The following is a 61,190-nucleotide window of genomic DNA, read 5'->3' as shown; positions in this document are numbered from 1 at the left end:
AAATACGCAATAAACAATACGAATAATATTTTTGTGTGGCTGATTTATATTTGTATGCCAGTAGATAGTGTGCTGCTGTTGTTGTTGGTTATCGTAATCGTCGTCTCTGCTAATTTTTATTTTGGGGGCAAACTAGAAACAAGAATAACAACAACCAACATATTTTCCCCATTGACATTGCTAAAAGAGAACACACGAAAAACATCAGCAATTTTTAATTAAACATCAAAATTTTTAGTGTATATTAAACAAAACAAAAATAGCAACAACGACAACAAGAAAACAAAAAAAAAAACAAACAACGTTCAAACAAAAAGAAAACCACGACAAGTGTGTTGCATTTGCCGTTGTTGTTCTCGTAGCACAGCAAGCAGACTGTGTTGTTGTACGTGTGCATCCGGTGCATGTGTGTGCGTGTGTGTGTTTTGGTTTAAATGTATTTTCTTTTCTAAAGAATCAAAAAGCAAAACATATCTTGCTGACAACAAAACATAAATAAGCAATAACCCAACGGAGGAGCAAGAATTATCACAAAATAATAAAAAAAATAATAATAAAAAAGAAAACGTAATAATAACTACAACAAACATCGGAGCTAACGAAGTGACACAAATAAAACGTCAGCATAGCCGAAAAGCGAAAATTTTGTTTTTGTACGTTGTTGCATAAATTAAATGCATCATCATCAGCACAGACAGCAACAACACCACCTCCAACACCAAAAACACAAAAAACACCACAATGTCCAATATTCACGAAGTGACACAAAAGGATTTACACGATTTGTTAGAAATTTTCGAAAGAAAATCCTTCGAAGCTGGACCATGTGAGGAAGGTACATTGGTAAGTTGCAAAATTCAGATGCAGTTATTTTGGCTTATGTTTAAGCGAATAATGTCAGATGTTACAGAGGCTTCGTCAGCGTGAGGTTCCAAAGGGTCTTGTGGTTGACATAAGTAAAGTTAGGGGCCCGGACACTGATCTTTTTTATGCCCTCCAACATAGTATGGAGGGTATATTTTTATTTTGTCATTCGAAATATTAATTTTCGATCCTATAAAGTATATATGTATATTCTTGATCAGGGTAAAATTCTAAGACGACCTAGTCATGTCCGTCTGTTATAATCACGATATTCTAAAGGAATTGAGATAACTCGCCAAAATTTTGCATAGAGTCGTCTTTTGTCCGCAGGCAGGTCAAGTTCGAAAATAGGCTATTACGATCCACGTTTAGGCATAGCTCCCATATAAGGTTACCCCAATGTTTGGTATTTTGGGGTTCTTGAGTTCGTTTTTCAACCGAATTCACTATAATTTATTGCATTGGGTTCTTTTTGGGTACCAAATGCAAAAAATTTTAAAAATTATTAATTTCCGTCCACTTTTTTGGGTAGCCCCAATATAACGGTATCCCCAATTTTCGATATTTTGGCATTCTTTTTTTTTTGTGTACCAAATGTCTCCTTTACAAATTATAAATATCGGTCCACTTTTTCGGGTATTTTGGGGGTATTTTTAAGCGCGATTTTAAACCGAATTCGCTGAAATTTGGTACAATGGGTTCTTATTGTGTACCAATTTTCTTCACTAAAAATTATAAATATAGGACCATTTTTTCGGGTAGCCCCCATATATGACACCCTTAATTTTCGGTATTTTGGGGTTCTTTAGCGCATTTTCAACCGAATTCGTTCACTTTTTGGTATGTTGCCTATATTTTCATTTCTGTCAGTATACGTATGATGGAGGATATCCAAAGTTCTTACTTAACGATTTTCACTTGTTTGTCTTAAGTTTACAATAATATTGTTATAGGGGTCTGTTTACAACGATCTACAGGGTTATCCGTTTCGTGTTTTTTATACCCTTCACCACACTGTGGTACAGGGTATTATGTCTTTGTGCATATGTTTGTAACGGGCAAAAGGAAACGAGATAGACACATGTTCCTTTTGAGAATATGCATAGAATTACTTGCTGATTCGATTTAAGCATGTCCGTCTGTCTGTCCATGTTAAATTGTAAATAAAGCACAGGTCGCATTTGTGATCCGCATTGGATGAAATTTGGCATAGTTTATTTGTTTGGCCCAAGGATGAACCCTATTGAAATATATATTTTCGTCCGATTTAATGTAAATAGAGCCCCAAAGTCCCTATATTTTTTTCGATTTGCACGAAATTTGGCATAGCATACTGAACTAAGTGTAGAATGATGATTTCGATAACGCCCCATATATATTTTCGCCATATTCTATGTAAATGGTATACCAATGCCCCTATATTTATTTCGATTTGCACGAAATTTTGCATAGCCTTCTGAATTAAGTCTAATATGATGTGTGTGAAGTTCCGTAAAAATCGGTTCGAATTTAGATATAGCCCCCATATATAGTTTCGTCCGATTTTAAGTAAATGATGCACTAAAGTCCCGGTATATCTTTCGATTTGCACGAAATTTGGCATAGCTCATAGAATTGTGTCTAGAATGACGTGTGCTAAGTTCCGTAAAAATCGGTTCAGATTTAGATATAGCCCCCATATATATTTTCGTTCGATTTAATGTAAATGGTGCACCAAAGTCCCTGCATATCTTTCGATTTTCACGAAATTTGGCAAAGCACATATAATTGAGTCTTGAATGAAGCGTGCTAAGTTTCGTGAAAATCGGTTCACATTTAGATATACTCCCTATATATATATATATATATATATATATTTTCTTCTATATATATATTTTCTTCCGATTTTATTGCACTAAACACACAAAGTTTGACAGATTGGCACACAATTTTGTATACCATACAAGTTTATATAAATTAATCTCTGGCAAGTTCCATATATATTTTCCGATTTTAGGTAAATGGTATACCAAACTCCTAATGTTTGTCCGATTGATACGAAATTTTGCACAACGTATCAAATTGAGACTAGAATGACGTTATTGACGTTTTGTTGAAACTGATGCAGATGCGTGCCGGATTCTTTCTTCCTTTTTTACGACATGAGGAACTAGAGTCCTGACTTTTGCTTACGAAAGCCTCCAAATATTCTAAAAATAACTATGACAATATGGGTATAATTACGAATCATACATCCCATTGCGAGTTTTGTAATTTGATCTGTGGTTGTTTCGTCATATAAAATATTATTCTCATATCTGTCGAACAATCGATGGATGTGTCTTATTATTTTCTCCTGGTCATCTTACTACGAAGGATGTAAAGTAACCGTGATTTTCACCTCTACTAGATGTAGTACGGGACCTACAGAAAATGTTACATTAGAACCTATAATTTCGTCGATAATTTGTTAAAAATCTATCTACAGATTTATTTCTATAAATGGATAATTTTTTTTGAGAGTCTGGGCCACTGGGGTTATCACATTTTTTCATTTAATAGCATTTTACTTGTTAAGTAGCAGGTAATCTAATTTAAACTGGATCAGGAGATATTTTCTTATCAATTCGTAATTCAATTGTTAGCTATTACATCAGTGGAACTATTGAAATTATAGGTGAAGCTATAGGACAGTCTAAAATGGGGAATGCTTTCGGATTATCAAAGGCCATGGCAATTTCTTTATACCCTCCCACCATAAGGGTCTTTTGAAATCAGATGCCAATATTCTGTATTTTGTAGGTTTTTGACTCATTTTTCCACCGAATTGACTGCAATTTGTTATTTTAGGTTCTGATTTGGATAGCAAATATTCCAGTCAAACATTTTCAATATTCGTCGACATTTTAGCGTAACCCCTGAATAACGGTAACCCGCATATTCGGTATTTTGGGGATTTTGGACATGTTTTTCAATTCAAATGGCTATAATTTAGGGGTTTTGTGAGCTCATTGGGTAGCAAATAAATCCATTATGAAAATGTCGATAAAATGGGAGAAATGAGTTGACCGGAATGTTAGCAGTCGTAACATCGCCCAAGAGCTAAAATCGACCATAAAACTGTTTTAAACTATTTACACAAAGCTGGATTCAAAAATAAGCTCGATGTTTTGGTACCACACCAATTAACAGACAAAAATAGGATGGATCGAATTTCCATCTGCGGTGTCTATCTCATTCCAAACGGAATGAGATAGACCCATTTGGTAACTGGAGATGAGAAATGGATCACGTACGATAACACTGTTCGAAAACGATCGTGGTCAAAGAGCGGTGATGCACCTCAAACGGTGGCCAAACCAGGACTAATGGTCAGTACGGTTCTGCTATGCATTTGGTGGGACTGAACGGGGATTATTTATTATGAGTTGCTTCCATATGGACAAACGCTGAATTCTGATCTCTACTGTCAACAACTGGACCGTTTGAAGATAGCAATTGACCAGGCAACGCTAGGCAACACACATCTACAGTGACTCGCCAGAAACTTCGGGAGCTTGGTTGGAAGTTTTAATGCATCCGCCATACAGCCCGGACTTGGCACCATACGATTATCATCTTTTTCTTGCATTGCAAAATTTCTTTATTGATCAATATTTGCTATCTAGTGATGATTTTGAAAATCGACTACTAAAGTTTTTTTTTTTCAAATAGAGACCAGGACTTCTATGAGAGAGGCATTATGAAGTTACCTTTAAAATGGCAACAAATCATACAACAAACGGTGCATTCGGACATTCCGAAGCATGTTAAATAAAGTCCTATAGTTCATATATAAAAAATTGGGTTTCTTTTTCCCCAACCTTATATTATGGAGATTTGTCCCGTTTTTCAATCTAAGAACCTGTAATTTAACACTTTAGGTTATCATTTGACAGCAATACCAACCATCCTAGGAGTAATAGCAATGCCAGTGCAAAATAGTAGGACCTCCTATTGAAAATCTTGTATTCTTTTGTGATCACTTTTAAAAATTTCTTTCGTAGAGAAGGTAGTTCGGTTAAACGCTATCTAAATATGTCATCCATTCTATAGTTTTTGCTGTAAATTGAACTTTTTTTTTACTAATTTTATAACTAAACTCCCTACTAAATGTCTACAATTTTTTTGTTACATTGTAGAATCAACTTTGTTTTAAATTGATTTCAAAAGTGTAGAATTGTTTTTTCTTGTTTTTTTTATATTTTTATGTTATTGTACTTGTTGTTATTTACACTTTTTTCCTAACTGAACAAGATAAGCAAATAGAAATTTAATTGTTTAATATAACAACAACAACAGCAAAAGAACAACCACAACCCGACAGTAAAAATAAACCCACTGATGATAATAATGATTTCAAAGGGGGAGCGAGAGTCGAGGGTTGGCAAACTGACGACGCCGACTGGCTGACATGTAACAAATAAGCCTAGCTAACGCATTCTTAGTGATGAAAACTCGTCAATAGAAGGTGAAAGGGGTAATAGGTGTTGTTGTTGTGCTGAAAGATTGCTGTTGTCATAGACTCCTCGTCCAGCACGTTTCTAAGAATAGTTGTTGCTGTTGTTATTGTTTACTATACATATTATTTTTCTATTATTTAGTATTTTGTTGTGCTACACTAGACACCATTAAATTAAGTTTGGGAGGTTGCTGATGTATTGGCCTCGGACACATGTTTTTGAATTTAACAAAAATCGGTTTAATGTATGAAATACGACTCAGGAGCGGGAATAATACCAAAAATACATTCATTGCCTAGTATCATATACGATGCAAACTAAAAGGATCTGCCAACAAGCTTTAGGGTTAATGTTGTTCTCCAAGAAAATCCAGACACACATATAGTTGATGCGTTGATAGCCCTCCTCTGGACGGTTTGGCTTTGTATACAGACGGATTCAAGATGGAAGAAGGTACAGGGGCTGGCGTCTACACTGTGAAAGGCTAGACCTTGAGCATACCTACAAGCTGGATAGCAACTGTAGTGTTTTCCATGCTGAAATCTTTGCGATTTGGAAGGCAGCTAAATTGATAACAAGTCTGGGTGCAGAGATCGTTGAACCGGTGATTATTTTTGTGGATAGTCAAGCGGCTCTTAAAGCCATAAAATCATTTTACATCAAATCTGAGGCCGTCCCCAAGTGTAGAACAATCTTGGAAGAACTTACTTACAGCTATCGGCTGTGTTGGGTACCAGGACGCCGTGATATCATGGGTAATGAAAGAGCAGACAAATTACCTAGACGAGGATCTCAATCTACAGATCTAGCTATTGAAGGCTCTATCAAACCACACATATGTCATCTTTATGGGAACTTTGAGGAGTTCTTCGACGAAAGAGTCAATAAATATCTATTGGCAGACTCTGTCTACCAAAAGGACACACTCACTGTTAAACCTGAGCAAAGCTGAAATGAGACTAATGACAGGAGTCATTACTGGTCATTGCAATATCAGGTCCTTTACCAGTAAATGGAGGATGATGTTACTGATTACTGCAGACTCTGTGTTGACGAGGATGAGACGGAGACAATTGAGCATATCCTGTGTCGCTTTCCAGTCCTGTCCTACAGACGACACAGACTCATTTTCCACCGCCTCTAAGCTTCTTCTCAACAACGGAACCTGCTCTAATCTACAGCATAATTAGAAACCTAAAGTGATTAGGAAAGTGGAACTTTGATTCGTAATATATCTTCTGTCCGATCTCGATAGCCATCGATACTATCGAATATTTACCTTCTCACAATTCCTTGTAAGCCTCTCATCTCTCTCTTTTCTCCTCTCATAGATCTCTCCCTATATATTTTTTCTTTTCGTGGATAATCACAATGGACCTGACGGTCTCAGAGCACATCCCCAAACCTAACCTAGTTTTGAGTTATTCCGGAATTGATTGTATTTTTATCAAATGTGTAGGATGTCCCAGTGGCGCCTTAAACACCCCTTTGTTGTACAGTGTTTCTATTTGTTTTTTTTTTTACATTATATAGTCAATGTTTTATATGTATTTTATTTTTATTGCTCAATAATGCTAGCTGCTGTTCTTTCTAGTCGTTGCATTTCGTTTTGTTTTTAATATTTTCTTTATTTTTCAAGGTGCAAAGTGTGATGTGTTAATTATAGCTTTCATTCTTTTTTTGTTGTTATTTGTATTTATACACACATGTCAAGACTGCACACTTTCACACAAATGCCTATATAAATTATAATTCATGGCGCCAGAATAATTACTGGCAATTTTGTTTGAACCCCTTTTTGAGTGCATTCCCTAGATAGGGCTATAGTTAGGCGATGGAATCGTTAAATGTTTAAAAATCGTAAAAAAATAATGTACAGGTACTTATCTTCAATTGTCAGTCAATGATTTTATTTTGCGATAAATAGCAGGTAATCAAGTTTAAACTAGATCAGGAAATGCTGTTGTTATCAATTTGTAAGTGATTTGAGTGTAAGGGATTATATGTGGCCATAAGTGGACCTAATCGGCATTGAAAATTATTTTTAGGGTCTTTATAAAGGCGTGGATTTTTTAAATTTTTTTAGGGTCTATATACAGGCGTGGATTTTTTCATAAATTTGGTATGGGGTCCATAGGTTTGGTTAGGTTTTGGGATGTTCAGTCACTTATGTGGCTGCAGCACTCTGAGATCGTTAGGTCCGTTGTGACCATCCAGAGATGATAGATGAGAAGTTTACAGAAAGATATAAGAAGGTAAGTTTGGAATAATGTCGATGGCTATAGAGATCAGACAGAAGATATATTACTTGTCAAGGTTGCACTTTCCCAACCACTTTAGGTTTCTAATTAAGCTGTAGAATAGAGCAGGTTCGCTAGTTGAGAAGAAGCTAAGACTAGATGGAAAATGAGCACCCACTAGTCTGTGCCGTCTGTAAGCCAGGGCTAGACAGTGACTCAGAAGTTGCTTAATTGTCTTCGTCTCATCGTCAACGCAGAGTCTACTACATCAAGATCCCATTTACTAGTAAAGGTCCTGATATTGAAATGACCAGTAATGATTCCTGACATTACTCTTATTTCAGCTTTGCTCAGGTTCAACAGTGAGTGCGTTCTTTTGGTAGACAGGGTCGTTGTGCCAAAGTTCATATGCTCTTTCGTCGAAGAACGCCTCAAAGTTCCGGTAAAGATGGCATATGGTTGGTTTGATTGAGTCATCAATTGCTAGATCTGTGGATTGAGATCCTCGTCTAGCTAGTTCGTCTGCTCTTTCATTACCCAAGATGTCACGGTGTCCTGGTACCCAACGCAGCCGATATCTGTAAGTTATTCCAAAGCTGTTCTACACTTGGGGACGGCCTCTATTTACAGGGGGGGTTTTTTCTTATTATTTTCGTGATCTACATAAAGCGTGGATTTAAAATAATATATATTTTCGGTATCTACATAATGGGGTGAATTTTTAAAAAATTATTTTCGTGATCTACATACAGGATCTATGTTCTGTTTATCGAAACGTATACCATTTTTATTACCGCAAAATCGCAAAGTTGGTTCTGTTACAGTCCGTCCATCAATATTATTGTATACTCGCTCGAAGCATTGCCACATCAATGTTTTATTAACAAAGCATATTTTTAAAGGTCAATGCTAAATAAGTGTGCCGCAAAAAATTGTTTTTTTTTCTAAATTTCTAAATTGTGAGATAAACTAAAAAAGAACAAAAATACAATTAAAGGTTATCAACATTTAAATGAAACAACCTTCACAATACAAATTATTGAAAATTAAAACCTTTTTTCTACTTTTTTGTTTGTTTCCACTTTTGAAAATTGCAAAATAAACTCAAATAAGCACTTGGAACATTGCCGCAAAGTACTTGAATTGTTTGTTTTTTTAATACAATATAAATTGAAGGGGTGGTTGCTGTCACCATCTTCATCATAAATTCCTTTTTTCATGCATTCGGTTATCGATTTGAAAATAGCAAACATTTATCTTATCGTCGTCTTTGCGTTGCAGTCAATTTTTAGCCGTTGCTGCTGCTGCTAATCACAAATGCATGAACAAACAAACGGACTTTACAACAACAACAATTGCAAATAAATAAAAAATGTAGAAAAATTCAAGTTCAAGTTTTTATTACGCAAATGTTGATTTTGAAACTAAAGTATTTTAGCAAATATTGCTTGGACGTAGCTAAAGAATGATTAGAACGTTCGTAGATGGACTTCTTAGACATAATGAAGTTTTGAAGTCGATTTAATAAGAATAAGTAGTTAAAAAGAAATATTAGGAGAAAGGTGTGAATAGTTTCGATGGCTATAGAAATTGGACAGAAAAACATATTACTTGCTAAGGTTGCACTTTCCTAACCACAAGTTTTCTAATGATGCTGTAGATTAAAGCAGGTTCCATAATTGAAAAGAAACTTAGAGACGATGGAAGGTGAGCACCCTCTAGTTTGTAACGCCTGTAGGCCATAACTGGACAGCGATACAGAAGATGCTCAATTGTCTCCGTCTCCTCCTCACAGTCAGCACAGAGTTTGAAGTAATCAGACTCTGTGCTGGTAAAAGCTCTGATATTGCAACCAGTAATGACTCCTGTCACTACTCTGATTTCATATTTGCTCAGGTTCAACAGTGAGTTTGTTCTCTTGGTTGAAAGAGTCTGCCAGATGAAAGAGTCTGCCGTGATGTCACAGTGTCCTGATACTCAACACAGCCGATAGCTGTAAGTGAGTGTTTCCAAAACAGCTCTACACTCGAGAACGACCACGGGATTTGAGGCTTTAAGAGCCGCCTGACTATCCACAAAGATAGATCTCTGCATCCAGACTTTTTATCGTTTCCGCTGCCTTCCAGCTTGTAGGCAAGCTCAAGGCCTAACCTTTCACAGTACACGCCAGCCCCTGTACCTTCTTCCATCTTGGATCCGTCTGTATAAAAAACCAGACCGTCCAGTCGAGGGTTTCTACGTTTCCAGTCGTCTCAGTTTTACGCGTTGGTGCAATGTCATAGCTAGTTCGTTCAGGATACATCCATGCCCGTAGGTACAATTCCGCCATAGATTTTGTTCTTGCAGCCTTAGGGCACTACCCGATACCTGACACTTAATACTGAGACCCACAGGCCTTTAGTTTAGCATTGCGTTCAAAGCTGCTTGTGGGGTGCTTCTCGTGGCTCCAGTTATTAGAATCGAGGCGGCTCTTTGAACCTTGTCTAGTTTGCTGGATGTATGGACTTATGGCGCAGGCAGTGCTACCAGGCAAGAGAACCATAGGAAAGGATGGGCCTTACCACAGTGTTATACAACCAGTGTATAGTCGATGGTTTTAGCCCCCAACTTTTTCCAATGGAATTCTTGCATGCATAGAGTGAAATCTGCCCTCTCTTCGCCCGATCCTCAGCGTTCCTGTTCCATCGCAATTGACAGTCCAGGATTGAGCCAAGGTATTTTGCTTCGGGCGTTGATGCAGCTACTATAATTAATAAACGTATTTCTATGTGGTACAAAAAGTCACCAAATTTTAAAAAGTTGTGTCAATCTAGTGTTAAGTGAGTGGTTTACGGACACAAGTTTAACGTTATTGAAAGCTCCTTCTATATCTAGAAAGGCGACCAACGTAAAGTTCGAGTTTTCCATATTCCTCTGAATATAACTTACCACGTCATGGGAAATGACACTCTTCACGAACTAACCGATCTGAGGGGGTGTGAATGGAGAAGACTGAAGGAGTTCACAAAAAACACGGAATTCCTAGATTCATAGGGGAATCAAACCCAAATGTTTTTTTAAGCTAAAGTTTCACTAATTCTAACTTTCTCCGCATTTCCACAGCGCACAACAGGCCTAAATTGGCTTATTTGTATGTCCTTCACATGTTGGACATGTGGTATCATCCACCCCTCTTTTCAACCTAACCTAACCTTTTATTTGCTTTTTATATATGCGTGCTGCGAATTGCTAAGAGAGGTGGTATCTACATGACTCCTAATCTCCAGGTCGATCAATCATTCGAGAGTCTTGAGGAGAAAGGATGATAGGCTTAAGGGGGTGTAGTCCTTTGGTGCAGAGTGGCCGTATAGATCTTCTCAATGATCAGATATATACTTGGCGAGGCAAATTGAAGCATCGCCGGTGTGATACCATCTGGTCCTGGTCCTGTAGTCCTATATAATAATCGATGTGCCATTCACTTGGATGACTAGATTTCGGAGTGGAATAAAGGGGACCAAGTTTCAGGAGTGTAATAATGGGACCAGGTTTAATCTCTCCATTCTTTAGAAAAGTTGACACAATTTACGTATTGACTTGCGCGTAGCGCCACCTATCTGCAAACATCATAACACAGCTGGAATTTACAAAATGACCTTAAAACCAATATCAAAAACCACAAAAAATGTGGGTGTAACCTAGCTAACAACAACCACAATACAATCGCTAACAGTTGTTTTTTACAATGTAATGATTTCTTTGGGTGGGTGATTGTTGTCGATCGAAACGTGATGTTGTTGTTGCCTTTTTTAATAAAAAAACTCGTTCATTACTTGCCGTCTTGTCTTTTGTTTTGTTATTATTTTTGTATACCCTAACCTGCCCCTCCTTCGTTTCACATTCCAGTAATGTCCAAATGCTGCTGCTGAATATATGACTACCGTGAGCCAAGTGAGTGCAATGAGCTTCACCAACACTTCATTCATTACATTTCTCCAACATTCTCTGTGTTGTGACCACTATTTATATACCCTCCACTATAGTATGGAGGGTATATTAAAATTTTGTCATTCCGTTTGTAACTCATCGAAATATTGATCAGAGTAAAATTGTAGGACGATCTAGCCCTGTCCGTCCTTCCGTCTGTTGTAATCACGCTGTCTTCTGCAGAAATTGTGATTGATCGTCAAAATTTTGTATACAGTCGTCTTTTTGTCTGGAGGCGGGTCAAGTTCGAAGATGGGCTATAGTTTACCGCCCAATTTTCGATATTTTTGTCATTAAGTCGCTTATCAACCGAATTCGCTGAAATTTGGTAAATTGGATTCTTTTTGGGTACCAATTGGATGAAAATTACAATTTTCGGTCCATTTTTTCTGGTAGCCCCCATATAGGAGGACCGCCCAATTTTCGATATTTTGGGGTTATTGAGCTGGCTTTTCAACCGAATTCGCTTAATTTTGGTACATTGGGTTCTTTTGGATACCAAATTTCTCCACTAAAAATTATAAATATAGTCTATTTTTCGGGTAGCCCTCATTTAAGGTTACCGCTCAATTTTCTATATTTTAAGGTTCTTGAGCGCGCTTTTCAACCGATTTTGCTTAAATTTGGTACATTGGGTTTTTTTAGTTACCAAATGTCTCCACTAAAAATTGTAAATATAGGCTCACTTTTTCTGGTAGCCCGCATATAACGGTACCCGCGCGTTTTTAATCCGAATTCGCTGAAATTTGGTACAATGGGTTCTTTTCGGGTACCAAATGTCTCCACTAAGAATTATAAATATAGGTTAATTTTTTCGGGTAGCCCCCATATAAGGGTACCTCCCAATTTACGGTATTTTGTGGGGTTTTAAGCGCGTTTTCAACCGAATACGCTGAAATTTGGTAAATTGCGTTCTTTTTGGTTACCAAATTTCTCCACAAAAATTTATAAGTATCGGTCCACTTTTTCTGGTAGCCCCCATATAACATAAACCGGTGTGTAGACAATTATCCGGTGTGTAGTATAGGTTCACTTTTTGGTATGTTCCCTATATTTTCATTTCAAGTATCTGTCAGTATTCCTATCTATGGTGAAGGGTATCCAAATTTCGGCCCGTCAGAACTTAAGGCTTTTTCACTTGTTATTCACTTATTTGTTTTTTTCCTGTTGATGTGTCTTAAGACAATCACAACACACCCCAAAACTGGTTACTTATTTGTTTACTTAAATGGACGGTGGGGGGAGAGAAAGATCTCAGTCACAATCCGGCAAATATTTCTGTTAATCTACTTTTGTACCGTTTAGAAGAAGAAGCAGAAGAAAAAGTACAAACATTAAACTACATTCCATATGAACTGAAGTCTGCCAGCCCCAGTCAGTTGACCGACCGACAAACCAACCAACCAAGCATTTTGCAGTCAGTCGTCGAGTTTTGCCAAGCGATACATGCATCCGCAGCGCATGGAGATAAACAAGAAATCACAAGCACCAGCCAGACAGCCAGCCAACTAGCAAATTGCTGCCATTGATAGTAATGCGCTTCTGTGCAATGGAAAAATAACCAACCTCGGTTTTGTAAAGTGAACAGCAAGAAGAAAAAGACGACAATGTTGAAGAAGTAAAATATACTATTTCTTGTTATTGTTGTTGTGCATATAGCATCTGTGGCATTTGGTGGAAAGTAGTTCATACTCTAGCTATAATTTTCTGTTTGCCCATCAGTTGTGAAGGCTTAAAAATCCGGGTTTCCAAGACAAAAATTAAACTTCTTTTTCTGACACACACAACAACACTGCTGCAGGTTGGTGGTAATGGTTGATGGTTAAAGAGTATTTATTTTATTTACTTACTTGAAAAAGTTTACACTGCGGTGCAAAACATTTTCGCATTTTCGTAAATATTAATGCAGTAAGGTTATAATCCCAAAGCGGATAAACCAAGTCACTCTGCAACAAAGGACTATAGCTTATCATCCTTTCTCCTCGAGACTCTCGAAAGATTGATCGATATGGAGATTAGGAGTCGTGTAGACACCACCTCTCTTAGCAATTTGCAGCACGCATATACAAAAGGCAAGTCTGCGGAATCTGCACTACATGAGGTGGTGGTAAGTTGTATTGAGAGGAATATGGAAAACTCGAACTTTACGTTGGACGTCTTTCTAGATATAGAAGGAGCTTTCAATAACGCATTCCTGAAACCCTTACTTGTTGGATAGATAAAATGCTAAATAGCACAATTATAAATTCAAATGTGGGGATACGAAAATCAGGAAAACAGTAACAAGAGGTACCCCTCAGGTCGGGGTGCTCTCATCGTTGCTATGGCTATTGGTAATCAACAACATACTGATGGAACTCGACGGGAAAGGTATCAACGGCGTAGTCTATGCGGACGACGTGGTGATATTTATTTCCGGCGTATTTGCAGCTTCATCTGTCGCCCGAAGCAAATACCTTAGCAAAATCCTAGACTGTCAATTACGATGGAATAGGAACGTCGAGGAAGGGCGAAGAGAAGACAGATCGCACTCTATGCTTGTAAGAATTCCATTGGGAAAAATGTGGGGGCTAAAACCATTGACTATACACTGGATGTATAAAACCGTGGTAAGGGCCATCCTTTCTTATGGTTCTGTTGTCAGGTGGCACTGCCTGTGCCATAAGTTCAAAGAGGTTCAAAGATCCGCCTCGATTCTAATAACTGGAGCCACGAGAAGCACCCACCCCATAAGCAGCTCTGAACGCAATGCTGAACTTAAGGCCTCTGGGTCTCAGCATTAAGTGTCAGGCAGCGCGTAGTGCCCTAAGGCTGCAGGAAAAAAATCTATGGCGAAATTGTACCTACGGGCATGGATGTATCCTGAACGATTTTAGGTATGACATTGGACCAACGAGTAAAACTAAGCGACTTTATATCACCAGTCGTAAGATTTGACGATGTAGAAGTCGTAATCCGTAGTAGAGACGACTGGAAACGTAGCAAACCTCCTCTGGACGGTCTGGCTTTCTATACTGACGGATCCCAGATGGAAGAAGGTACGGCGGGGGCAGGCGTCTACTGTGAAAGGCTAGGCCTTGAGCTTACCTACAAGCTGGATAGCAACTGTGGTGTTTTCCAAGCTGAAATCTTCGCGGAATTTGATAAATAATCTTGAAGGATAAATTAACTATCTAGGAGTCGGAACTAGTTAATTTTTAAAAATGTAACGAGAAAGATCGATAAAAGACCCGATTTGAACCAAACATTGCAAAACCTAGATCATGTCCGAAGATGGGTCCTCTCCTTCTGGTACCACCGCCACAAATGGTCAACATTTTCAATAATTATAAATCCAATATTAGGCGAATGATATGGCCGATTTGAATCAAACTTTTGCACATCTTAATATTTCTTTCAAACTCAAATCAAGTTCGAGGATGGGGATAATCGGTACACTCCTTCTGCTACCTTCCCCACAAAATGGTCAAAATTGAGTTGAAAATGCATTTTATAATATCATGCGAACGGATTATTCGATCAGAACTAAAATTTGGCCTGAAAGGCTAGTCCTTAAGCTGGACAGCAACTGTAGTATTTTCCAAGCTGAAATCTTCCCTATTAGGAAGACTGAGGAATTGATAAAAAGTCTGGATGCCGGGATCGTTGAACCGGTGACTATCTTTGTGGATAGTCAGACGGCTCTTAAGGCCATCAAATCCTGTAATATCAAATCTGAGGTCGCCCTCGAGTGTAGAGCAGTTTTGGAAACACTCACTTACAGCTACCGGCTGTATTGGTTACCAGGACACCGTGACATCATGGGTAATGAAAAAGCAGACGAATTAGCTACTCGAGGATCTCAATCTACATATCTAGCAATCGATTGTTCAATCAAACCAGCCATCTGTAATTTTTTTCGGAATTTTGAGGCGTTCTTCGGCGAACGCATCCATGAACTCTGGCACAACGAACCTAGGTGAAATCTGTCAAGATCTATCTGGCAGACTCTGTCAACCAAGAGAACAAACTCAGTGTTGAACCTGAGCAAAGATGAAATCAGAGTAGTGACAGGAGTCATTACTGGTCATTACAATATCAGGGCCTTTACCAGTAAATGATGGGACCATGATTTTACTGATTACTTCCGACTCAGTGCTGACGAGGAGGAAACGGAGACCATTAGCATCTCCTGTGTCGCTGTCCAGTTCTAGTCTATAGACGGCACAGACTTGGGGGTGCTCACTTTCGACCGTCTCTATCCTTCTTTTCAACTACGGTACCTGTGGTTGGAAATGTGCAACCTTAGCACGTAATATGTCTTCTGTCAAATTTCTATAGGCATCGAAACTATTCCCAACCTCTTCCGAATACTTCTTAGTTAGCTTCTGAGGATATGGACTCATTTACAAGATCCACTGACTGAATGCGACTGCTAATTAAATAGGCGGCTGTCCAATGTAAAATTATTGGGTTTCCCTTGATAGTTTTGGAACTATTTTTATTTGATTTTAGATTTTTGTGTGTGTCTTTTTTCTAAGTCTTAATTTTTTCCTTGTTTTTTAATTGATTTCTCGATAACTTTTACCCGACAATGTAAACTACGACGACATTTTCTGTTGATTTCTTATATCCATTCAAAAATGTATTTACCTGAATTTAAACAAAGATAGATATATGCCATATTCCCACCCCTCCATGCTAGTTTTATGGCTACACCACTAAAAACCAAACAATCCAAAATGAGCAACAACTACCAACCAACAACAGAATGATTGAAGGCAGCCAGCCAGCCAAAAGAAATTGAACAAAACTATTTTCAAACTGCAAACTGACTAGCGATGATGATGATGACGACAACGAAAACTACAACGACGGCGACGATGATGATGATAGTTGCCAACAACCAACAATGCCCATGATAAGCATGTTGTTGTTTTTTCACTAAACTATTGCTCCGCCAAAGAAGCAGGCATTCAGAAATTTTAGCTGGTGGTCGGTGCAATGCTCTGATGACGACGACAACAATGAACCAGCCAACGAACGAACAAAACCAACGACACACACCACTCACTCTTCTCTGGGGGCTTGATGTAACAAAGTAATCGCCTCGACCTCCCGACAATCTCCTCCACTCCTCTTCTCTTCTCCAACAATGTTGTTTCTTTTTCGTTTGTGTTGGTGGAGGGGGGAAAATTGCACATTTTATTGTTATTGTTGTAAATTTACTTATTTACACAGCAGACATACATACCTACCTACCTACATAGAGACATGCATAGCCACAGTTTGTTGTTATTACAACTACATTCGAAGTCTTGTAATTGTAATGTATAGGTATTTCGCGATTCTGCTATAGCTTGAGTTTTTTGTTTTTCCCTGTTGTTATTTTTATTTATGTTTATTTTTTTTTCAATATTGACGATTATTGTTTTGTTGTGTGGTATCGTGTCGTGTTCGACTACATTAAGACACTTAAATGATGCATTGATTTTATTTATTTTTGTTTGTGTTTTTAATGCTTTACACTTTACATGGGGTGAGTAATAATTCAGGTTAATACGATTTGTTTTACAGTATCATAAAAGGTAGTATGAGGTGCATTGGAAATCAAAACAGATCTTGAATGAGATGATCGGACATATAGAGAGAAATATTAATAACATTGGGTTCAACCTGACAGACTTCAATGAATTCAGCAATCATTCCATTCCGAATTCGATTGCAAAACACTTCCTTGACACGGATAGATGCCCAGAAGCATCAATTCATAGATAAGAGAGAGGGTGGGATAATCTCTTCTTCATCCTTGGCGATAAAAGTAATATTTGTGATATCTTTGATCGGGACCCGGATCGGCACCCAAATAACATCAACTTCAGATAGAAAATGTGTATATAATCAAAAAAAATGGTTTATGTCATTTCCATAATTTTTTTTTGGGTTCCGGGATGAATTTGCCAGAGAGGGCACAGCCGACCGATCTTCAGATTGATGAAGAAGAAAAAAATTAATCCAGATTTAAAGAGTGGAACGAATGTAGTACAGCTGTTATGTTAAAAATTATGTTTTAATTACTTAATTGGGTCAAGACAGAACATTTGTTCCACAAGCAGAGCTAAAAAAAAATTTTTTCCAGGCGCGTCGATCATGTGCGTAATTTTTCTAATTTGAAATTTCACTTGATATTTCCATCGAATACGTAGTCTTGATTCTGCTAAAACCGTCAGTAGGCTCGATTTTATAAACCTTTTGAGCTTTTATATGCCTTCTGAGCTGGTATAGCTCGTGGTTCATTCGACGCCGATATTCGCCGTCGATGCAGATCGGTCCGTAGATCTTTCGGAGAATTTTTCTCTCAAACACTTCAAGAACTGCTTCGTCTGCTTGGGCAAAACCCAGGCTTCTGATTCATACACCAGGACGGGTAGTATCAGTAGAGTGTGAGTTTGGTCTGGCGAGAGGCGGCCTTGCTTTTGCGTTGCTTACTCAGACCATTGTAGCATCCGCCATATTTACCTTGGCTTTGATACCATCAGCTGTTACTACTCGCAATGTTCGATCCATTATGTCATTATACTGAGTTCCATTTCAGTTCACCTTTGCCTCGTATGACCTTTTTCAGCAGGATGTTAAAAAGGTCACAAGACAAACTGTCTTGTCTGAATCCTCGTTCGGTATTGATAGGGTTCCGAGAGGTCTTTTCCGACTTTAACTGCTGACCTTGTGGCAGTTAAAATTATCCTGCCTAGCCGTATTAGTTTTGCGGATTTAGCACAGTGTGAAAATCTGGTCTATGGTGGGAATTGCCACGTCTGAAACCGCATTGGTATGGTCCAATAGTTGGTACATATCGTCTTGTCTCACGTAGTAGAGAGTAAAAGGGCCTGAGGCAAAAGAGAGGTCCAGAGGATTAGCTTGGTCGTCAACATTTGTGGGGGTTCATTGAAGTCTGACCTTGTTAAGTTCGAGACTAAGGTGCCAAGGCAGCCACACCAGCATCGGTCGAAAAATCGCATACTATGTTGTTTTTGTTTTTAGAAGTGGAGGGGTTATTAATATTCGGCTACATAGAAAGTGCTTTTGATGAGGGATTGAGGACGACCATGGCAAGGACTTGGCAACTAAGTCTGAATAAACTTGTTGAGGCACAAGGCTCCGTTCTAAGTTCGCATGACAACCCTGCGTTAGGCGGTCACTTTAAGAGGTAGTGTCCCAGACTTTCTGAGATGGGTATTTGGCGGGCGCCATTCTCGCCTCGTCAGTTCAGGGATCATATGCACTCCGTCATTTCCTCCGAGACTCTCTCCCTGAACCCGCTGATTGTTCAACCTGTGGACGCGTCCGTTAGCATTCAGCTATGATCCCCGAAGGAAGGCATTGATTGCTTTCATTTCCTCGTGTCGAACACTTATAGATAAATATCACATATTTAAGTTCGTTCAATTGCATGTCTATGATCCTTCGAAAAGGCGACGTCTGTTAGAATCCATATATACCCGAAGTGGTGAAGGGTATCATATTATCGTCCCAGTCCGAATTTACTTCTTTCCTAACTGGTTTTGTTTGTAAGTTAAATTGAGATTTAAATACACATCAAAGTTGTATAACCGGGAGCAAGGATTTTTAATCAATTTTATGTAATAATTATATTTCACCAACATATGAATACAAATTTAATTTTATTACTATTATTAACATTATAACGCTTTCAAAATAAGGCTTAAAAATTAAATTTGAAATTTAGGTTTTATTAAGTAATTCTCAGTACAAACCTGAATTTTGATTTTTGTCCATAACACCCTCGTCAATGTCATTGTGTATCTGAATTGGTTAATGAATCTGTTTGCTACTTTACCTGTAATTTTGTATATATATATATATATATATATATTTTTTTTTTTTTTGAGCGCCATTTAACAATGTGCTAAAAGATGACGTCGTCGTCATTGTCATCAGTGCTGGTCGATTGTCATTATTATTTTCCATTTTGTGTTGTAGGCGATGAATTCATTCATTTTGTATGTCATTGCACGTTTAAATCATTAAATGCGACGACGACGACGATATTTTGTTGTTTACCTTAATTGTTTGGAGTTCAGACAATAATAACAACGACGACAACAATAACAACAGGCCACATTGCAATGAAAATAGCCGGGAAAAAATTATTTTGCAATAAATCTTGATGTTGTATTTACAACAGACATTTATTGTCTCTCCAGAGAGGTGGTTCCCCACAAAAACACTCGTTTACTAATAGTTGACATTGGCTGCTGTTTTAAGTATTAATTAATTTTTCATACAATATACATTTTTATTGGTATGTAGGAAAATGTTGCTGTACAAAACAGAGTATGGCATATACATGCATTAATTAAAATATTTGAACGTATCTCTCCGTTCGTTTAGTTTTCATTCATTCATGCACTTCCGTATTGACGTTGTTTGCCATGTGTGCACGTGGAACTGTGACGAACTGTAATTGTGTAATTATTAAATGTTAATTAGAATTGTTGTTTTTTTAATTTTCCATATTATATTTAGAGATTTAAAATTTAATTTTTTAAAACACTTCACCACAATGTGTTATAGGGTATTATGTCTTTGTGCTTACCTTGACTCGTAATATATTTTCTGTCCGATCTCTATAGCCATCGATATTATCTCATAATTACCTTCTTCCCATCTCTCTCTATTTCCCTGTTTTTTCTACCCCATAGATCTCTCCATATATTTTTCTTTTCGTGGATGATCACAATCGACCTGACGGTCTCAGAGTGCTGCAGCCACATTAGTGACTACACATCCCCAAACCTAAACCAACAATCTGTCACCTTTTCCGAAATTTTGAGGCGTTCTTCGACTAAAGAGCCAATGAACTTTGGTATAACGAACCTAGGTGCAATGTGTCAAGATCCATCTGGGAGACTCTGTCAGCCAAGAGAAAAAACTCACTGAAAATCTGAAATTAGAGTAATGAGAGGTTTCATTACTGGTCATTAAAATATCAGGCCTTTACCAGTAAATAGGACCATGACTCTGTGATGACAAGGAGGAGACTGAAATAGTCACTGTTAGTTACTGCACATCCCCTAACATAACCTAGACCATACCATTGACTAAGTATAAATAAAAAATGCAGACAGGCCTTTAAAATCTTTTTTAGTACAATTAATACCCGATCTATGAATAAGTCTAGAGTATTTACTTAGATATGTTCCTTAGGAATCTGATTGCATTTATATAAATATCCCACGTTGTAAATGCTTGGTCTACCGGCTTTATTATAGGATTTTTTTTACGCAGAACTGCAAAATAAAGGTTGATAATTCTTCCCAGCAACAAGAGTCCCAAAAGACTCACTTTTACTTCGTTTACTGTTTTCTTAGACATTCCGGCTTTCCTTATATGGGCAGAGATAAGTTTGTACTGAAAAGAATGGTAAAAAACTAGTCCCTTTTTGTTCCGAAAATTTTACTCTGAACATTCTAGATTATAATTGCAATTTATTAATAAACATCCTCCATCTCTTCTATTTCCTCTCTTTCCAGGAAGAAGAAATAACGAAAAAATGTGAATTCCTATTTAAACAAGACTATTCCCTAATCGAACTTGAAAATACAAATGGTATCCTAAGTCCACGATATCCGGGTCGTATATTTATACCGGAATATGAACACAATCGGCACAGCAGTATGGCATCAACGATTACCGCCAATAATACGAATATATTCTCACAACATAACAATGCAATACCACCACAGAATAGCAGCCTAAATGGATTCCATTATCCGTCGCCGCCGCCTCCATCGTCGCAGCATCATAATACCACCAGCAGTAATGGTTCCATGTCGTCAACGTTATCGTCTTCTTCATCGACGGCGACAGCTCTCAATATGGGAACAACCAATAACGGTATACATGCCTTTGTGACATTTGCCAATGGTGCAATGTCACAAACTACAACCAATAATGGGGTTTCCAGCAATCCAACACAACCACCACCACCTCTGGCACATCCGTATTTTCCAACCCAAATGCAATATCCTCAACAGCATCACCATCTTATGCAGACTGCGACGGCAACAACAACTGGCACAACTAATTTGATGGGGATAAATGGTGGTGGCAATGGTACCACCACCTCAACCACATCATCGTATCAACACACCATCTACGAAGATTTGTATGACGTCAATAAGATACGTGAACTCATCACTATGGCCAAATATGCACGATGTCGTCAACGTTTTGCCGTCCCAGTCATTATGTATCGCGGCAAATATATTTGTCGATCGGCCACCATATCCGTAATGCCCGAAACATATGGACGCAAGGTGGTCGACTATGCCTATGACTGTTTGAACGGCACCAACTACAGTGATCGGGGGAATCATATTGTCGACGATGAGAACAACGATAACAATGAAGATTCTTTGATGAATCATGCCTTGAATGAATCTTCGCCATTCTCGTACGATGAAGTGATTAAGAGTGACATCCAGCTGTTGAATGCACTGAATGTGTCGACAATAGTCGATTTGATGGTGGAGAAAAGGAAAATCAAATATTTTATGGCGTAAGTGTTCATATGTTTTCTATTTGTGAGCTATTATTTGTTATGTCTGTTGCTATTGTTATTTTTGTTCTTGTTTATTACAAAATAATAATCGGCGACGATGTCTCCGTTTTATTTACATGGATCAATGTTCATGATGAGAGATTGGTCTAAAGAAAACAATTCAATTCTATGGTCCTATTTTTCTAAAAAAAGAAACAGTAAGGAAAGTAATAAAGTCGGACTGGGCCGACTATATGATACCCTTCACCACTTTGGGTATATTCTACATAGTCTCCTAACAAATCGGACGAAAATATAAATATCTAAATCTAAATCGAAACTTAGCACACATCATTATAGACTCAATTTAGTACGCTATGCCAAATTCGTGCATATCGAAAGATATTTAGGGACTTTGGCGCACCATTTACCTCAAATCGGACGAAAATATATATGGGAGCTATATCTAAATCTGAACAGATATTAACGAAACTTGACACACATTATTCCACGCTTAATTCAGTACGCTATGCCAGATTTCGTGCATATCGAAAGATATTTAGGAACTTTGGCGCACCATTTACCTTAAACCGGACGAAAATATATATGGGAGCATTATCTAAATCTGAACCGATTTTCACGAAACTTCACGTACGTCATTCTAGACCTTATTGAGTACGCTATGCAAATCGAATGATATATCAGGTAGTCAGAGCAGCATCCTAAGATGAGGGATTTGTATTTGATTTTTATGTGATAAAACCTGAAGACAATCTCTGATCCATCTTGAAGTCCCCATATAATCTATATTTCCAGTAGTTTTCTTTCATACCTATTAATTAATTTTTATACCCTCCACCATAGTATGGAGGGTATATTAATTTTGTCATTCCGTTTGTAACACATCAAAATATTCATTTCCGACCCTGTTAAGTATATATATTCTTGAACAAGGTAAAATTCGATCTAGCAATGTCCGTCCGTCTGTTGTAATCACGGTAACTTCTGAAGGAATTAAAATAGATCGCCAAAATTTTGCATAGAGTCGTCTTTTGTCAAGACAGGTCAAGCTCGAATATGGGCTATATCGGTCCACGTTTACGCATAGTCCCCATACAAGGTTATCGCCCTATTCTGTGGTTCTTGAGCGCGTTTTTCAACCAAATTCGCTGAAATTTGGTACATTGGGTTCTTTTTGGGTATCAAATGAATCCCCTAAATATTATAAATATCGGTCCACTTTTTCTGGTAGCCACAATATAACTGTGCCCACAATTTACGGCATTTTGGGTGGTTTTAAACGCGTTTTGTCAACCGAATACGCTGAAATTTGGTACAATGGATTCTTATTGGGTGCCATATTTCTTCAGTAAAAATTATAAATATAGGTCCATTTTTTCGGGTAACCCCCATAGAAGCGCACCCTCAATTTTCAGTATTTTGGGGTTCTTGAGCGCGTTTTTCAACCGAATTCGGTGTAATTTGGTACAATGGGTTCCTATTGGATACCAAATTTCTACACTAAAAATTATAAATATAGGTCCATTTTTTCGGGTAGCGCCCATATAAGGGCACCCCCAATTATCGGTATTTTGGGGTTCTTGAGCAAGTTTTTCAACTGAATTCACTGAAATTCAATACATTGGGTTCTTTTTGGGTACCAAATGTTTTCACTACAAATTATAAATATCGGTCCACTTTTTCTGGTAGCCCCCCAATTTATTGTATTTTGAGGTTCTTGAGCGCGTTTTACAACCGAATTCGCTGAAATTTGGTACAAGGGGCTCTTATAGGGTACCAAATTTCTTCACTACAAATTTAAAATATAGGTCCCCCAATTTTCAGTATTTGGGGGTTCTTGAGCGCGTTTTTCAACCGAATTCGCTGTAATTTGGTATTTTGTAGTCGCATATGGTAACAAATCTTCCTACCAAAAATTATTAATATTCGCCCAATTTTAGGGGTAGTTCCCATATAACCTCCTGCTTATAATAAAACAGTTAGCTGATTAGTTCCGTATGTAGGGGTTGTCCCCATATAGTCGCATCTCCCCCCATATAATTATACCTTCCGAAATTGACATATGTCGGTCATTAATTAGGCATAGCCTTCATATAATTATAACCCCTAATATTCGCTAATTCCTACGCTATGTAATCTAAATCTACCATGCCATGGTTTTCATTAAAAATTACTGAAATTTATATTTGGTGTACACAATGTGGTGTAGAATTATCAGGGTACTTTTTTTCATTTCAAGTATCTGTCAGTATACCTTTGATGGAAGGTACCTAAAGTTCGGCCCAGCAGAACTTACGCTTTTTCGCTTGTTTTGTATTAAAAATCTCTTCTCATTTTCTTTCTCATTTGCAGCGTCTCATCATCGGAAAAAGCTGATCCCGAAAATCATTACGAAGAATTCAATATATTATCGCTACCCTATCCCGGCTGTGAATTCTTTAAGAAATTTCGTGACAATAATTATATGGCGAAAAATCTCTACTACAATTGGAAACAATCGTTTAATGATGCCATTATCAGTGTACCGAAAATTGGTCCTACAGCTGATTTGAATATTAACTGGAATGACTATAAACAATGGGATTTGGTGCAAATAACACAAAATTATCTAAAGGCCTGCCTCAAATATATCCAGGAAGAAAATTCCGGTCTCCTAATACACTGTATCAGTGGCTGGGATCGTACACCGTTATTTATATCACTTGTCCGGCTGTCGTTGTGGGCCGACGGTCTAATACATCAGAATTTAAATGCGCTACAGATGGCGTATTTAACATTGGCCTATGACTGGTATTTGTTTGGCCATCAGCTACCCGATCGCCTGAAAAGGGGTGAAGATATAATGTTCTTTTGTTTTCATGTGCTTAAATATATAACCGATGAAGAATTTAGTATTGTAGAACATAGGTGAGTAAAATAAATTAAACATGTTTGGGATTTATTTATTCAATTTATCGTCCTTTTTTATTTTTCCTAAGGAAACGTACGAAAACCTCCAGTAGTAGCGGTAGTAGTGTTATTGTTATTAAGTCTGATTGCTGTGATGATGAACCACTTAAAGAGTAAGTTCAAATCGAAACAGACAGAATGGTCTGCATAGAGATCACAGTTCTTCATAAAGATCAATTGATGTGTGTAGAGACCACAGGTCTTTTTATAGACCAATTGATCTGTATGGAGAACACCCCCTAATGGAAAATCAATTTAATACGTTATTATTTTTTATTCCATTTTTTCGCAGAGACTTTATCTTAGGTTACGATCAAGACAGCAATGATAGTTTTTCCAATAGTTCCAACTGTGATATGTCCATAACGGATAATTTTTATGCAACAACAACGACGACGACGACAGCAGCAATGCCAAACTCCGCCTCAGTAACAGCACAACAACAAATGGTTATGAATCCTTTAACAAGTCGTTCGCCGAATCCTAAACGGTAAGAGGAGAATACTGCTCTTTGAAATAATAATTTCAATTTTATTTTATATAATATTGAAATTTTTCTTGTTGTTGCAGATCAAAAACTAGTCCTATATCAGTGCCAGGCGTTAGTGCGACACGTCAACGTCAAGAGTCCACATCATCAAACGGTAGCTGGCAAGTTGTTACCGATACGGGATCTATTGATTCCATGATGAATGGCAGTTATATGATGCATTTTATATCACAACAACAACACCAACAACAGCAGCCGGATAATATCTCAATTACGTCGGGTAACAGTGGTCATTATGTAATGATGGGGGGTAACGGTGGGTGTACGCCGGGCAATGGTTACAATAACAGCTGTCATTCGAATACGCCCAGCAATGGCAGTAATGCCAGTTTAAGTAGTAACGGTATAAATAATGGTGGTGCACTTAATTTCCTAACTAATGGCAGTGGTGGTATCAACAACGATAAGGACCTGCTGCTGAACGGATCGAGTAAAACGTCAACAATAATGTAAGTATACCACACTAATTTTGGATTTACTTGTGATTATTATTGATTCTGATGTGTTGTGGGGGAATTTAACAAGATTTCCTGAGCATATTTCCCTCCAGAATAATTTTATTGCAATCTCTACAATTATAATTTTATAAATACTTGGGATCTTTTTTACAAAACAAATGGTTTTTATAGACCAATTGGTATCTTTATAGACCACATGTCTACAAAGATACCAATTGTGGTCTGTGGTCTCTGTACAGACCAATTGTTATATATTTATTTGCTCCTTTTGCGACGAGTATTTATCCATTTCACATATTTTAGTTGAATGCCGGGTTTCAGCACTAGACATAAGTATCGATAAAATCCTGTATTGTTCCACAAAAGACTTTCTTTCTATTATTCGATTTCATAATATCCCTGATATTTATGTTCAGAATCCAATTGCTATATTTAAATACATGTGGTTTCCATACAGACCAGACCTACAGTCTGCAATTACGTAATACTATTCAGATCTATTACTTAAGTTTCATGATCTAGAGGGTCTCGTTTATATCTTTGTAGCTCTCTATCTAAGACACCTTTCTGACCCATAAATGTCTTTTGATATGCCCAGTGCCACCAACACTGTTCTATGACATGGTCTGTTCTGGTTCATTTCTCGGTCTGTTCAGTGGCGGGAGCACCCTGCTCATCCATGTTTGGGGTCCTTATCAGTAAATTGAGAACTTTTGTAAGTTGCCCGACTCGAGGCACATCTCCAGGCGATATTGTGTCCGGCCAAACACTTTAGATGATTTAGCGCTCCGAATGACACTTGCAGCATCACCTATCGTAAACTGTGGTGGTACTTGGATTCGTTTTATCACTCTCGTGATGTTTAAAGGACAATAAGGGTGTTTGGTTTTCATTTTCGTAGATTTTTCATAGTAGGAGGGGTTATCCGAGTGTGGGCAACTATCCCGACGCCTCAACCCTTTTTTTATAGTTCTTATGGGTGATCTCGCGAGAAATAAATCTCTTCCCATCGCATATAAAGTTCTATACAGCGTACTGTGTGAACGGCTGAAGCCAACCCACGAAAAACACATCGACACATTTCACCTGCTCGTCCGCATTCCACAGCCCTATCCGTTCAGAGGTGTTTAAAGTCATGTCCGCGTTTGGCATACCTGCAATATTATATACGCCTACGTAGGAAAACTTTAACTGGCATAAGGTCAGCACTTAAAGTCGGAAAAAACTTTTGGAACCCTTTAATACTGAACAAGGATTCAGACAAGGTGACAATGTGTGTGTGATATTTTCCATATTCTGCTGGAAAAGGTCATACGAGAGGCAAAGGTGAACAGAAATGGCAGTCTGTACACCAAACAACACATGTTACTCGCCTACGCCGATGACATCGACATAATGCGTGCAAGAGGTAACAGCTACCTTTGAACCTTTCTACGGTATATATTCTCGGACATCGACATTGTCAGACGATTCAAGTTGCAGCGACTACGTTGGCTAGATCATGTTGTGAGAATGGATGAGGATGCCCCAGCGCAAAAGGCATATAAAAAAGGACCTGATATTGCAATGACCAGTAATTCTTGTCATTACTCTCATTTCAGCTTTGCTCAGGTTCAACAGTGAGTGTGTCCTTTTAATAGACAGAGTCGGCAAAATGGATCTTGACACATTGCTGCACCTATGTTCGTTGTGCCAAAGTTCATAGGCTCTTTCGTCAAAGAACGCCTCAAAGTTCTGGTAAAGATGACATATGGGTGATTTGAGTGAGTCATCAATTGCTAGATCTGTGGATTGAGATCCTCGTCTAGCTAATTCTTCTGCTCATGCATTACCCAAGATGTCACGGTGTCATGGTACCCAACACAGCCGGTAGCTGTAAGTAAGTTCTTCCAAAGCTGCTCTACACTTGAGGACGGCCTCAGATTTGATATAACAAGATTTGATGTCTTTAAGAGCCGCTTTACTATCCACGAAGATAGCCACCGGTTCAACGACCTCTATATCCAGACTTGTTATCAATTCCGCTGCCTTCCAAATCTCGAAGATTTCAGCTTGGAAAAAACTGCAATTGTAATTCAGCTTGTAGGTTAACTCAAGGCCTAGTCTTTCACAGTAGACGCCAGACTTTCTTCCATCTTGCCAGACCGTCCAGAGGAGGATTACTATGGTTCCAGTTATCTCTACTAGGAATAAATTCGCCAAAGATTTTGTTTATGTGTATTCTATGGAAGCAATTATAGGTGTGTGGATTAATTACCCATGGCTACAACAAAAATCTATTTTGAAAAAGGACTGTTTCTAGAGTGTAGACAAATGTTGAACCATGACCAATTTGAATTTAATTCGCAGATGCAATTTCGCATCAACTGTTATATAAACACACGTTAGCAACATACGACCTTTGCCCAATATGCCTGATGAGTTGCTTAACCAACGGCGAAACGCGTCGCACCCACCATTAGGGTGCGTGGGTTCTTCTCCTGGCTTTCCTTTTCATTGCAAAATTTTGATCATTGAGCTCGACTCGAAAGAGAAAAAAATTAACTTAAAACTCATGGCCGTTACAGGCAAAATTCAAATAAATAAAAACAATTCGAATTTTTAATGCATTTTTTAATTATTTATCGTATTTGTTTTTTTTTCAGGCGTAAAAAACGTTTAAATGCCGTTCGTGCGATTTTCATACAGGCGTATGGAAAAACTGTTGGCCTCAAGTTTAAAGAAGGCTCTGCCATGAACTTAGCCACATTTATAGGTACTTTAGCCGATCAATTGTTTTAGAAGAGTAAAGCAGATGTTAAATAGAAGACGACAGAAGATCGATCACAAATCCAATTATCAGTTTTTGTTAAAAGTACCTTATTTATTATTATCAACCACAACAACAACAACATATACATCCTCTATCTACCTTTTCGTTCCTGCTATATACACATACATACATGAGTACATAAATATATATTTTTTGTTATGTTATTTTTTTATTTTATAAATTATTATTATTTAATTATTTGCTTTACATCATTGTGCGTTTGTATATCTTTTAATTTTTATTAAATTAAATTATGTTAATTAGTAAAGTGAACATTGTACAATATTATCGAAAACAAAAAAACAATCAAGAAATGAAAATTATGAAGTATAGACGCTTTACTGCTGAAAAAAAGAAAAAAAAAACAAAAATTATGATGTTGCCGAGGTTGTAATATTAGCGAACATTTTTTTTAATATTATTAGTAAAATACTTGTATTTTATTTAAGTTATAAACAAAAAGATTTAAACGAAATTAATTATTTATTAATAGTTTTCGTAAAAAAATGAGAAATAATGGATTTTTTTTGTTTTTATTTAAATGTTTTAAAAATGTTTTGTTTTTCATATTTTTGTGTGTAGAAATCCCAAAAGAAATTGGCCCGTTTTTTTATCAATTCTGCTGCATTCCAAATAGCGAAGATTTCTGCTTGGAAAATACTACAGTTGCTATCCAACATGTAGGTAAGCTCAAGGCCTAGCCTTTCAGGATACATCCATGTCCGTCCATAAGCAGAATTTCGCCATAGATTTTGCTCATGCAGCCTTAGAGCCCTAGGCGCTGCCTGACACTTTATACCTTGTGTAGTTTGCTGGATGTCAACTTGTGTCGCAAGCACACACCACCTAATAAGAGAACAATAGGAAAGGATGGGCCTTACCACCGTGTTATACAACCAGTGTATGATCGATGGATTTAGCCCCCAGCTTTTCCCAATGGAGTTCTTGCATGCATAGAGTGCAATCTGCCCTCTCTTCGCCCGTTGATCGGCGTTCATATTCCATCGTAACAGACTGTCCAGGAATGTGCCAAGGTATTTTGATTTGGGTGACAGATGAAGCTGCACTCCATCCAGTGTTGGTGGAGCAAAGACGCCGAGCTTACGTTTCCTAGTGAACATTACCAGTTCTGTCTTTGTTGGATTTATTTCAAGGCTCTTGCATAAGCTCCGATGTTGTTGACGGAAATTTTCCGGAAATCAATATCGTCCTCATAGTCTACGACTTTTATACGTTTCCCGTCCAGTTCCATCAGAATATTGTTGATTACCAATAGTCATAGCAACGGTGAGAGCACCCCGCCCTGAGGAGCACCTCTTCTTACTATTCTCCTGATTTTCGTATCTCCTACATTTGAATTTATAATTCTGCTATTTAGCATTTTATCTATCCAACAAGTAAGGGTTTCAGGAATGCTAACTTTTTAAGTGAGTGGTTTACGGACTCAAGTTTAATGTTATTGAAAGGCGTCCGACGTAAAGTTCGAATTTTCCATATTCCTCTCAATATAACTTACCACCTCATGCAGTGCAGATTCCACAGACTTGCCTTTTATATATGCGTGATGCGATCTCCAGGTCGATCAATCTTTCGAGAGTCTTGAGGAGAAAGGATGTTAGGCTAATGGGATTCTTTGGTGCAGAGTGACATGGTTTACCCGCTTTGGGAATGTAAGTAACCTTTAATTCGTTCCATAGACCCGGAACGCACGAGAGAGTCAAGCACTTTTCAAGGGTCAGATATATACTTGGCCAGGCAAATTGAAGAACCAAATCTATAGTCGCAAGAGGTTGAATGTCATCACAATCAATGTTGGTAGTATCCACATCTTTGCAACTTGGGGAATGGGTTTCTTCTAAGAGGTTAAGATGGATTTCGGATCCTTGGATAGTAATCTTCGAAACCTAGCAGCTTCGTTGATTCCTTCTATCGACATTAATCCAAAACTTTTTCTTGGCACGCTTAGTCTCACTCTTATATTTGTTAAAACTTACATTATAGGAGTTCCAGTTAATATCGAGTTTTGATTTATGCGCCCTGAGCTCACTGAGTTACCTTTTCCACCACACTGGGTATGTTAGCGGACAGGATTTCCTATGCAGCAGAGAAGGACGTCCGTTAGATTATTCACAGCTCCATTAAGTTCCTTCATTATCCTGGTTCTGGGTTCTAAAGATGAGACAAGCTTTCGAGCTTTTTATGTTTCGATTTTAACACCACCTTACCTTTGTGATACAAAAATCGATGATTTTGCAGACTCCTTCGAAGATCAATGGGTTTCTGCATTGAACACCGATACGTGTTTTTTTCTTCTATGAATTTGGCACTTTTGGTTGTCGGAAATTTTGACGAGATATACATTTTTTGTGGAAATTTCCTCCATATCACCACCTCCCTCCCTTAAATGGAGTAGCGAACTAATTTGTGTTGGTCATATCGCTCATTTGCTGCATGATAGGCATAACTCAAAAAACACGATTTCGCAGAAAATTCGTTTTAAGTTTTCAATTCACTCACACTTTATATGGGACAGCTTCTAAATTAGAGTATGTAAGAGATATTCATATGAATTTTTTACACAATATGAGGTCTATTATAGCGAACAATCATGCATTAATTAACTCGAAAAACACATTTTTGAGTTATGCCTCTCTTACAGCAAATGAGCGATATGATTATTCGAATCATATGTAATGAGTCATTTCAATGCTGTTACTTTACACCAACATATTTTTTTTTTTTTCAAAATTATTAACATTAACCAACCCCAAAAATATCGATCATATATTCTCTAATATGAATCTTATAATAAAATAAAAAAAAAACCAACTACAACAATGCAATTTGTCATATTAAAAATAAATAAAAATCCTTACATGCCTCATAATATTTATATTTAAATAACATTTAATGTATATAATAACAAAATAATAACGATATACGAAAAAAAATAAATAAACGATACGAAATAAAATTAAATTCATGCTGCCAGCTGCCGCTGTAATAAAATTGTTGTTTTTGTTTTTATTTTTTACTTAAAAATATTATGTAATTATTTTTATTTATTTATTTTGGTTATTGACTTTTTTAGTATGGTGCATTTTTACTGCAATAAAATAAAACTGAACTACTATATAAAATAACAAAAAAATAAATAAATAAAGAAAATGTTACAATTAAAAGAAAATAATAATAAAAAAACATTAATGCAGCATTGTTATAAACAAAAAAATAAATAAATCTAATTTATAATACAATAATGTACAAATAAATGGTATTTAATTTATAATAATAATAATGAAAAGCGTTTGTATACCCTCCACCATAGGTATACTGACAGATGCTTGAAATGAAAATATAGGGAACATACCAAAAAGTGAACCTATATCGATAATTCTACAAACTGGTGTATGTAAACCATTGTGTACACCAAATACAAATATCAGGAATTTTTAATGAAAACCTTAAAGCGTGGACTGATACTAATAACGTATGGTAGAATATACAATCCTGAAACTACTGCAATTTAGATTACAATGTTAGATTACATAGTGTAGGAATTAGCGAATATTATGAGGGCTATGCCTAATTAATGACCGACATACATATGTCAATTTCGAACCCAAGATGATTGTTTTGTGTCTAAATTCTTTCCTTCAGAATGTATAATTATATGGGGGGAGATGTCTAAATTATGGCCAATATATTTCATTATCGTCAGGTTATTTGCTCACGATTTCTATAGAAAACCGAATGATTACAACCGATGGCTAAATCGTCTTAGAATTCCATAATTTGTAGGTTAAAACTGACTATTTCGAGAAACAACTATGCCCTATACTATGGTAGAATACGCCTATATGGGGACAACCCCTACATACGGAACTAATCAGCTAACTATTTTAATATAAGAAGGGGGTTATATGGGTTATATGTGCATATGCCTAAACGTGGACCGATATTGCCCATCTTCGAACTTGACCTGCCTGCAAACAAAATACGACTATATGCAAAATGTTTACGATCTATCTCAATTCCTTCAGAAGATTACAACAGACGGACGGACATATTCGCCCAAAAAAAGTAACTCTCAAATTTGAAATTTTACAGGAGATCATCGGCTATCTTATTCCCTTCTATGTTTTCATTTCCTGGAACCCAACATAATTTATCCATCCGTCGAATATCAAAGCATGCTTGCAATCACGAACCGCTTTTGAGTTAAGAGTACATGACTTTAATGCCTAAAGGGCCGCCTGACTAGGTGGAGCGGTAGGTGTTTTGACTATCTCAGCCGCTTTCGTGCTGAAAAACGTTACAAAGATCGTTAGGTTCATATGAATTGTAGATGGCTAGTTCCTTGCAAAAAACACCTGCACCAGTACTTTCCTCCATCTTCGACTCTGGCCGGTCTGTAACTATTGATAGACCGGCCAGATGTGAGGAGCCTCTTGCCCAGGATTCCCTACTAAGAAGCTTTACTCTAATGTCGTTAAAGTCATCTCTAGAAGGTCACAAATTGTAGTACAACCGTTACATACAGCCTCAGCATTCCTTTACCATGTTAGTTTGTGGTCAAGGACTGAATGTACCAAGGTGAAGAGTACCATTTCTGTCTTCGTGGGTTTTACGCCAAGTCCATTGGCGTGTGCCCAGTTGGACAGAGTCAATAAGGCACCCTGCATGATGTCAGAAATAGTTGGCAGAAATTGTCCACCGATTAACAGGACTACATCATCGGCATATTCTACAACATTTATTCTAAGGTGATCGAATTTCAGAAGGATCTCATCGATCATCAGTTTCCTCACGGAACTCTCTCCAATGGATGAAATGATAATTCTGCTTTCCTGAACTATCGAGAACTGAATGCATAGGTTCCAGCTTCACATTGTTAAAGGCTCCTTCAAGTCAAGAAACGCAGCCAATGTGTAATCGGAGTTCTCGATTTGCCCGACCCATCAATTAAGGCAGTGTCCACCGATTTGTCTTTGATATAAGCATGCTGGAATTTGATAATTTTATTTGGATTTAAAATGTTCCTAATTTCAGAGTCTTTAACCTTTCCAGAGTCTTAAGTAAAAAGGCTAATTGGTATATAGTCCTTAGGTAGCGTATGACTCGACATTTCATGGATGAAAGTCACCGTTACCTCTTTCCATAGACTTGGTATATGCGATAAAATCAGACAAACCCTATTAATCCCCGGCAGAGTGACCAACACTTTATCTATAACACTACCTATAGATTTTGAATAAGATATTACTCTACGAAATCTGTCCGCTTAGCTTACTTGAGTGTCTACATCAACAAATTCTATGGACTGGTCACATATATCTACGGGATCATAATTAAGGCTATCTGACTGCAGCGTCAATCAAATTTTATTTATTTTAAATTTTAAAAAATCTTTTTTTTGGCATTCTCTGTAGCCACTTTTATTCGGCGGCAAATTCTCTTATACATAACTTAAGAAACTAAAAACTTAAATCTATTTATTTATAAATTTCCACTTATGTTAATAATGTAATGCAACAAAATTAGCCAATTTAGTTTATGATACTTGAAAATGCATATTTTTGAAATTTCGATAAGGAAGCTAGGATGATGCATATGTATATGTTGTTGCTATACTAATGATGCAGATCCCATAACTTTTTCAAAAGTCTCTGCTTTTACATGATAATATATCTCCTCCACCTCCTCATTCTCAACTATCTCTTACTATAGAACTTCTTAATTTGTGCCAATGGCAGATAATCTTCTAAATTCATTCGCTTAATATTAACATAACAGCGTCGCGTGTGTTTATGGGCATCCGACAAATGTACCCATTTGGGGCGCTGAACACCATAGACCCTTTTAGCAGCAGGAGCTGCAGCAGCACCACCACCATCACTGTTGCTATTCATAAGTCTTCTTTGCCTCCATGCCCTCTCGAATACCGGCTTGAATCCAATATCTTTGAGTAGTTCATCAGCTTCCTGGTTGGCCTGACGCGTTTCAGTTGCATCTAACTTTTTGATTTGTTTGCTATCCACTTCCGCCTTAAACAAAACCTGCAACACATCTTTTTCCAAAGCCAAACGCTTATCCAGCGGTAATTTTGCAATTTCCGGCATATAGTCTTGCAGAAGATTTTGTACCGGTGTATTGGGTTTTTGATGACAATTCGATCGTGGATCTTCCAATTCGGTATTGATGTGTAATACTGATTGTCGCAGTGAGCTGGGTATGGCCTGCAGGTCGTAGGCCTTACTGAGACATTGTATAAGGGGTTTCAGAACTTGCCATCGGTTAATTAAATCGGTGATGGAAAAGGCAGCGAAAGGATCATTTTCATAGCTGCGATTAAAGGCGGCATTAATACGTTTCCATGCCCACATGGAGTAATCAGGATCACCATATGACCTCACTCGAGGATTGTAGATGAAGGGATATTGTTGTATCAGTTCCAGAAGTTTGCCATCGTTGAGCACTGTTTTACCCTGGGCATTGACATTGGAAATGTTGAGAACTTGAATGCCACGCCCGCCGTCACCACCCACCATGTTGGATGTTGTTCCCAGAATTTTGGAAGGATTTTTTGAAATACACTGTGGGAGTAGAATAAGATGTCAATTTGTATGTTGTATCTGCAGGAGTCGATAAAACTTTCTTTGAGAATTTTCAGCCTAAATAAACCTAACTAGTTTAAAAACGTTCCACAAGCTATGAATATAGGAAAATAGGAGAGAATGACTGATAAAAATCCAAAGTGAAACAAAATAGTGAGCGGCGGGTATTGTTTACGAATGAGGGTCATAAGACAATAAAGATAAGTTCTCCTTAAATAATAGGGATACGTAAGCCGATTTTCGGTTTGCCAAAAAAGGTGTAATTTTGCTATTCAAAAAAAAAAAAAAACAGTTTTTGATATAACACTTCTGACCTTAATTTCAATATGAAGAGAAATGAAAAAATCGATCACATAAGCTTATGTTAAATTTAGGGGAATCTATCCAGACCCCAGCAACGGACAAGGATTCAAAGGTCCGAACTGGCCGAAAAGAATCCGATGCGAAGCACTACAAACGTGCCGTATCTAACTGTAATCCTTAAGGGTGATAGACGTATCGACAGAGCCCTGTCTGGAAGCCACTCTTGCCGAGTACTCTTTTATTATAATTTTTTTTTTTTTTGTGATACCGTTGTTTTACTTGATGTTGTTTGTGTGCATTGTTTGTTTGCTTTGTGATGTTTGGTTTGCAGTACTGCTGGGAAAGCATGCATCAACAAGCTCGTTTTCTGCGTTCTCTTTATGTAAGTCATTTCATTTTTGTAATGATCTATCTCCCCACAGCAAACAAAAGATCAACATCAAAAAAAAAAAAAAAAATGGTACTACACACACACACAAATAACCAAACAACCAAATTTATTTGTCCACTCGATTTCACTCTTACTCTATTTCGAACGTTTTCTCTCACACTCTTTTTCTTCAACAAGGAGTACTCGCGAGCACTTCCAAACAAAATAAAAGAGTGGAGAGTATACTCCCTAAAAAACTCGTACTCTTTACTTACTCCCGCTCGGGAGTATTTTTCACTCGCGAGTAAAATCGAGCAAATCGGAGCTCTGCATACGATAGACCGACCAAGGTGACTGCTGACTAAGACCTTCAAGTGGCAATCATCGACAAATCTGATCCTTACGGTAGGATTAGTAAGAGTCACTGGTTGCTTTTTGAAGCAGACCTTCGATTGGCTATCGTCTGCTGATCGGATCAAGGGGATCGTAAGTTTGGCAGTGCCTTCATGCAGAGTGGTGCTAAAGTAATAAACAGTTTGAACAGGAAATCGAGAGATTTCCTTCTTAAGAACTGTTGACGGCTTTGGCGCACTCTGGGAAGGGGCCAACATTGTTGCGGTCTCCTTATCTGAGATCCCAATCAGACAGATCCTCTCAGCTTGGGTTCCCACATCTTCGGTGGACAAGGAGCTCCTGCCGAAAATGTTGGCGCTGCAGAATCTCAACCTCATTACCTTTATTTGGACTCTTGTCAGTCTAACTCCTTGTAACGATGAAGGAGGGATGGTTGCCGCAGTAGCTTTTGACCCATCTGGGGACGGCTATCTTAAGGAGCGTGAGGGAAAATTGAACTTCGGTTCAGGATGGGTTCGGTTTCGGTTTCAATAAGAGTAGGTAAGCGACAAAGGCTGCGCATCCAGCAGATTAATGAACATCACTGCAAAGCCGCCGCCGCCGAACTACTCTTGCGCTCACGAGCTCTGAAGTGGACATCGCCTTGGTTCAGGAGCCATATATCTATAAAAATATGGTTTCTGGATTAAGGAATGCCAACTTTGACATATTTGGACTTCAGGCTTGGAATGTTAAGTTGGCTTATTCTATTGTAAAATAATAAAGGAGAACAGCGTCCAAAATCAAGTTTGACTATGATATTCCTTTATATATTGACATTTCATACAAAGCCAACTTAATAGGCCAGGCCTGAATCCTCGTATGTGTTTCCCCCATTAGAGACTTGTCTGAAATTCTCTCGTATGTGTTTCCGCCTTATTATACGGTCATGGTTGCCCATTCCACGAATTCTGTATTCTTTTAATAAATATCTCAAAGTTCCCATCTCTGCTCAGCCAATATAACATGGAACGCTTTGTTGTGGGACTAGGTCTTTGTACGAATTGTTGCCACTCGTTTCCGATTACAAAATATAAACTTTGGCAACCCTGTAATAGGTTATCAAAACTTTGTGAACTTTTGCAATAGAATTGTGAAAATTTTGAAGATTCGGAAGTATTTTAGGAAGCTGATTACAAAGTATTAGTCGAACTTATTTGTATTTCAATACTCCAAGAGACTAGACGGGCAGTCGGACAAAAACGATGGCAGCACAACAAATCAAGGTATGTTTTTAGACACGCGATTTACATTTTGGGGAATACGACCTGACATACTATATACATATATAACTACCGGCAAAAATAAACATGAGCCTTACCGGCAAATAGAGACCGTAGTGTTGAACCAAATTATATAGATGAGAGTTATGAAAAATCTGGAGATCTAATTGAACCCTCAGAATGACAAGGCTATTATGAACTTTTTAACCTATTTGGAAACCGGAACGTTAAAGGTAGAGTCATGTATTCACCTAGTTATGACCCTTATACAGTGAACTCTCGATGATAAAGTATTAACATTAAAGTATTAAATAAATAGGGATTTAGCGGTAAATAAGCTGGTCGAATCGAAAATGTGAACAAATTCGAAAATATGAACTACGACGTCATTAATTAGTTCAGATTTTCGAGGGTTCACTGCATTGGATAGTTCACTGTATATACTAATTCGCACGAGTCCACATAAAAATAATGGACCTTATGTGGGAAGGCACCTACTAGGATGAGGTGACCTATATAGTATTTCATTGTATATATGTTCAGTATAAACAAATATATTTTTATATACTTATGTATAATTTCAGATTGGTATTATTGGTGGTTCCGGTTTAGATGATCCAGATATTTTGGAAAATCGTCGCAAAACAACTGTTACAACACCATACGGTAATCCATCGGATGTCCTTATCGAAGGTGAAATTCAAGGTGTCAAATGTGTACTATTGGCGCGACATGGACGTAAACACAATATTATGCCCTCCAATGTGAATTATCGTGCTAATGTTTGGGCCCTAAAACAGGCTGGTTGTACACATCTGTTGGTGTCCACTGCATGCGGGTCATTGCGTGAAGAAATTAAACCCGGCACATTGGTTATACCCAATGATTTTATTGATCGCACAACAAAGCGTTGTCAAACATTCCATGATGGTGCGGCGGATAGTCCTCAGGGGGTTTGCCATCTGCCCATGTATCCAGCATTTAATGAACGTTGTAGACAAATTCTATTGCAAACTGTCAAAGAATTGGGTTTCAATGTTCACGATAAGGCCACAATGGTGACAATTGAGGGGCCAAGATTTTCATCACGTGCCGAAAGTAATATGTTCCGTCAATGGGGCGGCGATCTTATCAATATGACAACATGCCCTGAAGTTGTGTTGGCTAAAGAGGCTGGTTTAATGTATGCTGCTGTTGCAATAGCTACAGATTATGATTGTTGGCGTGAGGGTTGTGAGAGTGTCAATGTACAAGATGTTTTGAAAACATTCTCGGAGAATGTTGAAAAAGTCAAACAGATATTGGTGAAGGCCGTGGTTAAAGTCGCGGCCGAGGATTGGTCTGAAGCCATTACAGAGGCAAAGGTTTGTGGTATTTTAAAAGAAAATATGTGTAGAAAAATAATTTCATTTCTTTTTGTATTACTTTTAGCAATGTGTTGTTAACAACACCATGGGTGGCAAGTGAAAATAGTTGCCAAATGTGAAATCTCTCTGTTTTGTCCAGTTAATGTTTTATGCATTTATTTTTCCTATGAAATAAATATTTCCAAAGATCCAAAAATTAAAGAAAAAACTATTGTGTATTTTATATATCCCAGTTTATTTCGTGTCTTTGTTTATTAGAAAAAATCTACCCCCCAAACATTTAATCATTGTTTTTGTTTTCTTGTCTTGTGTTGTTGTTGGCATTTCTTAAGCTATTTTTAAGGACATTTCCTTTCCACTTGACTTTTACCCGATTCTTCATATTCCTGAGAAGATATCCACATTTGTTGGAATGTACCAATGGATGCCAATATTGAGCCACCAATCCAGGCACCGAATCGTCGCTCAACACTACCATTTGCCGAAATCATTTTCAGTCGAGTATTGGATGGAGCTCGCAGCTGCAGATCACGATTTAATCGTTCCGGAAAGCCTTGTAATAATGTGTTGCCACCTGTAAAATTGGAAGGATTGTTTTAACGAAGGAATCAATAATGTATTTATTGAGTGTGAATAAACTATGTGATTAGGGGGTTGGAGTTCCGATCAGAAAATAACTTTGTCCCACTTGATCAGGACTGGCAAAATAAAAAATTGGGCATTAATTGTCGCCAAGCGTCTGCATCGGCCAATAATGTGCTAGCGTTTGTAACTCTCTTTAAAAGTAAGATCCATTATTCGGGTTAAAGATCAGCATCGTTTAGCGCTCTTGATCTCGATATTCACGGGAAATCCCATCCATAAAGCAATGGCAGTCGTGATCCCAAAAATAGCAGCCAATGTCGGGTTTGAATTCCACTCCTCATGTCCACTTGCTGTCCTTTGCAGGAGGTGACCAAGATTTTTTTAACCTGTCTTTCACAGATATCACGAAAAGACAATCGAACGTTAAAGAGTAATTGGTGTCGGGATCTGTTCTACATCGACCATTATGTTCTTTGGGTGCTTCATTTGAACCGTCCAAGTTGTGGGCAGTGTAGCTGTCGGTTTAGTGCGAATATCTTTTCCTCAGATGGAAGTTCCACACACATATATTTAACAATTTTCAGTACTTTTCTACTAAATTGATATTTTTTCAATACTGACAGGATAGAAAATTCGTCTACTAAAAAATTCAATATGGGCCCATGGTTAAATAAAGCGCCTAATGAATAGTAACCCCAATTTTTGGTAATTTTAGAAGATATTCGGATTTTAGAATTGTTAAAAAACTGCCTAAAGTTCGTATTTCTGGTTGGATAAGAAATTCATCTGCCATAAAAGAAAAATTAATTACCCATTTATTACAGGTGAACATTTGTTGATTTCAGAATGGGAAATATTTGGACTATTTTTTCAGTAATATTGCCTCCTTGATAGGGAAGTTGATTGGTTTTAGAATTGGAATTTTCAAGCTAATCAAATCAAAATGAAGGCAGATAAACTTAACTTTAAAATACTGTGAATCAAAGTATTTCTTTTTGAAAACTTTTTATGGGAACCAGTGATAATTCGGCATACCCTGAACCCCCATTTACAACATTTTATACAACTCCAAATATCTCCCTATTCTCCCTGAACATTTCTCTCTCGAATTAAAATAAATATATATTAATAAAAAGTATAAAACAGATTTACAAAACTTACCCGTCACCACAACAGAACCATACAGCGATAAACGTACATCAGCATCACACATACCAACACTTGTCGACGCCAATTGACCCGCACCCAGCGGTGCATGATCAAACAAACTTTCGGCCAATTTAAAACGTTCTGAACCGAATTCTTGATGATAGCCCGTTGGAAATTCGTAGTGTACGGTGGGTATTTGGGAAGCCACTCGTTCGTCATAGGGATTTTCCAATACTTGTAAAATATTCATTTGGAAATCTTGCAATAATAATTTCTGCATATAATTCTGCCATGATTGTGTTAAATTATCGGGGATTTTACGTGTTGTAAAACGTGGATTATCCCGTTCTTTGACGACATCTTTGGAAGCTATTTGATATGAGGGTGTTAAATCAATACCAATTTTTTCCAAATGTTGGCGACATTGCATCGATAGGTAATCACCACCTAAAGGAGATTTAACCACCGCCTGGGATAGTACATAACCTTCGTGAACGGGAACAGCAGAGGTATGTGTTGCACCACTATCTACCACCAAGGCAGTGGCACGTCCACTGGCAAATGCAGCCAACACTGCATTTTTTACCAAAAAGAAAGCCGGTACATTGTATTTTTCAAACATCAGCTCGGTTAGTTTTTCACGATTGTTGCGTACATTCCACGATGCCTCGGAAAACAATACGGGATGATATTCGGGTTCCGATTGTATTACCTTGGCATAGGCATAATCTATAACCTTTTCGAATAGATCCCAATTGTCAATCATGCCATCCTTCATATATGTTTGAATTTCCATTTGGGAACGTGGTACATTTATATACGTGGTATCCACATAATACTTATGCGATGGAGCATCTGTAAAAATGAAAGAAAATGTGTATTCTTATATCTGAAAGGACTACCCTAAGTCCAATACTTACTATTCTGTGTAACATTATTATCAGTTTTTGTCTCCAAATCCATATTTGTATCCGGTGCACTTGGTCCAACTCCCACAACAGAGGGTATTTCGGCTTTTGGTGTATCCTCTTGGGCATAACCCACTCTCAGCGAATGATGGCCAGGATCAAAAACTAATGCACCAATTTCATCACCACCGTATAGCATGTTGCCGGAACTCATTGTGTGACTATGTTTTAAAGGTTTTTAATTATTATTTTCTTTTTAAAATGTGTAACTTTTACTCCGATTTTTTTTTGCATACACACGATTGTCAAATAATGCCGCTTGTTTATGCTAGGGATAGATAAACGCTTAAGTTGAGTAGTTCCGGAACGAACTAGTTCATTGGAACTATTCCGAGAAAGGAACGATCGGAACTAGTTCCAGCTCTTTAATTAATATAGTTCCTTTCTCTGATCTAGTTCCTTTTTTGAACTATTTGAAGCAAAGGAACTGTATGGAGCAAAGCATGGTACAATTATAAAAGGTAACAGCAAATCCCAGCTGATTTGATTCCAACATAATACTTGTGTCAATATGAATTTGACAAATTATGTTTTTAAAAATCACCCAACAGGAAAATTGGGAACGCATACAATATAAAATTGTTCTTTATTAAATTTGCTCCTGTATTCAATTTACTCAATCTGCCTGCTGGGAAAGTTTGAGAAAGCAAATCTTTCATCAAGGAATAACTCGATATTCCCAGCATTTTCATATGTGTTGTTACATGCGCTGTAGTAGGGGGGTCATGTCCATATGGGCTCCGACTAGCTTGGTCGCCTCTCTGGGTGTGGTCCCAACCCGTCACCCCTACTCCTGACATGCAGCAATTAAAATAAAGACACAACACTGAATACTACATTAACAAAATGATGCATCACCTCCTATACTGGACCCCCAACCGATGACCAATATTCTGCCCACCCAACCATGATCAGTACCTCCTCTTCTTTACCTTACTGACCCCACAAACCGCCCACATCCATCACTTACCTCGTCCTTAATTCCTCTTTAGCTAACTTAACACATCATCATTTTTAAACTTAACAAACATTCAAATCATATTTATTATTATATAAAAGAATTACTAATTCTAACAAAAAGGTCGTTTAAACTTAATAAAAAAACTTACAACAATAATACAATAAATATTTATATGAAAAAAATTATGAAACAAAAATTTAAATATTGTTTTATTTCCGCTAAACGGTTATTAGGAAATTTTAAATTTTAACGGCTATTTGCCAAATTAAACAAAATAATCGAAAGGTCTTTTGACCATAAATCTTTTACCTCAAGAAAAGAGGTTTATTTCATGTCTAATTCCATGAATATTAATAGACAAGAATTAAGTTACACTCGCAAAGCAAATTTTTCGAATCCACAGTGAATGTGGTTTTTTTTCTATATACTTTTAACACTTCAAACCCACCCTAATAACCTCGACAAAAGAGCTCTGTTGCGAAGAAATTTAATGGGGAACAAAATAAAAAAAAACTATACTGAAACAAAGCTTTGAGAATGCTGAAAAAAAAGAAAATTTAGACATGTAATAAACAAATAAACATAAATAATAATACCAATACAATAAGTCAATACAAAGAAATAAGCTTAAATAGGAATCAAAATATTAGATTTTAAATATAAAAAAAATTAATAATAGGTCAATAAAGATCGTTAAAAAATGAAAATTTTGGTAATAATAGTGACGCCGGCCTCTTATTCGTTAATTTTTACTCTTTGCATCACATAGAATTTTGTTTCCAGGCTTTTCTCTTTTTTGCACCAATCTTGGTAATGGGCATAAATTTTCCACCTTGGAAACACTGTAAGATTAGGACAATTTGTCGAAATATGTGTGGATCCTATTGTGTCTTGGATCATTAGCACAGTCAATTTCTTCTTTGTAGGAATAAAGTGGTGCTGAACCGAGATCACGTGGAATGCTTGTATAGCCACTGTCCCGTAGATGGCGGTGGGACAGATATACTGGTGTTATAAAAAGTTGGGAAATTATATTTTCCTACCTTACTCAATACCGGGATAATGTCTGTGATCGGTTTGGTCGTCACCCAAGAGATAGCGCTATTTTTTGTTGTTGCGCTGTCGTGTGTAAACGTGGCTGGCCTATCCAAGAAATAATGATTTTAATATTTGGCTTAAAAGAATTTAGCCACTTTAATAATTACCTCAATGGCTTTCGCCTCACACTTATTAATTAATTTATCCACTGGGTTCACAGTAAAGACCAAGAAAATCACACAATCCGCCAAGCAAACCTAATTTTAAAGAATTGGTAATGATTTTTTTTCCATTTTTCACTAATTTTCACATAATTATCACCTTTTATTTTAATTTTATTTAAATTTGTCGTTCTTATTTCAATTTAATATCTTAATAATCATGAATATTTTTCTCTGAACTTCAATTTTTCACATGAGCGTTTTTTCTCGTTCAGCACCAATTTTCTAACTATTAACCTCTCTTCATAGGCTACTCTCTTTTATAACCTTTTCAGTGCGCAGTTGTAGCTTTCCACTGATCGACATTTTGTTCATTAGACACCAGTTATCCTTATCTAAATTAAATAAATGGTCCCTTTCTAGTGAAACTTTCATACTCATATTCGCCCAAAAAATTTAAGAGTCACAATTTTTCTCGCGACTGCTATCTAAGAGTATTTATCTCCATATCGGCAACACCACTCTACTTTGCTTAGTTCCCTTATGATACCAGTTTCATTTGGGATATCACTTCGTAGTGAATGTCATTCATAGCCATCTGACAACTTTCATTGTTTTTGGCATTCGTATTTGGCGGTGGTAGTATAAGCTTGCGTCGTTCCAATTTATTTTGTTTTATTTCTAAAATTCAACCATTTGATATTTATTAATTGTCTTTTTTTTTCTTTTCAGCGGTTTTTTCTGGTGGCGGAGTGTCTGAGCTGGCCGTATTTCTCGTGAACACACATCACTTTCCAAGAAAGGTAGTATGAGCTCACTGCAAGAATTTTGGCTGCCCCGACACTCTCCCACCGGTAATGTATTTGCCGAAATATAAGTCCTGGCCACCATTCCCAGGCAATGCTAAACACAACGATCCCCCAACGAAAATAAAACGTGGCCTCAGATATTTTGCCAGCCACCAGCCAACATCACAGGCATTTTAATAGCCTGCATACAAAGAACAATTCTAACATTACTAACAAGGCATGGCTAACAATGAAAAGTGTTACCCGCAGCAAGTGCCTACCAAAATCTAAATATTAACCCCCTTACTAACATCTAGACCATCCTAGCTTCCCCATCTTTAAAGGCACATCGGAAGCTAGGAATAATTTAATTCACCCGTGGTTTTGAGACCGCCACGAAGGCAAAAATGGTCTCCCCTAAAAAACCCTCCACGCAAAAAATTTTTTGGGTGTCCAGGTGCGGACTTGGGCATTTCGGGGGCCTCGCAACAAAACTCCATCACTGGCAAAAACTGCCGCCAGAGATGGTGTGCTGAGGGCCTATGGATTCGTGGCTACATTTGTTTGGATCAAGTCCAACGTGGGGAATTCTCACGCCCTGAGATAAGCCGGGCAATAAGATTAGGGAAGTATTAATAGATATTTGTAATTCAATGTTCCGATACTTGGTGACAGGTTTGTTTCTTTCCAGGGCTGGATTTTCGGATACCACTTCGGGGCCTATCATTTGGAACCCTACAAGAACTAGGTTTGGATTTGTAACGGACCATGGGTGAGTTCGATATATATAGAATTAATCATAATACTAGATGGGTGTATAATCACGATAGGGATATTAGACTAGAGGTATAAATAGAGGTGTATAATTCGGGGAAGTGTATAATTAGGTGTATATGGGAGACATTCACGAACATATTCAGGTACTGGTTTATCACAGGTATTATTAAATCACTATATTGCACTATTAAATTGAACCTAAAACTATTTGGACAACACAAACATACATGCTTAGTCCTAAAAGTATCACAGGTTCAGTTAATATTGCACATTATGATTTAATATCCTTTACATGATAAACGCCAATAGGCTGTCCTTGAAGATTCTCCAACTCGTACATATTTCCTCCTATAGGCTTGACAATCCGACATTTCAGGAATTTCTTGCAAAATTTTGCATTGACATTCCTTGAAAAATCGGATTGGACAATATTCCGCCTATATACCTCCTGGCATGGTCTAAATTTTACGACTCGAGCCCTCCTATTATATCGCTCGGAGCTTCTCTCATAAGCTTTGTGGAGATTTTGTTTGACCTTTTCACGAATTAGGCCTAATTTTTCATGTCTCTGTAAATCAGACAACTCATGCTCTGTCATAGACATCAATTTCCGAGCCAGGCTATAATCTTGGCCACTGGAAAACATATGGAACCCGTATATCGCGAAGAATGGCGTAACTCCTGTAGCCGAATGTATCGAGTTCCGCAATGCACATTCGATTTCATTCAGATACAGGTCCCAGTCTCTGTGATCTTCTTCTAGATAGGTTCTTATAGCCGTGATTACAGACTGGTTAACCCGCTCAGAAGCGTTGGACTGAGGGGCATAATAGGCGGTCTTTAGATGTTTAATTTTATAAGAGTCCATCATAGCTTGAAAAGTTTTAGAGACAAATTGGGCCCCGTTGTCACTATGGATCACTTCGGGGACCCCAAATTTATGAAATATTTCCTCCACCAAAAATTCTACAACATTTGCGGCAGTGGCTTCTTTCATAGCCTTTAAAAAAGTAAATTTCGAGAAGTGGTCGACAACAATAAAAATATAGGCATTCCCTTTTTTAGATCTTGGATACTTTCCTAGGAAGTCGATGTATAATTTTTGGAAGGGTCTTTCGGTAACCACTTCTCTTCCTATATCTGGCATTAGATGTTGGTTGCTAGATTTAGCTTCTTGGCATTTTTGGCAATTCTTTATGTATTGTTTGACCTGACTCGCCATGTTTGGCCAATAGAAAAATCTTTTAATTTTTTCAAGAGTTTTCGTTATACCTCCATGACACGCCGTAAGTGATGTATGTGCCTTGACAATGATTTCATGGGTAATCCCCGTTGGTAGCCACAGCTTCCATTGCAATTCATCCTCTATTAATGGATCTGGAAGACTTTTCTTGTAGACCATCCCGTCGTCTACCTTCAGATCTGGTAATCGATGGCTATTTTCATTAATGGTTTTGATAAGATCAAGGTATTCTTCGCTTTCGAATTCTGTTGTTTCGAAGTCTAGAAATTCTTCCATATTCAGTTCGTCGACCTCCTTATCTACAGGAGCTCGAGACAACATATCGGCCACAACATTTTCTGATCCCTTCCTATGCTCGATTTCAAAGTCGTATGCCTGTAATTGAAGTGACCACCGTGCTAATCGACCACTCAAGTCCTTTAAGGACATTAGCCACTTTAAGGATGCGTGGTCGGTTATCACGGTGAAAGGCATCATTTCCACATAGGGCCTAAATTTTCGTATCGCCATCACCGCAGCCAAACACTCTTTCTCGGTCACGCTATAGTTTCTTTGACACGAGTTAAGCTTCTGTGAGTAGAAGGCTATAGGGTGTTCTTCCTTATCATTGTTTAATTGGAATAAAACGGCCCCTATGCCATAGTCCGAAGCGTCGCATTGTATATAGAAGTGTTTAGTAAAGTCGGAATGACGTAGTACGGGAGCTGAGGTGAGGGCCTTTTTCAAATTTTCGAATGCCTTAATCCCTTCATCGCTAATTTCGAACTTTTTTGACTTTTTGAGACTATCGGTCAAAGGTGCAGATATTGTTGCAAAATCCTTTATGAACCTGCGGTACCAGCCCGCGGTTCCGAGAAAGCTCCTAACTTCGCGTGGGTTTCTGGGTATTTTTATATTTTTAATGGCCTTAATCTTATCCGGATCTGTCCTCAATCTTCCTTGGCCAATAATGAAACCTAAATATTTTAGTTCCTGGAAACAAAATTGGGATTTTTTCATTCCTATTGTTAGGTTGGCTTTTTTCAGGCACATTGCCACTTCGTTTAATAATTGTAGGTGTTCTTCAAATCCACTCTAGATAACTAAGAGGTCGTCAAGATAGATGAAAACGTGATCTTTCAAGCGCTGAGGTATGACTTTGTCCATAAGTCTGCATAAGCGCTGCGCTGCGTTACAGAGCCCAAAAGGCATTACCCTAAATTGGTATAATGGCCTACCGGGCACTGTAAACGCAGTGCAGGCTTTACTTTCCTCGTCAAGTTCGATTTGCCAAAAGGCGTATTTCAAATCGACACTACTTATGAAGTACGTTTCATCTATCCTGCTCAATATCCCATCAATATTTTGAAGTGGGTACGCATCTTTCACTGTCAATTTATTTAGTTTGCGTGCGTCGAGACAGAACCTGTTTTTCCCCGGCTTTCGGACTACAGTAGTACGGTTACTCCATGGGCTTTCGCTCTCTTCTATCACATTGAGCCGGAACATGTTATCGATTTCCTCGTACACTATAGCTTGGACAGCTGGGGATAACGGATAATGACGATCTTTAACAGGTTCTGCTCCTTCTACTAACTTAATGCTATGTTTTTCGAGAGTGGTTTTACCTAACCCCTTGTTTTCAAAGGTGTCAAAGTTCTGTATGACTTCATCTAATTGTTGCTGTTGTTGGGGTGATAATTTATGGGGATTCAGCTTATAGGCTTCATCATCCACGATATCTCTTTGAATCTTCTCAACATCTATTTCATTAGCCTCCATAATCTTGGGTACTAAATTATATTCTTTCCAAAAATCTATTCCCAGATACAATTCTTGTTCCAGGTCGGGACATAGATACAACTCCAGCTCTCTCACTATATCATTATATTTTAAATCCAACTTTACTTTTCCCACTATTCTGTGTTGGTGGCCAGAGGCAGTCTTTACATTAATAAAAATTGGGCGTATGGTGACGTCGAGAGGTTCCAAAAATTCTCTGCACCCTCTTCCCAGGATGCTGACTGAAGCCCCGGTGTCTAACAGACCCCTAATTTTTGTCCCCTGGACCTCTACTTCGGCAAATAATCTTGGATCAGATCTACCACCATATTTTTCAACTGACGCTACCACTAAATTCATCTCCTTACGCTTATTTCTAAATTTTTGGCGGATTTTTCTAATTTTGGAATTATCGCCCTGTTGGACCTCGTTATCACCCATAATTCGTGCTCTAACCTTCTCATAATTTTTCTCACGAATCTCTAGCGGTGTATAATGCCTCATCTGCGGTTCAAATGTTGCTTCATTGGCTTTTGATATATGGTCTAAAATGGAATTGGGAGGCGGATGTGAAGACCCTTTTAATACACTTAGGGGTTTGCAGTTGGACGTGGCCCCCCGTAGTGTCCACGCCCCTGTTCCGGTTTCCCTGTTGGCAAATATCGCATTGAGGTGTTTTAATACCAGGCCTTCCACATCTATAACAGAATAGTGTCCTGATAGTTGCTTCACATTCTCTGAAGGTATGACCCGTTTTCTGGCAATTCCAACACCCGATATTTGGGTTACGTTGCCTAGTTGTTTGTAGGGCATCAACTTCTTCAAATCCATTCCCATTTTGGTTATAATCCTCCTGATAATAATTATCCTCAAGATCAACCTCATTGACCTGTCTTTGTGGACGAGATGGTTGTGGAACGTAAGGTCTATTTTCTCTTCTGAGGAAATTCTTTTCAGCTTCATTGCATTCTATGCGAAGCTGTTCGACTGAAGAGACTTGAATTGGGTATACAATACGGCTAACATTTTCTCGGATATTTCTCTTCAGTATTTTGATCATATCAAACTCTCTTATTGATTGTACCAATTTTGCCCTCATCTGACCCATAACATGAAAATAGGCATCTATGGACTCATTAGGTTGTTGTTTTCGTTGGGCTAATTCGGCTATCAACTCTACAGTGGTTTTTGAAGATTGGTATTGGCTCAGTAGACTGTATTTGAGTTCCTCCCAATCATGAATTTTGTTCGTTTTCTCAAACAACCAATACCATGACTCAGCCCTTCCGTTGAGGATAAGGGGAAAATCGCGTATTATTTCAGCCCACGGTATCTGGTATTGACGCTGGAAGTATTCTAGCCGATATACGAATTCTTCCACGGAGAGTCCGGACGAACTCCCATCGAAATGAAGACCTAACTTATTAATTCTAAATAACCTTGGGTCAAATGGTGTCGGATGGTTATTCTGAACCAAATCTTGTCTACTCGACCTATTCTGTTCCGAATTGACCTGTGGCAATGAATTGTCCCTTGAAGAAGCTATTTCCATTGGACCATTTGCCGGATCCAATGATGTTGTATAGATATTAGGAACCAACTGGTGTCTTGGCAATTGGTCCGAATTCTCATTTTGTTGGGAAATTACATCCCTGCTGGTGGAAGCTACATTTGCGGCACTATTTGTTGAGGCTTCCGCCACCGGGTTACGATTTTCTCCTATTCTATTACCTTCTTTTATAACTTTGGTCAAATTTATTAACGTTTTCTTTATATCATCCATTTCATTTGCTAGGTTTTGGATCTTATTTTCCAGTATTCGATTCACTCCAAGATTTCCAAGAGCAGGCACTGCACTGGCCTGAGGGTCACCTCCCACAGCCCCTTGCAAATACACTGGACCCAGGGAATTTGTTACCGGAGAGCTAACGTTAATGGTTTGGGACATATCCCTAATTTGACCCTGATCGTTGGTATTTCCCTCCGCCATTTCAGAGTTAGTATCTTCTTTCTTTTTCTTATTCTCAATTGCTATCGATCTATTTAAATCAAATAATCCAGGTCTATCTCTCTTTCTGTTCTTTTCTTTAGTTTTGGACCGAGTGGCTATATTCATTCCCAATGATGCTGTGACGATACAAACTATATATGGTATACTATAACCTATTTTAATATATTAATCTAATTACTGTTTTTTTTTAATATAAATTTTTTTCTTAATATAGGAGGAATTTCGGACGAGATGTGATGTGTGCGGTTGCAATTGGTCTTCCAAAAAGGTATGTTTAGGTGGCGATGCATAGAACAACTTTAAACAATATTAACACAAAAATACAAATTTGCTTTGTGACATGATGCACCGTGATACGAGCACCCATGTACTGTTCAACATGGACAGATACAACAGATCCTAGTAATTTACTAGGACGGATACCTTACGTTTAAACAGGCTCACAGAACAAATTAAAACCTAACACTACTAGTTAACATTTACTCCTGGAAACGATTTGCAACTACCTTTTGCAAACTCCTGCACTGTAGGCCAAATCCTTTCCAGTTTTGAATATGTCATTTCACCTCTTTTACCTCAGTATTCCAAAATGCATCACTCCATACAACACTCTGGCTCATGTCCAGACTGGCTATGGAGCGAAAACACTTTGGGATACCAAAACGTGAGAGGAGAAATGTTGGGCTATTTCAGAAAAAAATAGTGGACTATTACCAAGTGTTTTGCTGACCTACACTTCTTTACACCATTCGAATTTGTATCCGAATTACATTCAAGATTGGGCGCCATACTGTTACATGCGCTGTCGTAGGGGGGTCATGTCCATATGGGCTCCGACTAGCTTGGTCGCCTCTCTGGGTGTGGTCCCAACCCGTCACCCCTACTCCTGACATGCAGCAATTAAAATGAAGACACAACACTGAATACTACAGGTGATAATTATGTGAAAATTAGTGAAAAATGGGAAAAAATCATTACCAATTCTTTAAAAATTAGGTTTGCTTGGCGGATTGTGTGATTTTCTTGGTTTTTACTGTGAACCCAGTGGATAAATTAATTAATAAGTGTGAGGCGAAAGCCATTGAGGTAATTATTAAAGCGGCTAAATTCTTTTAAGCCAAATATTAAAATCATTATTTCTTGGATAGGCCAGCCACGTTTACACACGACAGCGCAACAACAAAAATTAGCGCTATCTCTTGGGTGACGACCAAACCGATCACAGACATTATCCCGGTATTGCGTAAGGTAGGAAAATATAATTTCCCAACTTTTTATAACACCAGTATATCTGTCCCACCGCCATCTACGGGACAGTGGCTATACAAGCATTCCACGTGATCTCGGTTCAGCACCACTTTATTCCTATAAAGAAGAAATTGACTGTGCTAATGATCCAAGACACAATAGGATCCACTCATATATCGACAAACTGTCCTAATTTTACTGTGTTTCCAAGGTGGAAAATTTATGCTATTACCACGATTGGTGCAAAAAAAGAGAACAAGCCTGGAAACAAAATTCTAAGTGGCGCAAATAATAATATCAATAAAAAAGAAGCCGGCGTCACTAGTCATATCTAAAATTCTCATTTTTAACAATCTTAATTAAAATCTAATATTTTGATTATTATTTATGCTCATTTGTTTGTATTGACGTATTTTATTAGAATTATTATTTATGTTTATTTGTTTATTACATGTCTAAAGTTTCTTTTTTTTTAGCATTCTCAAAGCTTAGGTTTCAATATAGTTTTTTTATTTTTTTCCCCATTAAATTTCTTCGCAACAGAGCTCTTTTGTCGAGGTTATTAGGGTGGGTTTGAAAGTGTTAAATGTATATATAATTAAATACCACGTTAATTGTGGATTCGAAAAAAAATCGCTTTGCGAGTGTAATTTTATGTTTTTATTAATGTTTATGGAATTAGACATGAAATAAACCTCTTTTCTTGAGGTAAAAGATTTATGGTCAAAAGACCTTTCGATTATTTTGTTTAATTTGGCAAATAGCCGTTAAAATTTAAAATTTCCTAATAACCGTTTAGCGGAAGTAAAACAATATTTAAATTTTTGTTTCATAATTTTTTTCATATAAATATTTATTGTATTATTGTTGTAAGTTTTTTATTAAGTTTAAACGACCTTTTTGTTAGAATTAGTAATTCTTTTATATAATAATAAATATGATTTGAATGTTTGTTAAGTTTAAAAATTATGATGTGTTAAGTTAGCTAAAGAGGAATTAAGGACGAGGTAAGTGATGGATGGGGGCGGTTTGTGGGGTCAGTAAGGTAAAGAAGAGGAGGTACTGATCATGGTTGGGTGGGCAGAATATTGGTCATCGGTTGGGGGTCCAGTATAGGAGGTGATGCATCGTTGTGTTAATGTAGTATTCAGTGTTGTGTCTTTATTTTAATTGCTGCATGTCAGGAGTAGGGGTGACGGGTTGGGACCACACCCAGAGAGGCGACCAAGCTAGTCGGAGCCCATATGGACATGACCCCCCTACTACAGCGCATGTAACAAGGTTTGCTTATGTGGTGAAGTGTTCCATAGGTTTAAGACGCCAACGACAATGCATGTTCTTAGTAAGTACAAAATTTCTTCAAGAAAAGTTAAATATAGGTCTATTTTTGTTGCATACACCCTCATGTGAACATACCGCTCATTTTCAGTATGCTGAAGATCATGAACGAATTTTCCAAATCAGCTTGTCTGTAATTTGATATTTCTAAGGCCAAACAGAAATCCTCTTAGCAGAGAATTTATAAAGACATATTTACCATACCGATTTTAGATATTTGGAAAAGTGTATGGTGTACAAATGTTCGGTTAAAAAAATTATAAACATCATTTGAGATCCAGTGTTATAGCCTCGTTCTAGAATCTATAAAAATCTTATACTAATCGAAATTGTTTTTGGTTTTTTCCCTCACACATTTCAAAAATTTTATCACTTTTCGTACGTATGGGAACAGGCTATATATGATGCCAGCCATTTTTGCACTCGTTTCTGTCAATTTTACTTTAACATGTAGGGAGCTTCGTTGTTTTACTTAACGGGTGTTTTCTACCTCTTTCTGAGCATTTTTACTGTTGCGGATTAAATGCAAGTACATATTCGACGGAATTAAAATTTTAGTTGAGCTAAATTAGACATAAATATAAAATTATATATATCCCTCTCCCCCCTATACGTTAGTGTCATATGTTATTACTTCATAGTGAATAACACGCTCAAATGGGCATTTGTACAGAATAATACTCTGCGGCGTGTTTACACACATTTTGTGACAGTTGTACATCAGGGAACGTCTCTTGCCTTTATTTCTTGGTATGCATTAACTTATCGCAATGAATAAACCGGAAAAACTATATTCATCGGATTAAATGCAAGTATTGTCATTTAAATAATATTAATTTCAAATATTCCGAGCTTTACAGAAGTTATTCATACAGATGCCATTGTCTTCTGTTATCATATCACAGTGAATATCATTTGTAAAGGGATAGTGTAGAAGAAGAATTTGCATTATTGCAAATGAATTGCCGCACTACGAAGCTCCAAACTCCAACCATTCCCCGCTGGAATCCCTAATTGAATGTGAACAGTTTGCGCCACTTTAGAGGCAGAATATTTTGAAAGTTCCACTACAGGTATGTCTAAGTGTCCTGATAAGAACAATTTAAATGTTTCATTGCTTCCAGACCCAGACAAAAATTAACATGGCGAGTATTTTTAAAAGACATATTTAATTTATTTGTCTTTTGTAGATCTTATCAAAAATTGATTCCAAAGAAGAGGACCATGTCACATCAAATGAAACATCAAAACCCATTCCCGAAGACAAGGACAAACTACAAGAAAAGGAAAATGAAAAAAATACTCAACCATCCACCTCTTTGGAAACCCAATTAGATGAATTGGATATAACCAGTGAAAGTTTCAATCCTTTACGTTGCCTATATGCCCAAGATTTTCGGGTAACGGAGAAGCAACCCAAAGTTATCTACCAAAATATGGCAGCATTTGAAACAGCGCTAAAAAAAGTTGGCATTTGGGATGTGGGTAAAAGACCCAAAAGTCATAAACAATCGGAAAGTGCTGCTACCAGCAAGGATTCAACAAAAATCCTCGTTGAAGAGGAGAAAAATCAACGACGTTTCCAGGAACATCAAATGGCCATACGAACCAAAGCAAAAATTAAAAGTAAACATACCCGGAATATTCTAACACAAATGCATAATGCTGTGGGTCCCCTTAAGGCCTTGAATAGCTATATTAGCTCCGGTGAACGGGTTCATGTAATGGTACGTAAAGAAAAAGGTATAAAGGGTTATGTTGAGGGAGTCCTCAAGTTGTATGATCGCCATTGGAATTTGTTGTTAACTGAAGTGGAAGAATGTTATGTTCAGCGTAAACATAAATTTTGCGAAGATAATATTGTTATGCCTAAGGAAAGGGGTCATGAGGGAGATGAGGAAGAGTGTTCCCGAAGACTTCGGGAATTGGGAATAAAATTACCCAAACAGATAATTAAAAGTCTTAATCGTAAAACAGTGGAAATAAAACGGTATCTACCTCAGCTACTACTTCGTGGCGAACATGTGGTATTGGTGCATTCAGTTAAAGAGATAGAAGGGAAGATATTGTAGTTAAGGTATTTTTTTTTAAATAAAAATTTATTTTTGTAAAAAATGCGTTTTTCTAGAAGCCACCTAGGCGTGGATTCTCACAATATATTTATTAAAAAATATTTTTGAAGCATCCACAGGGATTTTAAAAAAAATATTTTTGTAGCATTCACACAAGGCGATAATTTTTTAAAAAATATTTTTTGGAGCATCCGTACATGGCGAGGATTTTTTAAAAAATATTTTGAAGCAGCTATTTTTCATGATCACAAAGTGGGTGGATTTTAAAAAAAATATTTTTTCATGATAACCAAAGGCGTTAAAATTAAAAAAAAAATAATTTTAGAGATCCACATAATGCGGGGGAAAAAAATATTTTTTCGAGTTCAAAACAATACGAAAAAATCTTTTAGTTTAGTTTAGTTTCGTTTAGTTTAAATTTTATTTGCTATTTTGAAATAAAAACATTATTTTTTTAATACATTGTATACAAATATAAAAGCTTTGTAAAAAAATAGAGAAAGAAAAGAGAATGAGTGTGGGTGGGAGAAAACGCCTGCGTTACTATTCTTGAGCCTCACCACCAACCCCGAAGACTTGTCGCACTGCCTCGAAATTTTTAATATTAAATACCCGACAACGAGGTGGCTTCTCGCCGCCAAAAGCCAATGTGAAGGGATCCTCGGGACACTGTTTCATACACTGCAAACGGCCCATTTGGAAGTCATGTGAGTAGACGGGTTTAATTTCGGTGCCATTGAAATTCCAGATTTTCAAATAACCCTCTGTTGAGGTGGTGGTCAAAAGATTCTTAACTTCCGAATTAAAGCAAATGCCGGAAATTTCTTCATCATGGGCCTTGTAAGACCACAGCAACTTTTTAGCCTGTCTCTTATCGGCATAATGCAGCGAACCATCATTGGAGCCAACAATGAAGTAGTTAGGATCTGTACAATTCCATAGCACCTTTTCTACCTCGCCCGGTGTCGACCATTTAACAAATGAGGCATTAACAAATTCTGGATCACGACAATCGAAGAGTCGTACCACACCATCAGCACTACCCGTTAATATGCATTGAGCCTCACTGGGATGGAATTCAATGGAATGGACTTTTTCCTCAAAGGCTGTAATGGTGGTATGGGGCTGACCCTCATCCATATCCCACAGAATCAAAGTTTGATCCACCGATCCGGAAGCCAAAATATGTTCATAATGACGATTCCAGGACAAATCCAATACGGCATCCTTGTGGCCAAATGCTTCCTTGTTCTTTTTACGGCTACCCTTGGAACCCAATTTGAAGGTGGGCTCTATGGAATCTTGTATATCCAAATCCCAGACAGTAATCACCGGATCCATACAACCAATGGCACACATGTTGCCCGGTTTATCACTACCCGGATCATGATTCATCCATTCAATGCACAACGGGAAACTGGGTAACAAGAAATCGTGGTGGGTATAGAGACTTTCTTCCTCCTCGTTGAAAACCCACACTTCCATATTGGCGGCATCATCTTGAACATGGCCCACAAGCAAAAGATTATCTGTGGGTTTAATAATTTCATCTTCTGCCTCGGAATCATCATCTTCATCGGGTAATTGATGGTCAGGATCGACAATATTTCCAATATCAGCCACTCGGACATTACCCTCGGCATCGTATTGTTCAAAGCCAAATTCATCGTTAATGCTGCGTGTCTCAGCCCGTTCATCATCTTCATCAATATTCTCATCGTCATCTCCGTCTTCGTTTTCATTATCTACCTCCATACCAGTTTCATTCTCATCGCCGTCGTCATCATCATCATCTTCATGTTCACCATCACTGTCCAAACGATCTTTGGTTTCTTTAATCACCCGGGCCAACTCCTCTTGGGTCAATACAATTTTATCCGGACGCTCTTTGGCAATGCCGCGTGGTACAAAACACAAGGCTGGCACGAAATCAATGGTTGCCTCTGCTGGTCCTTCTTCTTCCATGGTTGCCTCTTAATTTAGAATTATTTTGGGGCAAATTCAAATAAAAATTCTCGGCACTTTTCTTTACACGGGCTGGGAGAATGTAAACACGTGCTCTCGTCTTTGAGAATGTCGAATTAAGAAACAAAAAAACATCCAATTAGAGATGACATTTCATTGTTTTGATTTGTCTACAGTGGCAGGGTTGTATTTTTCGTTGTGCTATCGATAGTTTTGATATCGTTTATTGCTAAAGACCCAGTTAGTGAATGGAGTAACGTTTCAGTGTGGTTCTTTGCTCTCTATGAAGAAAATGAATAGAAAAATAGTTACGAACTGGAGAAACTGAAAACCCACAGTTTGTAAAAACATTCTATAAATAGAGTAAGCCTTGAAAAAATGTTTTTTTATAAAAATCAACGACTTGAAAAAAATTTTCTATAAAAATCGACCTCTTGAAAAAATGTTCTTTGAAAATCCACTAAAAATCGAACGAATCCTCGGGTTAAAACAATTTTTTTTTAATTCGACGCATTGAAAAAATATAAAAAATATTCTACGCCTTGAAAAATCCAGATGCAGATGATTCATCCTGCACTTGACATCTAGACACATCCAGTTGCGGTACGTAGGACATTATTTTGTGTGGTTGCGGTTGTGAATCATATGTGCGCTAGGACTAGTTGGATGGTCGGAATTGGCTCTTTATCGACCATTATCTTCTGCAGGAGCTTCATTTCAGCCCTCCAAGCCGTCGAAGTGTGCTTCAAAATCAATCATGTTAACCTAGGTCTATCTGTATCCAATGTATATAAAATAAACCTCGTAGAACCCTTTGCCTCCACCACATGCAACTTCATCAGTGGTGTGGGTTAAGTGTTTTGTTTTGTGTGCTTCATCTTCGCCATATATAGAATGTCAAACCTTTCGTTGCGCTGCTCTTATGCCAGTGGGTTCATCTCGTTTTTGTTGTTCTTGCTGGTCGGTCAACATAAGGTTGGTTGAGTGAGTGCTGCTACAACCAGTGATGGTAGTTGTTAAGGAATAAGTGGTACTAAATTTAGTACTGAATGCTATCGGAAGAGACTTTAGGTTCCCTCCACCACATGTGTATGTGTGTGGTCCTCAGTTCCTTAAGGCCGCAGGAATTAGCGATCCGTGAATGTTTTCTGCAAACTGCAAACCGCAGCCAAAGAATTTCCCGAACTAAAAAAGCTTCCAGGTCACATGCGGTTGATTCTCCAAGTCCTCTAGGCGCTTTCAAGGCTGCTGAACATAGGAAATAAATAGAAAAAAGGGAGCAAAAAGGGGGAGTGGGAAAAAACTCAAAAATTAGTTATTGATCCAAAAACGGTTAAAACCTTAAACCTTATATCACAGGTTGGGATGGGGATAAGGATCACAGATGAATTTTCGCCTCATTGATGAAGCGAATTAATATCTTGAATAGCTCTTCCTCAGTGGATTTCAGGATTGTCTTAAGATTATTGTATTGGGAAAAAAGGATGGGATAAGCGGTTCTTATTTGATTATATCTAGGGCAAGTAAAAATGCTGTGCTCCACGTCTTCAGGAACACCGCATAAATCGCATTGCCAGGAATCACTGGCACCTATACGATGTAGATCGACTTTGCAGTACGAGCGTCCTGTCATGAGCCTGTTAATTAATTTTGTGTCCTCCGGCCTTAAATTGATTTTGCAATACCATGGTTTGCTATACACATCAGGGCAGAGTTGGAAAATTATCTTAAACTCTTCATTCCACTTGTCCTTTACTCTCCTTTCTATTTGTCTTATCGCCTCCTTCGGGGTCAGACACGTCGCAATTGGTGCACCTGCATCCACCGCTTGCTTTGCCAAAAAGTCAACAACTTCATTAAAAGGTATGCCTTTATGACTCGGAGTCCAAACCGCATGACATCTGTACACATTTGGCCTGTTCCCGTACAGCAAGAATCTACGAGTTTTTACTATTTTTTCCGATATCATAAAGGAAAAATGTGTTATCGTAGTAAAAAATAGTAGATTCTTGCAGTACGGGAACAAAGCAATTTTCTCTCCTCAACAAATTGTGACATTCAGCAACCAGAAAATTGTCAGAGCTTCCAGAGCCTAGAACCTTACAGGCCGCAAGGCTGTCTGTAAAGATGACTAGATTGCCATAACCATCTTCCTCCACAATTTCAAGAGCCTTTTTAATAGCATAAAGTTCGCCGAACATGGTCGAGGACTTAATGTCCAATTTAAAGAGAAATTTGTCCTTATTGGACACATTGTATACACCACACCCTGTGGTCTCACGCCCAACCGAAGCATCAGTGGCAAAAATGGTGAAACCATTAAATCTATAATGTTCCATCTCACATTTGTATATGGCATGTATTACACCCACAGGAGCATTCTCCTTCGTAAAGGGTAAAAGATTTGTTCTGATCGTCAATTTGTCTTTATATTCATATGACCTTATTCTGATCCTTTGGAAGATGTCGTCAAATTCGTAAAATATTGCACTATAACTGGATTTAACCTTTGGATTATCCGCTACTATCTCATATAATCTTTCATTGCGATATATATTTCTAATAATTTCTTTGGCCGTCAGAACCTTGGCTCGATATTTGGGGGGTAGCTCTCCAGCCAGGGCATATCTCACATGAATCAGTGAAGTGGTCGTAAATGTCCCGATTATTTGAGGACTTTTCAAGGTACTAATCACGTTTTCCAACCGAAGTGGCATAATTTTTTAGGGTAGCCTCTATATAACGGTACCTGAATTGACTGTAATTGGGCATTTATGATCCGATTGAAATGAAATTGGGTACGGCTCACTTATTTGGCCCAAGACGAACGCATTTGAAATTTATGAAAATCGGTTCAGATTTATATATACCTCCCATATAAATTTTCGCCCGATTAATGGAAATGGTGCATCAAATTCTCATATTGCTCCCGATTATTAAAAAAATTTGTACAACGTATCGAATTAAGTACTGAAGGACGCATGCAAAGTTTTATTAAAATCGACTCAAATTTCGATATAGCTTCCATACATATTTTCGTTCGATTTTATGTAAATGGTGCACCAAAGCCCCTAAATTTGTTTCGATTTACACGAAATTTAGCATAGCATGCTGAATTCAGTCTAAAATCGCGAGTGCTAATTTTCGTTGATTAGATTTAGACATAGCTTTCACATATATTTTGTCGGATTTGATCAAATGCTGCACTTAAGTCACAATATTTGCCCGATTGATTGAAAATACCACACCGTATTGAGTCTGTAATAATGTGTGTTAATTTCCGTGAAAATCGGATCAGATTTAAAAATAGCTCCCATATATATTTCTGACCGATTTTATGTAAATGGTGCACCAAACTCCCAATGTTTATGCGATTGAGATGAAACTTGGCACAGCGTACTAAAATTAGTATAGAAAGACATGTGGTAAGTTTCGTGAAAATCGGTTTAGATTTAGATATAGCTCCCATATATAGTTTTGTCCGATTTTATGTAAATGGTGCACAAATCATCTATATTTCTTTCGATTTGTATGAAATTTAGCATAGCGAACTGTATTGAATCTAGATTGATGTGTGGTAAGTTTCTTTGAAATCGCTTCAGATTTAGACATAGGTCCCATTTATATTTTCGTCTGATTTATTTTTAATTTTTACCTATTTATATTTCTAATTTTATGGTTTAATCTATTTATTTTCAATTATTTATTTTATTTTTAAATTTCCTTTATATTTATGCGATTTTTATTTCTAATTTTTTTAAGTTTTTTTAATCATAAATTTTTAATGCAATTTTTTCGTTTCAACGCCAAATAACCCATCATCTGTACGCTTTCGTACAAATACTACTCTCTCACAGTTGTTTACTCAACACTGTTATGTTTCTGCAACACACACAACACAAGAAACATCTCAGAGAACAACGACGACGACAACAACGAGCAACAACAAATGTCTACCGACATGAACA

General features: G+C 37.6%; 6 protein-coding genes across 6 annotated transcripts; 3 read left to right on the top strand and 3 right to left on the bottom strand.

Moving 5' to 3' along the window:
- Positions 1 to 732: 732 nt before the first annotated feature.
- LOC133332771 (myotubularin-related protein 14) lies at positions 733 to 28,853 on the top strand. Its single transcript, XM_061541146.1, has 8 exons — positions 733 to 843; positions 21,085 to 21,642; positions 21,703 to 22,112; positions 24,468 to 25,022; positions 25,094 to 25,177; positions 25,357 to 25,554; positions 25,635 to 26,063; positions 28,718 to 28,853. Exons 1-8 carry the CDS (start codon positions 742 to 744, stop codon positions 28,851 to 28,853), a joined length of 2,472 nt encoding a protein of 823 aa, XP_061397130.1. The 5' UTR covers positions 733 to 741.
- Positions 28,854 to 34,597: 5,744 nt separating this feature from the next.
- Positions 34,598 to 35,436, bottom strand: LOC133332770 (uncharacterized). The gene has a single exon (XM_061541145.1). It carries the CDS (start codon positions 35,433 to 35,435, stop codon positions 34,599 to 34,601), a length of 837 nt encoding a protein of 278 aa, XP_061397129.1. The 5' UTR covers position 35,436; the 3' UTR covers position 34,598.
- A 2,336-nt stretch (positions 35,437 to 37,772) lies between these two features.
- LOC133332769 (S-methyl-5'-thioadenosine phosphorylase-like) lies at positions 37,773 to 39,276 on the top strand. Its single transcript, XM_061541143.1, has 3 exons — positions 37,773 to 37,793; positions 38,375 to 39,180; positions 39,222 to 39,276. Exons 1-3 carry the CDS (start codon positions 37,773 to 37,775, stop codon positions 39,274 to 39,276), a joined length of 882 nt encoding a protein of 293 aa, XP_061397127.1.
- Positions 39,277 to 39,495: 219 nt separating this feature from the next.
- On the bottom strand, positions 39,496 to 42,013 carry LOC133332772 (actin-like protein 6B). The gene is made up of 3 exons (XM_061541147.1): positions 41,812 to 42,013; positions 40,904 to 41,746; positions 39,496 to 39,731 (listed from the first exon to the last, which is right to left on the bottom strand). The coding sequence occupies exons 1-3, from the start codon at positions 42,011 to 42,013 to the stop codon at positions 39,496 to 39,498; spliced, it is 1,281 nt and encodes a 426-aa protein (XP_061397131.1).
- A 9,175-nt stretch (positions 42,014 to 51,188) lies between these two features.
- LOC133332768 (uncharacterized) lies at positions 51,189 to 55,257 on the top strand. The gene is made up of 2 exons (XM_061541142.1): positions 51,189 to 51,263; positions 54,376 to 55,257. The coding sequence occupies exons 1-2, from the start codon at positions 51,189 to 51,191 to the stop codon at positions 55,255 to 55,257; spliced, it is 957 nt and encodes a 318-aa protein (XP_061397126.1).
- Positions 55,258 to 55,800: 543 nt separating this feature from the next.
- LOC133332767 (periodic tryptophan protein 1 homolog) lies at positions 55,801 to 57,238 on the bottom strand. The gene has a single exon (XM_061541141.1). The coding sequence runs from the start codon at positions 57,220 to 57,222 to the stop codon at positions 55,801 to 55,803; it is 1,422 nt and encodes a 473-aa protein (XP_061397125.1). The 5' UTR covers positions 57,223 to 57,238.
- Positions 57,239 to 61,190: the final 3,952 nt, after the last annotated feature.

This window comes from Musca vetustissima, unplaced genomic scaffold, assembly GCF_032173495.1.
Source record: "Musca vetustissima isolate MV318-11 ecotype Yass unplaced genomic scaffold, APGP_CSIRO_Mvet_v1 utg23092, whole genome shotgun sequence".
Taxonomy (NCBI): domain Eukaryota; kingdom Metazoa; phylum Arthropoda; class Insecta; order Diptera; family Muscidae; genus Musca; species Musca vetustissima.
The sequence above is the reverse complement of the archived record's forward strand: the minus strand, read 5'-3'. Positions and strand labels throughout refer to the sequence as shown.

Excerpts from the sequence above, each read along its gene's own strand:
- LOC133332771 (XM_061541146.1), top strand. The coding sequence starts at position 742 with ATGTCCAATATTCACGAAGTGACACAAAAGGATTTACACGATTTGTTA. Across the intron at positions 25,023-25,093 it reads TTTAGTATTGTAGAACATAG|GAAACGTACGAAAACCTCCA; the intron begins GTGAGTAAAATA and ends ATTTTTCCTAAG. Across the intron at positions 25,555-25,634 it reads CGTTCGCCGAATCCTAAACG|ATCAAAAACTAGTCCTATAT; the intron begins GTAAGAGGAGAA and ends TTGTTGTTGCAG.
- LOC133332770 (XM_061541145.1), bottom strand. The coding sequence starts at position 35,435 with ATGGTGGGTGGTGACGGCGGGCGTGGCATTCAAGTTCTCAACATTTCC.
- LOC133332769 (XM_061541143.1), top strand. The coding sequence starts at position 37,773 with ATGGCAGCACAACAAATCAAG. Across the intron at positions 37,794-38,374 it reads TGGCAGCACAACAAATCAAG|ATTGGTATTATTGGTGGTTC; the intron begins GTATGTTTTTAG and ends GTATAATTTCAG. Across the intron at positions 39,181-39,221 it reads GGTATTTTAAAAGAAAATAT|CAATGTGTTGTTAACAACAC; the intron begins GTGTAGAAAAAT and ends TATTACTTTTAG.
- LOC133332772 (XM_061541147.1), bottom strand. The coding sequence starts at position 42,013 with ATGAGTTCCGGCAACATGCTATACGGTGGTGATGAAATTGGTGCATTA. Across the intron at positions 41,747-41,811 it reads TAATAATGTTACACAGAATA|ATGCTCCATCGCATAAGTAT; the intron begins GTAAGTATTGGA and ends TCATTTTTACAG. Across the intron at positions 39,732-40,903 it reads TGGTTCTGTTGTGGTGACGG|GTGGCAACACATTATTACAA; the intron begins GTAAGTTTTGTA and ends CCAATTTTACAG.
- LOC133332768 (XM_061541142.1), top strand. The coding sequence starts at position 51,189 with ATGCATCACTCCATACAACACTCTGGCTCATGTCCAGACTGGCTATGG. Across the intron at positions 51,264-54,375 it reads ACACTTTGGGATACCAAAAC|ATCTTATCAAAAATTGATTC; the intron begins GTGAGAGGAGAA and ends TGTCTTTTGTAG.
- LOC133332767 (XM_061541141.1), bottom strand. The coding sequence starts at position 57,222 with ATGGAAGAAGAAGGACCAGCAGAGGCAACCATTGATTTCGTGCCAGCC.